Source organism: Thermobia domestica, chromosome 7 (genome assembly GCF_964235325.1).
Source record: "Thermobia domestica chromosome 7, izTheDome1.hap1.1, whole genome shotgun sequence".
NCBI lineage: Eukaryota > Metazoa > Arthropoda > Insecta > Zygentoma > Lepismatidae > Thermobia > Thermobia domestica.
In genome coordinates this window covers 12307058-12379146 of record NC_137460.1, presented here as the reverse complement: position 1 = coordinate 12379146, position 72089 = coordinate 12307058, and the positions used below count along the sequence as shown (strand labels likewise).

Genomic DNA, 72089 nt, shown 5'->3' with positions numbered 1-72089 from the left:
TGTATATCGCCTGTCATTTATGTTAACCCGCCGAGTGACACGGTCATGCGGGTTGCATATAAATACGTTTATTTTTACCTATGATGAACTAACAAAGGATTTGTGGACACCTGAATGGTCAATTATCTCAAGACACTGGTAATTAAAAATTAAAGTGATATGATAAAAACCATCTAGGGTCCAAATCCTAATAACCCCCCAAAAATGAAAGAAATTGGTTCAGCCGTATTAGCGTGATGAGCGGACAAAGAATTGTACGTTCTCTTTTATATATATAGATTATGTTTGTAATGTAGAGTCGCTGTTGTTGTGTTTACGTGCAGCTCTTGGTCGAAAAGGGTATTAACAGACAGAAGGGGATCTAGTCCGGGGCCGGAGGACCTAGACCCCTACACAAAGAAAAATCCGTTCTCCGGACAACGGTATATTGTACAAATATACGGTATCCTCTTGCTTACTATAGAAATCAGTATGGAGCAGGGCCGCCCACAGGGGGGATGTATGGCGCAAGCTGCGCCATTGAGAAAAATTGGGGGGGGGTTACTCTACTTTCGAACTAGCAATTTTACTGTCGGAATAGCATTAAAACACGATTTTGAGAAGCTAATTTTCAAAAATTTTCCGGGGTGAACCCCCGTACCCCCTGCTTCGATACTCGATGAATGAAGTACCGCGCAAGTAGCCGTATGAAAGGAAAGGTTGGTTTCTTTTTAAGAGAGAAGGGCCGCCCACAGGAGGGATGAATGGCGCAAGTTGTGCCATCGAGAAAAAATTGGGGGGAATAAAAAAAATTGGGGAAGAATTTTACTCTAATGTCGAATAAGTAATTTTGCTGTCGTCACAATAACATTGGAACACGATGCGATTTTTTTTTTTTTAATCTCGAGAATGAATCCCCCTACCCCCTGCTTAGAAACTCTATGAATGAAGTACCGCGCAAGTTTCTATATGAAAGGATGGCGCCAAGTTCTGGTGAACAACAGTTACAAACACTCAAGGAATCACTTTCAAATTTAGATTTGAAACTTGCCTATGTTGTCTGTTGAAAATTATAAAGTAGTTTGACATAATTGTGAGCTAGTGGTAACCATACAGACAACAGCCTAGTTTCAAATCTAAATTTGAAGTGAGCCAGTGAGTGTTTGTAACTGTTGTCCACCAGAACTTGGCGCCTATTTTTGTGATTTCAATTCTTTTTAAGGCCACTCGTACTTGGCTCTTTTACAGGAATGTTTTTTATTGGATATCACTTCTTTTTGTAGGCTAATTTCGAGGATAACATTTTCTTTTGGTATCAAACTCAATAACTTGTAACTTGCGTCTTACTTTTCATGTACAAGGGAATTATATCAATATTTTGTAAAGAAAAAATAATACTACTAATTGTAAAAAAAAAAAAAAAAAAAAAGAATACCTGTGCCATGCACAATGTGTAGAAATTTTTATACCTTTCAATATCCTTATAGAACATATTTAGTATTGTACACTACCAAGACTACTAATAAAAGTAATGCCATTTTTATAATTACTACTGCCCCTACTACTAATACAAGCATTCTATAATACTACTACAGGAAATAAAAACAACAATTACTAGTACTATAAAAACTACTGCTACACTTGTTTTTAGAGGACTTGAGTTTTGAGGAGGGAAGAAATTATTCGTTTTGGGGGGAGTGCGCCATCAGCTTTGGGGGGGATGGGCACCCCTGGTATGGAGGATACGTTATCCGTATGCTACATAGGCACTGCCCTTGGATATTACATCATGTTGTTGCAGGATGTCTGACATCTAACAGTTTTCCGTATATCACATGCATATACTTATTACCTTCGTCAGCTATATGTTATATACATCCATTTGTTGTGAGATCCTGACCGCCTACATTGTTTCATACGGAAAGTACGTATAAATAGACCACTTATACAGAAAGTATTATAAAACATGCGTTTTCAGTTATACGTCTGCTGTACGTTAAGTCTAAAAACTACAGGAATTACGCATGTAACCTATCTTTTTAAATACGCCACCTACATTTTTTTTCTCAGTACAGCTTTTAGAGTGACAAAAATTTTTGAAAGTTTATATAAACTCATGATATACCAATCATAGTCTGAGTTTTGGTTACCCACCCCCCTCCTGTTTTACCTTCTAGATTCGCCTCCGTTGGCAGGAGGGACATGAGTAGTTTTCTGCATTTCTTTACAGGGGTGTCAGAATTAACGAGCAGCAAAATTCTGTAGATATAGTAGAGTTACACTTCTCGTTCTGCTTTGTTATTCTATACAATTGTTCAAGTGAATGTTATGATTTAAAAAGGAAAATGGAAATGTCAAAATAATAATAATAATAATAATAATAATAATAATAATAATAATAATAATAATAATAATAATAATAATAATAATAATAATAATAATAATAATAATAATAATAAATTACCACTCAAAGTAATTCCATCTGATACTGGAAAAAACTATGTATATAAACTATTGAAATTCTGTAGAGAAGAAAAACCTTACATGTTACAGTTTTCAAAATATTCTATAATGCTTACTGTAAAATTTATTTTTTCATACAGAACAACTAGGGTTACCACATCTTCAAAACCAAATGTAGGCCTAGGACATTTCATGCAGCTATTCTAGTGGAGGATGTACCAGCGTTTCTTTTTCTGTAATAATGTAAAATAAGTCTTCTTACAGGGAAAAGCGATATATATATATATATATATATATATATATATATATATATATATATATATATATATATATATATATATATATATATATATATATATATATATATATATATAATTATTGTGTATCTTGATATGTTGGATTTTTTTAATTCATCAGATAAAAGAAGACGAACAACATCAAGACGTGACCTATTACTACTAGTAAGACGGTGCACCGCCTTTCAGAAAAGAAATTTGAGATTTCTTTGATATTCGTTTCCCACGTCGGTGGATTGACCGTACAGGTTCAATTGCAAGCCAACTCACTACCCAGACTTGTCGCCTATGAATTTCTTCCAGTGGGGTTTTGTTATAGATTGAGTATATGATCCGCCCCTACCAGACTATTTTGCAGACCTGAGAAATCCCATCAACGCTTCCGTTGCAGCCCGATCAGCTGGAACGAGTGTGGGAAGAAATTGAGTTCCGGTGGGATGTTTGCTGCAACACCAACGCAATCACATAGAAAAAATGAGACTTTTGTGTTAAACTTGAAGTGTTTTTTTTTCTACAAATTGACACTTCTCTCATTCCTATAAGTAATCTTAATAAATTTCTATAGGCTTTCGAAGTTATAAAGCCCTTTTTGACTCACCCTGTATATATAATTGATAAAAGGAAAATGAGATAATTTAAGTAATATGGACACTATAAAATAAAATATAAAATAAAATATGGTTATTTGAATAGTATGTAGCCTATGTCAAGCCGGTAGCCAGCCCAAAAATGTAGGGGGAGGCGGCTGAAGTTAGGAAGGGCCCGATCAACCATATTATAGTTCATCACCATATGATAGTTCATTTGCAAGCCTACCTTGAAAATTTTAGGGGGCCAGCAAAAATTTAGGGGGTGCCCCCTAGACCCCCCTGGATACGGGCTTGGCCTATGTATATGGGTATACATGTTGCGTATACGCAGTGGCGTATTTACGATTTTGTTTCGGGGAGCTTTACTAACTTTCGGGGGGGGGGGAGCTTTGCCTGAAAATGTGAAAATTTTGCATGATATTTCATATACTTTACTATAGTAAGTAAGATTTCGGAGGGGACTTAAGCCCGGAAGCCCCTCCTGTAAATACGCCACTGCGTATACGGCATAAATACATGCAAAGTAGAAAGTGCAAATAGTTAACTATCCCAATATTTTAATATAGTATTTATTGTAGGAACTAACGTTTGTTATTTTAATTGCTTCAAGTGCTGTCACTCCCAGGTCTGCGATTGCTGCTCAGATTTAAATGTATACTTCTTATTACTGCTACCGTGAGAAGTCGTACATCACCAATTACAAAGTGAGCTTAGACTTGTTGATGCCAGACACATTATCATCTGCCTGCCTCTGTTGTGAGGTTTTCTCTTGTTTTGAAGGTCCTGTATAATTAATGTGGAAACTGAGTTCCAATAATAATAATAATAATAATAATAATAATAATAATAATAATAATAATAATAATAATAATAATAATAATAATAATAATAATAATAATAATAATAATAATAATAATAATAAACTTCATCAATAAATGTGGAATTCGGGACGTTTTAAAGTCCCGTCAACGCCACGTCGGGATGCAAGATAATTTTCTCCAAAATTGGAACTATCCTGGCAAAATCGATACATGTAGCGACCCTAGGGACAACAAAATTAGCACTCAACTGATAATTGAAAGTTCGATTGTCTGTTAAGTACTTTTACATACCATCGCAAAACGACATAAAGTATCTACATGACTGATTTTCAGGCTCACACCCAGAAATTTTTATTGGAAGGGGTCCAAAGTTTGGGAGGACGACCAATACTACAAGACACTTCGTCTATGTAGCATTGAACTGGTGTTATTCTGCACCCGAAAAGACGATAACTAATTGTTAAGTACAGTCACCTATATTCTCAGAAAAATACATACATTACATCTTTATGGTACTCCCATGCGCAAAAAATATTGCGCGTATACTGTAACTCACAATTTTTCGCAATTATTCCATTTTCCATATGTTTATTGGTAAAATTCAGTTATTAGTACGTGGAGATAATAGAAAGCAATCCATCTAAGGAGATATTTCCAAAAAATATAATAAAATAATAAAAATATAAGCAAAAAACAAAATTATGTTCGGTTTTGTGTATACTGGCAATAATGTTTTCGAGGGAATTTTTGGAGTAGCACAGCACGATTGCAGAGGGAATAACAAGATTAGTAGGAGAACAGCTGAATCAAGGAATTGGAAATTGGAGCAAAATATTGCATTTATTGGCTGAAATCTAGGGTGTAAATTGTCTGCCAAATATAAATTAGCTTCTGTAAGCAAGATGTTATACGGAAAATATAAACAAGGAGAAAAACTGTTGTCTTAAGTTTGGAAGTGACATGCTCTATAGCCATGAGCATTTATTTCTTAAGAAAAAGATAGGCAACAAAAGAAAATCTGTGTGGGCAAGTGGGTAGAGTGACGGGCTAGTAATTCTTATACTGTTTTGACACCAGATCGAATCCCATCCGGTCCTGTTCAATTTTTTTTCTTTACAAAACATTGTAGAAAGTGTATAATTTTTATGTTAATAAAACTGAAACAATACAATTAGGAAATAACTTTTTGTTTCCTCTGATGACGTATTTATTTAGAATTAGTGTACTATTAGTAATACCGATTGCTTTCAGTTTATGGTGTTGTATAGCTTCCTTTATCATCCTCTTTTCTTGAAAAAAAAAATGTCTCCAATAAAGTATGAAAAATATATATAGTCAGAAACAGACATCTTAGTATCAAACATGATTTATCGTGATGAAATAAACAAGCTTCCCGTTATTAAAAAATAAAACTATAGAAAATCATTGAATTTGGTCTTAAGGTTTTTATTATGCTATATATATTCTTTATAAGACTATACTTTATAAGGCAAGATGAGCGATCATACCCTCAAATTTAGCTAGTGAGTGAAAGATGTTTTCGGCACAAATATTTTACAGGTTTAGGTGCATGAAACACCAATACGCTATGGTCTTGACCTTCGTTTATTTCACATTATTATCCGACATATCATAGCAGGTAAAAAGCAGCATCAATCGGCAAGAAGAACTGCAAGTTGTAGTCTTAGTCTGTTTCTGATGCTCCGGACTCGATCGCCTAGCACGCTCGTCTATACCTTGAGTCATACGTCTATCATTCAGTGCAGGCACATATCCAGCTTTTCTTTTCGGAGGGGACCCGGCACGAATCCTCGTAAGCACGTAATTCTAATGTTTCAAAAATATCAATAATAATAATAATAATAATAATAATAATAATAATAATAATAATAATAATAATAATAATAATAATAATAATAATAATAATAATAATGCAACAGTTCTGTATTTCTCTTAAACTTTTCTTACTTGTCATTTATGAACCGGTCAAACTTAATTCTAACTCACACGAAATCAAAAAATATTTTCTAGAGACATGTATGGAAAACTGTCTGCTACGTATATCACATAACAAAAATAGCAAATGGCAATGAGTGTATCGTTCTAATACAGTAATGTTATAAACAGACCGGAAACGAAATTGTAATCCCATTTAAAAGTGTTCTTTAATTCCACCTGGTATCAATGGCATTACGGTATATTCTTACAAGTAACACTTCCCAAGTGTAACACTCCGATTTTGATAAAATTTGACAGGCAGATACTACACATAAAATAAACGAATACATGTTTTTTTATTTTCTGCGGAAAAACTGTTTTACGGGGGCAAAAGCACTCACCCAAAATTTTGAAAGTTGACGCCCGAAAGACAAAAACAAGTGGACCAAAGTGTACGAAATTGTGCACAGATATGGCAGACGTAAAATGAAGGAATACGTGTTTTGTATTTTCCTGGAAAAAAAGGTTAGGTGGGACGCAGACCCCTCCAAACCTTTGATTATGAAATATCAAAAGTGCTAGTAACAATATGTCTGATGTGTGTAAAGGACGAAGAATTCCGATGACACTTTGTGTATGGACAATACGCAAAAACTAAACGAATGCCTGTTTTAGGGGACAAAATCCCCCATCCAAAATGATGAAAGTTGACGCCCGAAAGGCAAGAAGAAGTGAACCGAAATGAATGAAATTGTACACAGATATTGTAGACGAAAAATGAGGGAATATGGGTTCCGTATTTTCCTGAAAAAAAAAAAAAAAAAAAAAAAACGTTTCGGTGGGACACAGACCCCTCCAAAACTTTGATCGTGAAATATCAAAAGTGCTAATAACAGTATGTCAGAAGTGCTTAAAGGACATGAAGAATTGGAACGACACATTGTGTAGGGACAATACGCAAAAAAAAAAAAAAAAAAAGGTTTATTTTCTGCGAAAAATTGGTTTTAGGGGGCAGAATTCCTCACCCAAAATTTTGAAATCTTGCACAGATATTCTAGACGTAAATTGAGGTAATTGTGTTTCGTATTTTCCTGAAAAAAAAAAAAAGCGATTGAGTGGGGCACGGACCTTCTAAGCTGTTGATTAGGAAATATCAAAAGTGCAAATAAGTATGTATACGTCAGAAGTTCCTAAAGAGTATGGAGAATTGCAACGAAACTTCGTATAGGGACAATTTGCAAAACAATAAATGAAATGCATTTTAATTTGTATGAAAAAACAGTGTTGGGGTCTAGAGCCCCTCCAAAAAAAATTAATATTACCGTAAAAGTGCAGGAAGGAGTGGACCGAAGCAAATGAAATTGTGTGTAGATATTGTATAGACTGTATGTAAAATAAGGACTTTCGTGTTTTAAAGATGTCCCTATCAATTTTGGCACATCAACAGCAAACAGGAAATTAATCGGCACGTGTTTTTGTTTATGCGGAAAAACATTGTAAGGGTTAAAGTTGTCTCGTGAAATACTACAAAATACGCTATACTGTTTGTGCTTGATGTTGATCTGCCAAATTTGAAGAAATCTGATGGAGACACTTGTGAAACACGAGAGGCTTTATTTTTCATATCCAATATCTACAGACAATTTCATTCGCTTCGGTCCAATCCTTCCGACACTCAACGCCTCGGTCCACTCAAAAGCTTTTTTTCTCTTTTCAGGAAAATACGAAGCACGTATTTCCTCATCTTACCTCTACAACATTTGTGAACAATTTCATTCAGTTCGGTACATTTTTTCTTGCCTTTCTTGCGTCAAAATTCAAAATTCATGCGGGGGACCTTTTGTCCTCTAAAACCGTTTTTTCGCAGGAAATAAAAAAGCCGAATTTGTTTACTTTTTGCTTATTGTCCTAACAGAAAGTTTTGTTCCAATTATTCATGTAAATTTAGGCACTTCTGACATACTGTTATTAGCACTTTTGATATTTCATGATCAAAGGTTTGGAGGGATCTGTGCCCCACCTAACCGTTTTTTCCAGGAAAATACAAAACACGTATTCTCTAATTTTATGTCCGCAATATCTGTTCACAATTTCGTTCACTTTGGTCCACTTGTTTTTGCCTTTCGAGCGTCAACTTTCAAATTTTGGGTGAGGGCTTTTGCCCCCTAAAACCGTTTTTCAGCAAAAAAAAAAAAATAAAATAAAAAAGCACTTATTTGTTTATTTTATGTATAGTATCTAACTGCCAAATTTTATCAAAATCGGAGTGTTACACTTGGGAAGTGTTACTTGTTAGAATTATAACAACAACGCATTGTCCACAGTTTGGGCACTGACTCAAAGTAATCTGACATAAATAAAAAAAAAAAAAAACTCAAAAGGGAAAAAGTAGGTTTATTAAAAAGTGCTTGAGGTTTGGTAAGGGACAGCTTCCAGGACCTCACGCTGGATACGTCACTGAGTCAATGCATTATATTTGTTTCTTGCAATGATGATAATTAGATGCGTAATGTGTAAAATTATATCATAGTTTGACATTTTATAGGTCTTTCCTTAACACATCCATATTATCCGGCGTTCTGCCTGCCTGTTTTATGTCGGATAAGCGAAACTCTACTGTATTTTCAGATAGCATATACACAGGAGCTAGAGGTCTGCACGGGCCGGAATTTTTAGAACGGACCCGGCCCGTCCCCTTTAATTTATAATCTATACGCATTAGCGGATTAAGGGCGGAGCCAATGGAGCCCGGGCCCCCAGCTCAGGGGGCCCTTTAAAATCCCTCTGTTTAATACTTACGCTCGCGGTATCGCTAGATTTAAGTCTTTGCATCAGCAGCATTTACCTGTTAATAATGAATGCAATTATTTAATTGTTAATAATGAATTTAACTAAACTAATTATTGTAAACTTGAAGCACATTCAAATATTACAGCATAGTTCTCGGTAGTTCCATAAGTAATTTCAGAGACCACGGTGTTTCAGTAGTAGAGCGTTCACCTTTGGTGCATGGAGTCCTTGGTTCGATCTATGCTCGCGCCAAGTGAACCTTGTGCTGGACAAACACTGTGTGTGTGGGTTTTCTCGAGGTTCTCCCGTTTTATCCCACTTTTTTCATTCCACCATTTCATTCATTTCTTATCATCACTGTCTCCTTTAGGCTATCCGGCATAATCGTGGGACATAAAACTTAAAAATTTCTTTTCAAATCATTTCAATCAAAAAACAGTTGCAGGAAGTATGTAATTTCGAATAAAACAAACTACTATATACAATTCTGAGTATATTATTCTTTTATGAAATTCTCGCGAACCTTATTTCTAAATTGAAGGGTAAGAAGACTAAATTCTTTCTCTTATTATTATAGATCCATTTCAATTGAAGCAGTTGGAATAGTTGGAAAAAAAATAAAAAAAAAAACATACCCTATATTCCAGTGTGCCACAATCGGTATAACGCGCCACACTGGTGTATCCAGCAAAGTGAACAGTGTGACGCAAACTTTTTCCTATTATTTGCAAGAATATTTGTCGAGTTCCTGTTATTTATTATTATTATTATTATTATTATTATTATTATTATTATTATTATTATTATTATTATTATTAACGATTTTTCCATGGATCAGCTGTCTGTATACGGTTAAGCAACCACAAGTATCACATTGAAGGAATGAGTGTAATTATTTACTTTAATAGTAATACAAAAGTCAATTTGCTTGTATATTCTACCGGTAATAACTGCATCCGTCTAGAAAGCTAGGACTAACAACAAAGGGATACCAAGTTGTGACCACACACCGCCCCAAATCGTGGGTGCCACAAGTTCTCTTCTACGCCTTAGAACAATAAGGGCTGTAGCGTTCAGGGAGAGAGAGAAACAACTTAATTCCATTGCAGTTATATGCTTATTAAATGTTAACTTATATTTATAAATTATGTAAGTGATCGTATCGTTTTCTGTTTATTATTATTATTATTATTATTATTATTATTATTATTATTATTATTATTATTATTATTATTATTATTATTATTATTAATAATAATAATAATAATAATAATAATAATAATAATAATTCTTATTATTATACATTTCTTAAAACGTTGTTTGCCATGTGTATGGAATTCCATACATACGGCTGTCCTGTACAGTAGAGCGTGATTATTTTCCATACGCAAACAATGTAGATATTCCAAGTTTGTTGTGTTCGTTCTATAGGTGTGTATGTATAATAATTAGATACATATGGCATAGAAATCAAAATTTAATGTCCATGCCACGTATATGAAAAACCATACACAAAGACATTTATGAATAAAGACATTGAGTTTGAGTTTAACGTCTCGTTCAGCAACGAAGCTATATGATACGTCGGCCTACTGATTAACGTGAAATGCGAACCACGTGAGCTCTCGCCGGGAATCGAAGCCGGGTCTTCCACGCCAAAGGCGCGTACGCTAACCACTAAGGAGCTTATGAACAGAGACATTTATGAGCTAAAACAAAGGCGAAAACAAAGATGTGTGATGTGATTTTGAGTTTATCGTCCCTTTCAGCAGCGAGGCTATATGAGACGTGGACCTACTGATTAACGTGAAATGCGAACCACATGAGCTCCCGCCGGGCGAAAACAAAGACCTTTGGAACTGACAATTGTTTGGACATTCCAGTCGAACCTACCTAATATTAACAACGTTTCTACGATAATTTCGTAACATTGTATTATTTCTTTTGTTGATTAGCTTGGTTAGGCTTATTTAAACACTTTCTTCTTTGCACCGACGTGTCACATCTCTTGGATGAAGATACACTAGCTCTCACTGGAAATCTAATCCAGAACCAATGCACTTGAACCATTTGATCACAACAAGGCACATTTAAAAAGAAGTTTCGATTTTGTTCGGAAAATTGTGATTAGGTGTAACATTTAAAAATATATTTAAGAAAGGGTACGGAGTAAACGCACTGTACTTTCTCGCTCGAATATTTTACACTGACTTATGTTAGGCTGCAACTGTTATTGATACATTTATTTGGGAAATTGCGAATAAAATAATGTTTTGGAAAACTTTGCTAGAAGAAACTTCAGGCCCAAAAGTAAAGTACCCATTGGTCATATTTCCGTTAGAAATAACTTGATCCATATATTAGAATTATAAAGGATATAATTGTATGTGAACTATAAGCAAAAGCGTCTGAGTAATTTCTGAGAAAATTATGCAAAAAGTCACCCCCAAGAATAAATTATCGATTGTGGATCTTTTCAGTATAAACGAGCTATGCTATATTGTTAGTGTTTTCATAAAACATTTATGTATGAAATACGAACACAATCGCCTGAATCGTTCTTGAGAAAATCGCAGGGTAAAACTTACTGTCAAAAGTAATATACCATTTCTAGATTTTCCGGATGAGGGAATTATACCATATAGCTAGGTTATTTATGTAATACGTATTTATAAAATATGAACAACAAACATCTCCTGAGTTGTTTTTAGGAAGGTCATCGGCAAAAGCTTACCCCCAAAGGTAAACTCTTCTATCTGTAATTTTGACAGTATAATCGAGTAATTTTTAAGCAAATCGTCGGGAAAAATTTCACTGTCAAAGTAAACTATTTCTTTTGGATTTTTCTTTTCGGAACAAGCGAGTTATACCATATTGTAAGATTATTACAGAAAATATTTTTACTGAAATTAGAACAAATTTCAGTAAAAATAGAAATTTCAGTAATAACTGAGACAATTGTCCAAAAAAAATCAACCCTTGAGAAAACCACTTCTTCTGTATGTTATCGGAATAAACTATTTATGCTCTATGTTAGTTTATTAATGAAATATTTCTTTACGAAATATGAACAAAATTGCCTGAGGCGTTAATGGGAAAACCATCGGGGGAAAGCTCACCCTAAGATTAAGCTACTCCTTCCAACGAGTTGACATATTGTTAGGTAATTAATGATACGTTTATTTATGAAATGTGGTTGAGAAAATTGTGCAAAAAGAACGCATACCATACAGTAAATTACACCATATATATTTTTTCAGAAAAATTATTCATATGTGGTGGAGATTTGTTAATAAAATATATATTTATCAAAAGTAAATAAAATAGTCACAGCTTTTTTTATTTGAGAAAATTGAATTATTTTAAATTTTAATCCTTCAGTAAATTAACCTTGGTTTTAGGTGTCGAAGGACATAAAATTCGAAAGATATTATGTTACTAAAACGTTATGTCTAGAATTCGGTCCAGATACATTGAACAGTATAGCCTCTATTTGAGTGCGTGTAAAAGCGTGACGAACCGAGAGACAAATAGATGGACAGACATCGAAAAATCATTTTTTTCGCTATGTAGGAGCCATGTAACTTGAATTTATTGAAATCTGGTATTCGGTTTTTATAACTATCACCACACATTCTTTTTTCGTCGCTCGAATGTGAAAACGAATAGGCCTACACCGACACGTAATGTGATAATTTGTAATCCCAAAAATTTAATTTGTTATATTTAATGTGTGGTTACTCTAAAAAAAAAAAAAAAAAAAAAAAAGCTTATGCATGTTACATCATTTTATTATCAGTTTTTCACGCTACTGTATAATTCGGTACGATTATAGTTAATATTCATGGCATCTTTTGGAAGCATTCGCGTTCCTCACAAAGAGAGCTGTAAAATTTAGTTTTGTTTAAAGAAAGCACTCTTTATTTTTTTTCACACAGACTTGCATTTGTTGCACTTGTGAATATGAAACAAAAGGAGAGAGAGAGAGAGTCAATACTTTAAAAATAAACACACACACAGAAACACTAGAACAGTTTTTTTCTTCATGACAACGAGCTATCGCTGTGACTGTGTTCCTCACGCTGTGTGTAAAGCTGCAGGTTGCTCTTGTTTTGTTTTTTCCTATTCCTGACTCACAGACACTCGCAGTGAGTTGAAGCTGTGTAAAAACGGAGAGGGAACGGTTAAGCATACCATACCATAAACTAAAAACAATCGCTATTAGTAATAAATAGTAAGCTAATTCTGAATAAATACGTCATCAGAAAAACAAAAAGTTATTTCATTATTATATTATTTCGTTTCTTATTAACATAAAAATTATATACTTTCTACAATGTTTTGTAAAGAAAAAAAATGAACCGGACCGGATGGGATTCGATCTGGTGTCAAAACAGTATAAGAATTACTAGTCCGTCACTCTACCCACTTGCCCACACAGATTTTCTTTTGTTGCCTATCTTTTTCTTAAGAAATAAATGCTCATGGCTATAGAGCATGTCACTTCCAAACTTAAGACAACAGTTTTTTCTCTTTGTTTATATTTTCCGTATAACAGCTTGCTTACGGAAGCTAATTTATATTTGGCAGACAATTTACACCCTAGATTTCAGCCAATAAATGCAATATTTTGCTCCAATTTCCAATTCCTTGATTCAGCTGTTCTCCTACTAATCTTGTTATTCCCTCTGCAATCGTGCTGTGCTACTCCAAAAATTCCCTCGAAAACATTATTGCCAGTATACACAAAACCGAACATAATTTTGTTTTTTGCTTATATTTTTATTATTTTATTATATTTTTTGGAAATATCTCCTTAGATGGATTGCTTTCTATTATCTCCACGTACTAATAACTGAATTTTACCAATAAACATATGGAAAATGGAATAATTGCGAAAAATTGTGAGTTACAGTATACGCGCAATATTTTTTGCGCATGGGAGTACATCATCATTGCTCTATTAACGGGGTATAGTTTTATTAGGAAAGCATGCAAGTGTATATCGAGTTACGAAGCTTTGGGAGGGGAGGAAGTGCACCGACTGGATCTTCCGTCTGGGTGCGTCTCTGCTGCTCTCATATAAATATAATTTGGTTCCTCTCATTTCTTTTATTTATTTATTTATTTATTTATTTATCCATCTTACTATACTTTAAAAAAATACATGCATTTGCAAGAAGTTTCACATAAAAACAGTAACTCTGACAACACTGCTATATATCTGACTTTACTTATAAAAAACAAAGAAATTTGTTCGAAATCTTGCACTCTGTGCAGATAAATCAGAGCCGTAGTAATCCTATATCCGAAGAGGATGCGTAATCAATTCACGTAACACATAATTGGGGTTGTGAGTCCGAGGTAACAACTGTTGAATAATTATCGATTCATCAATCTACAGTTTACTCTACGTTGGATCTACATTTTTACCTTTATTTTTACTTTAACCAAACTCAACCATGCCGATAACCGTTTTTGTTGGTCTAGTGGTTAGCATGCATGCCTTTGATGCACAGGGTCCAAGGTTCGATTCCGGCGTCCGAGCTTTTAAATTTGAACGCATTGCGATGATTGGGATTCCAACTTAAAACTGTAGGTCCACGTCTCATATAGTCTCAAGCTCGACTACGAAGCACTTCAACTGATGCAGAATTAATTCCGACAAAAGGAACTTACCAATAGGCAACCATACATGCTTTAGAATGGTTGCGGTTGCATAACAGCACAGGGAATGTACTGGAAAGTTTCTGAACACTTTCAGTTAAGTTTGTAATATTTTAATTTAATCAAGTGGGTTACTTGCGTGCTCTTTTTTTAATTTCCATCAACATATTACTCCAAAGCAGAGTTTGCACTGGTAAATTATCCACACTATTTCAGAGTTTGCACTGAAATCTTCTTCCGTAAATTATCCACACTGTGAATTTTCATGGTATACACTCCCATACTTTAAAATTCATTACAAGCAAATTCAATGGTGTACAGGTGAGACGACTGATCTACCCATTTCAAAAATCAACTTCTCAGAATCCAACCTCCGGGAAACAATTCATCCAACCACTAGCGATCAATGATTCTATTCCTATGCAGAAAATCATTCTGTAGAAGTTAAAGGTGTAAGGTAAAATTATTCTCTCGTTGTCGCATAATCAACAACTAGTTGTCAAAAAAAATCTCTAACGTTCGAAACGCCTGTGACCATGAAAGTAACGGTCTGGTTTTTATTTTGTTTTAAGAAAGTATATGATGAAGACAGACGATAGATATCTTGGTATTAAGAGCTGTGTGCCCTTTCTTTCTGCTATCACAAGAAGAAAAGGTGTTCCCAAAGAGACGAAAAAGGTTGCAATGGGGAAAAGTAGCAAGCGAGACGATTCTCTTTTCTATTCAAATCCCTTCTGGTGAATCCCTCTGCAACGATGTTCACTTTTTCTTTGCTTTCTTTCTTTTTTCACCAGAAAACTCAGCATTATTCTCCAACACTTCTACAGACACAATAAATCACGTATCTTCTAAGAGATGCTAGCGAGAATCTTCTTCTTCTTCTTCTTCTTACACGTAGTCTACTAGAAGAAGAGCACTCATCGTTGCGTTGGAAAGATTTCTTGCAAAAAGTACGCTTGTCAAACAGCAGCGGAAAAAAAAGGACTCTTTTTCACAGATTCATACATATTCTATCTTCATTTCGATTGTCTTTTTTTCTTTTAACGCCATTCTTTCTTCTTCCTTCTTTCAAGCATTATTTCGCTTGAAATAAGACATATCATTTTCACTTTTTTCACCTCAATTTCATTTTTTTACTAAGTTATTTTTTCCCCCTCGAAGAACAAGGTGAAGATCTAAAGTATAATCAGTTTCATTTTTGTGAACACATCTCTCTCATTTAATACATAATTGACAGAGGGAGGGGAACAAAGTCCACTTTTCTTTTTTCGTTAACGACACTTTTTTTTTTTTTGTTTTCACTAATTTGTCTACTTTCGTAAAAACTTTTTTTTTTTTTTTTTTTTTTTTGGTCAAAGCTCAAATCAGCTTTACTGGTATGCAAATCCAACACCTACGATTACTAAGTGCCGCATTTTAAATAATGGATTGATTTAACGAGTTTTATTTTATAACAAATTGCTTTGTTGAAGCAAACAAACTTTCTTAGCCATCAAGACTGTGTATTACTGTGCCTACTTAAGTTAAATACACTTTCTGAACCATGGGAAATGTGTTATTTTACTTTATTTTCTTTTCTTCAATAAAATAAATGGATAAATACTAACTACGGTCGCCGCTATATATTTAATTCGAATAATTTTTATTCAAAACAAATCTAGTGAAGCAGTCCACATGGCTCTAAGGCTGGGACTATAAATCTCCCGTAATGGGACGTTTACACTTAGTCGATTTGCGTTCGATTTAGTTGAATTGACGTCACTTTCAACTTAATCGACCGTGTAAACGGGACTTCAATTTAATCGCTTGTTAATCGAAGGTGACTAATCGACTGGCAACTGAATTGAAAGATGTTTTATTTTCTTCTGCTATAACACCGCAAATTGTACCAATTATTGCTTGCTTGGACATCTTTAAAATTGCCAGTCGATTTCGAATCGACCAGAGGAGAGCGAGTCGACAAGCAGCATTCAATTTCGGTTGAAACAATTGAACACATCCATCGATCTGATTCGGCCTAGTTGCTTCGATTTAGTCGCAAATGCAATGAGTCGATTTAGCCGTGCGACTAAATCGACCAAGGGTAAACGCCCCATAAGGGGGAAAGTGAAAAAAGTGAGAGAGCATGAATCGAGGATAAGAGATGGTAGCCTATTGTAAACGCTAAGTATTGGGGAGATTGCTCTCAATTTTAATTCAATTTTTAATATTTACACTTCATTACTTTTGACAATTTTATTGTTTGTTACAAGTACATATTCTTATTTCAAACAATTTATTTAAAGCAAATTTAGTGAAGCAGTCCACAGGCCGGGACTTCCATTATAAATCTCCGTAATGGGGCGTTTACACTTGGTCGATTTAGTCGCACGACTAAATCGACTCGCTGCATTTGCCACTAAATCGAAGTAACTAGGCCGAATTAGATCGATTGATGTGTTCAATTATTTCAACCACAGAAAATAGAACGTCTTTCAATTCAGTTGCTAGTCGATTAGTCGCCCTCGATCAACAAGCGATTAAGTTGAAGTCTCGTTTACACGGTCGATTAAGTTGAAAGTGACGTCAATTCAACTGAATCGAACGCAAATCGACTAAGTGTAAACGCCCCATTACGGGAGATAACTGGAACTGGAACATGAATCATTCGTTTTAGGCATCTGAGTCGTTCGTATTTATATATTAACAGCGCACGCAATGTATTGTTGTGTTCAGATCTGCACAACTGAATTTGTCTTGTGTAAGTTAATATGCAGCAGTCTGAATGTGTTAAGCCAGGACTAGCTCAGAAGAGTAATGCTCCCGGAAGTAGGAACGGAAAAGACAGTTCTGATTGGTTGGCGTTATCCATTTCTTGCCACATTGCATTTAAATAGCAGAAATCAAACGATTACTGCTGTTGGTCTTCGTGGCCGAGTGGGCTATCGCTAGGTGGTTGTAGGAAAAAGTCTCTTTTGGCGTGAGTTCAAACCCGATCGAAGGAGTTTTTTTACATTTTTATAACACTTTTTAAATTAAAATAATATGAAAATAATACTAAAAGAAAGTGATTTACTTACTTTTGTGTAGATAAGTAGTATTAGTAGTAGGGACGGGTTAGAAGCCCCGCAGGGCTCGTTTTGTTCCTCTTGTGCTCCATAATATAAATTTTGTGACCAACTTAAAAAACTGGCTAGGGTAGCGCATAAAACAGATGGCTAGAGTAACGCGCGAAAAAACGTACTTCAGGGAGTATTACTCTCCGGAGCGGGTCGTGTTAAGCCTATCTTCACTAGTTACTACATAGCAAGGTAAATTACCTAAATCTTTTCATGTCGCAGTAAATAGAAGCTACGTATAATATTTATGGATCATTTAATCATATTAGTCTAACAGAGACGTTTTTCAACGATATTTTGATGGTTTTCACCGAATTTACGTCATACTACACCTTGTGTAATCTCCGAGAGTTGCATTCCATTTTGGCCTGAGTTATTCTAGTAAATTGGCCTGAAAAAACTCACACGATTGGTAGTTGAAAGTGGAATTGAGCTTCAGGCAATGCTTAATAACTCTAGGTGATATCTCACAAGTAAACCTTACGTTTGGGTGAATCGAGTTGCTGACTGAGACACATATGAGAAAGTAGTACTAAATGTGGTCAGTATTTCAGTGAAGTTGTAGGTGCGAAGCTCGATAGGTTTAGGAGATACAGCTACCAGAACAACTGTGTACAGAATAGTCTGCATACAGTTGGAGGTAAAAGCTCTGTAAGACCTCTTGTAACGACAAAAGGTGAATAACAAATATATGGGTACATATTAGGACTAGGGGAAGTCATATAGTAAGGGTATACCTGACGGCGGCCATCTTGAAATCCGCCATTTTGAATTAAGGTTAAGTTTTTAAAATAGGAATAGGGTCATGTGATACATGATTTAAGGCGCAAATTTAATCAGAAGAACAATGGTGATGTTAATTTTGATTTACGCGCAATTGGTAAAAAGTTACAGGGAAATTAAATATTGTTGCAGCATATGTATTAGTCCTTTACCCCACCTTGTAAATTTTGTGTTAATGATAATAATTAAATAAAAAGCAGGTGGGTAAATATTAGGTCTATGGTAAGAGTTGCCTTGATGGCGGCCATGTTCAAATCCGCCATTTTGAATCAGACAAAAGTTTTAAACAAAACGCATAACATTGACGCCTTATTAATAGCAAATTTTATCATAAATCCAACGGTATAACGCCAACCATTGAATTTCTGATTAACTTCTAACCCGGAGTCATCTATTGCATTACTCTATTCCCATTTAATTTTGTGCTGGTTATGATAAAGGAAAAATGGTTATACCGTTGGATTAAATTTGCTATTAATAAGGTGTCAATGTTATGCGTTTTGTTTAAAACTTTTGTCTGATTCAAAATGGCGGATTTAAACATGGCCGCCATCAAGGCAACTCTTACCATAGACCTAATATTTACCCACCTGCTTTTTATTTAATTATTATCATTAACACAAAATTTACAAGGTGGGGTAAAGAACTAATACATATGCTGCAACAATATTTAATTTCCCTGTAACTTTTTACCAATTGCGTGTAAATCAAAATTAACGTCACCATTGTTCTTCTGATTAAATTTGCGCCTTAAATCATGTATCACATGACCCTATTCCTATTTTAAAAACTTAACCTTAATTCAAAATGGTGGATTTCAAAATGGCCGCCGTCAGGTATACCCTTACTATATGACTTGCCCCTAGTCCTAATATGTACCCATATATTTGTTATTCACCTTTTGTCGTTACAAGAGGTCTTACAGAGCTTTTACCTCCAACTGTATGCAGACTATTCTGTACTTTCATGTGATGTTCTGGTAGCTGTATCTCCTAAACCTATCGAGCTTCGCACCTACAACTTCACTGAAATACTGACCACATTTAGTACTACTTTCTCATATGTGTCTCAGTCAGCAACTCGATTCACGCAAACGTAAGGTTTACTTGTCAGACTACATTTATCAACATTGGATCTCTGGAAACATTTGAAACTTTTCCAAAAAAACAGAATAGAAATAACTTGAAATTACTTGAAATCAGAAGTGTTGCAACCTCCATGTATAGAAACTAGGGATGGGCAACACCGGTTTTTATAAAAACCGATACCCGAAAAACCGACATTTCGGTTTTCTCCAAAACCGGTTCGGTTTTTCACCGAAACTGGTTTCGGTGAAAACTTTTCGAAAACACGTAAGACTATTTCTGTGGAAAAGGATTCGGTTTCCGGAGAACAACGAAACAACATTCTGGTCAGAAATAGAACAAATTTTGAAAAAAAAACCGGAATCGGTTTTGAAGAAAACCGGATCAGGTGAAAAACCGAACCGGTTTCGGAGAAAACCGAACCGGATTTTGAAAATTTCAAAAACCGGTTTCGTTTTTTCTAAAAACCGAAAACCCGGTTTTTGTGCCCACCACTAATAGAAACATGGATTGGTGCTCTGATCATAGTTGGCGCCGACGAAAGCAGAGATCTACAAGAGGCTTAATTGGGACGAAATTAAACTACAGCTAATTTTACAGTTTTTCTGTAATATCTTCAAAATAGTCAATACTAATCGAAAAGTGGAAACGCAGTGGGCTAGAGAACATGAGATACCGTTATGTTGCATGAGATAACCGTTAGTACGACTCACCAATTTGCTTTCGCTTTGCAACTATTTATAGATTGCGCATTTATTTGCGGGTCTATAAAAGTATGTTCTTCCAATGAACAGTGTGGACTACTATGACGATATTGATATTATATAAATACGTTTTATTAACTACAATTGTTTTGTGTGTAGGTTATAATGTCATATTAATAATGCTATATACAGGGAAAGTCAAAATGATGGACCCGATTTCAGAAATTTTATTGTGCGAAATCTAACAAACATGTGTTATGGAACATGTGGAGAGAAAGGTTAACTGTCAAAGTCTTCTTGGAACATATTCACAAATGCTCTATGTGAACACCTGGCGTAACACGGCTCACATCAAGCCGATAGTCCATCTCCTGCAAAACCTTTTTCTAGCATATTGCGATCAATATCAGCAATAGCCAAGGGCGCCCATGTTGTGGTTTCCAAGGGGGGCAAATATAAGCGAAATTTCAAATATAGTTTCAAATTTTGCTATAACTAATGTAAAAAAATTCTATTGGATGTTCGATATTCCCAAGTACGATTTTCTCTTAGGGGGCGAGCGCCCCACCTTTCCCCCCCCTGATGGGCGCCCTTGGCAATAGCCGCTGTGATGCTGGCATGCAGGTCAATCAATGTTGCTGGAAGTCGTGGTACGTAATCATGCTCCTTTACCAAAACCTCACCCACACGAAGAAATCACATGGAATTAAGTCGTGTGTACACTAATCACAAATTTGTTTACATGATAATAAAGCACACAGAAAGATCTCTGCCTTCCATTCAACGCCATTTTCCTTAAACTGGTCGCTGCTGACTCCTAGCGGTAGAAAGTATAAAGATTGAGTGAAAACTAATCTTTCAAAGTTAACGTTTCGAAGCGCATGTCTCAGAATAACATGTGTTTATCAGATTTCACAGAATAACTTTTTGAAATCGGTCCATCATTTTGACCTGCCCTGTATAATTATTAATAGTTTGTGTAATATATTGACATCTCTTATTATTTCATGTTATAGCAAGCTTTCAGAGGCTAGAATATGAGTCTAAGAATTTTGCAATATACTGTAAATGTTGTAGGATTATAAAATGTTGTAAATTGATTAATATTTACGTTAACAAAATACATATTTTATGTGTAAACATACGCAGTTAGATATCTATTAGGTCAATAAATTACTGCCTAAGTATATAGTAGACCAGGCCCGTATCCAAGGGGTCTGGGGGGGCCTGCCCCCCTAAATTTTTACTGGCCCTCTCCAAAATTTTCACGTAGGCTTGAAAATGAACTATAATATGGTGATGAACTATAATATTTTTTTTGATCGCCCCCCCTAACTTTCACGGGCCCTCCCTACATTTTCGGGCCGGCTACGGGCCTGATTCAAAACCAAAAAGTGGCGGCATTTTGTCGCTGAAAAAAAAAGAAAGGTAGACATATAAAGATTCCCATTACTTTCAATAGCTTAGGGCCTCATCAAACGTAAATCCGGCACTGGGTTAACCTAAATTATTCTTCTTTGAAATAATGGGAGTAGAGTGGCTCAGTGGTGGTGTTAAGCTGACGATAAACAGATGATTGGGCATATACTCCCTCTGAACAGCGTGAATGTTTATAGCTATCCTAAAGGACGCCCATGTTGTGGTTTCCAAGGGGGACCAAGTAGGCCTATAAGCGACGTTTCAAAAATAGTTTCAAATTTTGCTGTAACTAATGTAAAAATTCTATTGGATTTTCGATATTCTGAAGTACAATTTCCTATAGAGGCGAGCGCCCCACCTTGCCCCCCTGATGGGTGCCCTTGGCTATCCTTAATCCTTTAGCTTTTCTTATCAAATTTGTCCAATGCCTGTGACAAAAAGTACATGATAAGGTTAATTTAACTATATTAAAGGAAATTAATACCACATTTGTTTTATTCATTTGCTTTTTGCTTTAACTTTTCTCGTTTGCTTCTCATTTACTTTTTTTAAATATACACACAAATAAACCCAGTCAACAAAACGAGATAAAATGAAATCTTTCACTTTAATGTCTCACGGGTATGTCTTTAGGCTAAGGGAGACAATGATTAAAGCAAGTGAATGATAATGGAAGAATGAGCAAACGGAAGGAAACGGGAGTACGCGAGAAAATCCACTTACACGATGTTGTTTACCACAAGCTTACTTGGCAGAAAATCGAACCAGAGAACCATGCACCAGAGGTAAGCGCTCTACCAGTGAGCTACCATGACCCCCATCCAGCTGACAATGGTTGCAAATTGCACACACAATCTATATCTATTGTATTGGTTTATTTGTGAAGAACAAAGAAAAATTTAAGCATTGATATTGGTCAATCAGTCAGCCAGAGAATTTCCCTGGATTTTTCACGCTTTATCTAAAAAATTCCCTTTTTGCTAAATTTACCTAAGAAATTTCCCTATATGAGGGAAATTTCCCTCAAACTACGAACACTGACGGCAACTGATACAAATGACTGCTTCCAACTAACTGTCGCGGCTAGTGTTCATAGGTTTTCTTTAAGAAAATTTCCCTCGACTGGCACAAAATTTTCCCTATTCTTATGAAATTTTCCCTAGTATGTTGAGTGTCCAATTTTTATGACAGAAGTTACACGACAAGATTAATTTAGATGCTTCTAAAGGAAGTGCCAACCACAATAGTCAAAAATATCAAAGATGATAAAAAAAAATACCCGACTATTGTTCCACACAAATTGTAATGAAATTTTAAAAAACTAAAATACATACCGGTAATTTTCTTCCGATGTGTTGTTGTTGATTTGTAAAAGAATCAAAAATTAAATTAAATGTCATTTACTAAGCGGGAAAAGAACTCACTCTCTCCTGCTTTGATAATCTTATTTCAAATATTACACAACTTCTGCGTTGTTCAGTGGTGATGTTCACTTGAAGAAAATACTAAGAATCACTGCAATTTACACCAATTTTCTTCACAAGAAATATTATTCTCTTCCATAAAAGCCGCATTTATTGGATTTGTTTTTCCCTCATTTTTTAAAACTTTTTCTTTCATTTTTTTAACTATAAAAGCACACATTCACAAATGACTCTGTCAATAATGGGTGAAAACATACAGACAGACTATTCCTATTATATTGGTGTATTTCTCTAGAACAAACAAACATTTAAGAATTCATTTATGTCAATCTGTCTGCTCGAGAATTTCCCTGGATTTTCTCGTTTTATCGCAAAAAAATCTCTTTTTTTCCTTTTTGGTAAATTTACCTACGAATTTCAAACTCGCGGCTAGACGAATGGAACTAATACATTATTTCTTCCATAGATGGCACTACATGCCATGAACAACTTCTTGCCACCGGCACGATATGCCAATGTCAAGCCGTAAACGTTTCGAAAACTTTCGTATGTTATTTCAACAGAATCTTGTTATCTTATTTCACAGGTACTACCGATAGAACCTACGTCTATATTACACATATGCTCACTTCCATTTGTTAATTAACATTCGTTCCACAGAAGCCAGTTTGGTTTCAAAAAATAGAATTTTGCCTATAGTATCAAATGGATTGTGGACGTTTAACGCGAAATTCCAGATCAGATAAGATGAGAATTATTGGAAAAGAGTGTGTAGTGACGTGGAAGTTCTGTTTAAATGAAATGAGTTTAATGTCCAACGATTATGCTCTTAAGCTAAAAGAGACTATGATTAAGGCAAGTGAATGATGATGAAAGAAATGGTGGAATGATAATCTAGGAGGAAATGGGAGTACCCGAGAAAACCCACTGATATGATGTTATCCATCACAAACTGGAAGGAGGATCGAACCAGGGACCCCAAGTACCAGAGGTAAGTCCTCTATCATAAGCCATCGTGTTATTAAAATTGCAGCTCAATAAAAGAATGAAAATGATTTCCTGTAGAAACCAATGGGATATAACAAAGAAGTATTCACTACAGTTTCTCCTTCTTGCAAAGGAGCATTGAAAAAAAGCGCTAAACATTTCTTCTGATTCTTTAGAAAAAGAAAAGGGCTAGATTTTGTAGGTTCAGCTTAACCCTTAATTCTTGCAAAGTCGTTATTGTTTTATCAGCAAGAAGAAAAGAACATAGAAAGACCAAGAAAATGAAAAATCAGCCCTTCAAAATCTTTTAAAAGTCCTCTTTTGTCGAAGCCATTTATTTTGTGTTAACATAACACAGGCAGTTCTTTCCAAATGACGTTCATGATTTGTTCTAGATATGCATTTGCACACTTTCGTTTTTTTTTTTTTTTTTTCCTTTTGCAGTACTAACCGTAAAAAGAAAGCTAAAAAAAGGGAGGGAGAACAGCTACACTTTTCATTTAGAGATCTTGGAGAAGGTTGTGTTCTTCCCTCGCGTTAGCATACAACTCTTATCTATGAACACATAACTATTTGATTTGTTACATTACGTTTTTTATATATATCGTTTCTTCCATTTTTTTTAAAAAAAAAAGTCCTGTCTTCACTGTTTTCTTCCTTTCTGTCTCTCTCAGCCATTTTCTGTCCCTGAGGTCGCTCTCAGCGTAAGCCATAACCCACCTTATCGCCTTATCTTTAATTTCCCTTTTAGCATATCGTTGGGAGCAATTCTCTACGAATCCATCACGGTGATAAGAGAAAGAAGGAGCAAACGATACTAGCGACTCGGTTGGGAGCACGTCGCGTTTGAAGATGGCACTGTTATCACCCAGAGCACACACAGCAGACTAAATAATCAGTCTTTTTACTTTCTCTTTTAAATCTTCAAGGTTGTCTTTCTTTCTTTCTTCAAGGAGTTCTTAAGTGCGAAATGTTGAGCTGAGCCACGTTTGAACTGATGAAAAGAATCATGACATAAAAGAAGTCTCTATTGACTTTTATTACGCATATATCAAGTGGGAAACTTGTCTTGGTGCAGGTATACTTTAGAGTTGCCGAAAAGGGAATAATTTTACATAGAATGGGAGTTTTAAATGATGGAAAATGCTAGAATATGTAATGCTCAAAATTCTACTTTCGATTTCCTTCAAAAATGTATCTATTTCTGTATATTTGTTGTTTGTTGAAGTTAACCGTTTCTTTTTCAGCGCCGAGGCTATATAAGACGGTGACTTACAATTTAAGATGGATTTCAAACCATCGTGCTGCAACGCTCTCCTACGGGAAATTATACTCTGTTTACTGGATAATATACACAAAAGAAACACAGACTAGCCGTTATTTTTTTAAATTTGCCCCAACCAAGACATTTGCAACCATGTCCTCTAATGCAATTTTCTACTTAATCCAACATGACAAGGACAAGAACGCGAACAATGAAAGCTACACGCATGGTCTTCAGGGGGTCTTGAACCCTCCAATGAGTTTCACATCACGATCGTCAGCTTAATATTTCAGACCAATAGATTACAATCTACTGGCACATTAGATCAGCAAAGAGAGCTGTAATCATACAGAGTTAATGTATGTATGCTCAAACGTATGCAATAAGAATAAATAAAATGCTTCGTCATAAAAAAAATATATATATATATTATTAACAGAGGCGGCTCTTTAATGTAGTGACAAAGTCACATGTCTTCTCAATTCACCATCATCATAGATATTCTGCTATTGCTGGCAGGTTACTTGCCGCAAATGAAAACCTTCCATATTCCACGGTTTTCGCTAACTTCTTCTTCACGTACGATCTTTCTGTTTTGATGTTATCCATTAATTGTTGTCTCCTTCGCCCTTTCCATCCCTTTCCTGCCACCATTTTCTCTAGCCTGTCCCTCATAATACAGTTCCTTCTTAGACAATGTTTCACCCAGTTTCTCTTCCTTCTAATAGTATTTAAAACTGTCCTTTTCCCCAAAATTAGTAAGTATTACACATGTAATTCAAAGAAATAATTATAAAATAGCTATAAGAAGAAAATAGCAAAATGTCCAAAAATAAAATCTCAAATTTTACGAAGAAATACATAAACATAACTCTCTATAGTTTTTACTGGTCTGAGGCTCGGAATTATCGTGGATTTGAGTCAATTATGAAGACACGTAAGAGCAGAGTTATGCCGAGAAATGCTGATGTAGGGTTCAGGGTGATAGGTAGTGGTTGAGAAAAGCTTCACTGTATATAATTGTTCGACCTGTGCTCCACATAAAACGTGCCTTTAGATTCAAACCCATGTTACTACTTGAATGTTTAGCTTATGCGTACGTTCTAAATAATACTATTTCTTGGAGAACTCCCTTCTAACTATATCACATACAACTTTGGTCCGGAATACCAGAGTTTGATTCCCAGGAGGAGTTCATGTGGTTCAAATCCCGCGTTAAACTATAGGTCCAGGTCTTATAAAGTCTCAGTGATGAACCGGGAGATGAATTCCAAATCAACCAACAATAATTCTCTGGAACAAAATCCAACCATTGCATTTTCAGTCAGTAGTGATTCCAGAATATTTTCTCGAGAGATGGAGATTTTGAATAAATATGAGGCAAAAGTGTGTACCGCGAAATTAATGATACACCAAATCGAGAAACTGAATTAAGCTATTCACTGAGTAAAACAATAAGTTTACTGTAAAAAAATTATTAACCTGTAACAGTTTCGCGAACTATCTACTTGGCTTCATCAGATACTACGAATACACAGGTATTGATGTACCACATTGACTTGACACCTAGTCTTCCGTTCCGAGCGCTGCTATCAGCTGAAGGAATTTCACTTCCTTTGGCTAAGGCTCTCTCGCTTAGCAACAGCTAAATCCTTATTGGCTCAACCGTGGGTGTGTCGAGGGTGTGAGCATTAGTTCGTATATTTGCCACGACTCAAGACATTTTGGCAGCACTATAGCATGGACGCTTGAATGGAGGCGGGCAAGGGCCTGGCTCACGAAAGTGTATACGTAACATATCAAATATTAAATACCAGAAATATCATACGTAATATAGCAACCATGGAGATGGTCCCACTAGAAAATTTTCTTCGGGTGCCAATGACAGAGAGTGACAAATTTTATATATTAGAAACAGCGAAACAATCCCTGAATGCTGATTGGCTACCATAGGCTCCTTCAGTCATAAAACCAGAATATAAAACACAAACAAAGGTCGCTAATTCCCTTTCCTCCTCTTGTTGACACCATATACTTATGCCGTACATACATATCTAATTCAGAAAATAATCTTCACAAATAAATCTTAAATATAAATACTAAATAAATAATTCTATAGAATGAATAAATAATAGAGAATAAATAACTATAACACTAATCTATATTATAAAATTGAAAGTGACTATGTTTGTGACTCTTAATCTCTTGAACCGCCCGACCGATCTCGATAAAATTTTCAATATGGATGAAGTTCGGACCTGGGGTAGTAGCTATTATCTATCACTTTGACGGTAGACCTTAGGGGAGGGGGAAAAAATAAATTTAATTTAATAACTCTTGAACCACCCAAACGATGTCGATCACATTTACAACATAGATGACGTTCGGGCTTGGGATAATTTTTATCATTTAACTTTGACGGTGCAACGTAGGGGAGGGGGAGGCGAAGATATATATATATATATATATATATATATATATATATATATATATATATATATATGTAAAAGATAAAAATTGAAAGTGACTGTCTATGTAACTTCACTCTTGAACCACCTGACCGATCCCGATCAAATTTTCAACATAGATAAGGTTCGGGCCTGGGATGTTTGTGGTTATTTCACTTTTACGGTGGAACTTAGAGGAGGGGGAGGGGGATATATGTCAAAAGAATAAAAATAAAAGTGACTGTCTTTGTGACTTCATCACCTTTAACCACAGGACCGATCTTAATCAAATTTTCAATATGGATGAAGTTCGGACCTGGGGTAGTAGCTTTTATCTATCACTTTGACGGTAGACCTTAGGGGAGGGGGAAGAGAGGGAACAAATATTTAAAAATAAATTTAATTTAATAACTCTTGAACCACCCAAACGAAGTCGATCACATTTTCAACATAGATGACGTTCGGGCTTGGGATAATTTTTATCATTTAACTTTGACGGTGCAACGTAGGGGAGGGGGAGGCGAAGATATATATATATATATATATATATATATATATATATATATATATATATATATATATATATATGTGTGTGTGTGTGTGTGTGTGTGTGTGTGTGTGTGTGTGTGTGTGTAAAAAATAAACATGAAAGTGACTGTCTATGTGACTTCACTCTTGAACCACCTGACCGATCCCGATCAAATTTTCAACATAGATTAAGTTCGAACATGAGATGATTTTTGTCATATCACTTTGACGATGTAACTCAAAGCAGGAGAAAGCCATTTACAAATGATCGATATTAGTGTCGAATCTATAGTTTGTGAGATCGCTGAGATGAACAGTGATACTTCTGATGCCATTTAAATCCAAATTGAACCCCACAAAAATTGTGGTATATATACAACACCGACAACATTTGATAGGTGATTCCTGATACCAAGATAAGACAAAAACTATAGACTAACCTGGGTGCACAAATGCTTCCTTTCGGAGTTATAGGCTACGAAAAACATGAAAAAAATGAACTTTAAAGGTCCACAGCTCCAAAACTATGGGACCTACCGTAGTCGGGTCAAGACTTCACTTAGGAACTAATATGTGTCCTATCGAAATATCCAAGTTTCAGAATCCCGCGGTACTTCCGCAACAATTTTTACAGAGGTAGTTTCTGAGTACTTCAATTCGTACGCCCGTAGCCAAACTCCCTCCATGTGACAGTCCCGCAGGATTCTGAAACATGAATTTTTGAATAGGGTACATATTAGTTCCTAAGCACAGTCTTGACCCGACTACGGTAGGTTGCATAGTTTGGGAGCTATGGGTCTTTAAAGTTTATTATTATTATTATTTCATGTTTTCAGCAGCCTATAACTCCGAAAGGAAGCATTTGTGCATTCAGGTTGGTCTATACTTTTTGTCTTGTCTTGGTGTCAGGAATCACCTCCCAAATGTGGTCGGTGTGCTGTTATATATATACACGGTTTGTCCGGAAAGTAATAGGACTGAGTCGATTTAAAAAAATTATTGAGCCAATCGCTACAATTCTTTAAAAACTTTCAAAATAGGCTCCTTCTGCGTCGATGTAGCGCTGCCAGCGCGATTTCCAAACATTGAAGGCGTCACGGAAGTCGTTCTCCGGAATAGCCTTGAGAGCCGCGGTACAAGCTGCTTGGATCCCCTCTGTCGTCTCAAAATGCTTGCCTTTCATCGGGCGTTTCAGGCGAGGAAACAAAAAGAAGTCCGGGGGGCACATCTGGGCTGTAGGGCGGCTGCGGAAGCGTTGGGATGCCGGCCTTGCTCAGGTAGCTGTTCACAAGAAAGGCGGTGTGAGCCGGGGCGTTGTCATGGTGCAGCTTCCAGTCGGCTCCGATGTCTGGTCGGACCCGATTGACCCTTCGTTTGAGTCTCTTGAGCACTTCCACGTAAAACTTGGCGTTGACGGTTTGTCCAGGAGGAACAAATTCATGGTGGACGATGCCTTTGATGTCAAAAAAGACAATGAGCATCGTTTTCACTTTGGATTTGCTCATTCTTCCCTTTTTTGGGCGAGGAGACGCCGGCGTGTGCCACTCGGAAGATTGCCTCTTTGTCTCGGGATCATACTAAAAGATCCATGATTCGTCACCTGTGATTACGTTATTCAAAAATTGGGAGTCACTTTCACACATGTTCAAATTTTCTTGGCACAATTCCACTCGCCGAAATTTCTGGTCGTCAGTGAGCACTTTTGGGACAATCTTCGCGCACACCTTGCGCATGTTCAAATGCTCTGTCACAATTTCATGAACCACAGTTTTTGGTAACTTTAACACCTGGGCAATTAAACGAATACTTAGTCGACGGTCTGAGTTCAAAACTTCGCGCACACGAGTCACATTGTTGGTGTTTGTCGAAGTCGAAGGTCTTCCAGCACGGTCTTCATCGGCAACCTCTTCCCGGCCCTCCGAAAAGGCCTTGTGCCACCGAAACACACCACTTCTTGCTAAAGCATACTCTGGGTAAGCCTGCTTGATCATATCAAACGTCTCTGTCGCAGATTTACCGAGTTTAACACAGAATTTAATCTCCTACCTCTGCTCTAACGAACGCTGCATTTTCGGCTTGCACCACTCACAGAAACACGTCGCGCGAAAAAGCCTGTCCTGACTCTCCATGTGCTCGGAGACAACGACCAGCCGCTCGTTCGTTAGCTAGGAACGCCCTCTACCGGATCCAGTCGGTGCGCACACGCTCCGAAGTACAGTCATGGCGGAATAAAATCAGTCCTATTACTTCCCAGACAAACCCTGGATATATATATATATATATATATATATATATATATATATATATATATATAAAATAAAAATTAGCAAATATCAGTGTCGAATTCATACTTTTCGAGGTCGCTGAGATGAACAATGATTCTTCCGATGCCATGGCACGCAACATGGGGAGGAGAGGGGATATATAAAAATCATCGAAAATGACCAATATCAAGGAGCGCTTTAGTAATAGTAAAAGTGATTGGCTAATGAAACGTATTACTATTTTTTTTTCTTAATTTAACCCAACGAAACGGGTAATTGATGCTAGTGCTAAATAATACTAAAATTTACAAAAATAAACCTGTACAATTAACATATTCAATCTTTACGGTTCCTTAATAATTTTGGGGAAACAATATGGACAACTATTATTATGGCATTAATAACAATTGGCGAAATGTTACACGTTATAATTTTTTACAATTAACGTATTGTTGTGCTGACGTAATAGAGTCATTTAAATCAGATTTAAGTCTACTGAAAGCAAAAGTTTGTACAATGGAAAATATTACTGCGAATATCTTAGAAATGAATTATCTTAGATGATTGTCAAAAAGTATTGGTAAGTTCTTAATCCTGAAATGGATCGAAAATTGTTGATAATGGAATATATGCGTTTCAAATATAACTAACCATTACACTCATGTGATCCCATTTCTCATTCTTGATATCTGAGCAGGTCCGTATCCACGGGGGGGAGGGGGGCTAGGGTAGGCCGCCCCACCCCTAAATTTTTGCTGGCACCTAATTTTTTTACGGTAGGCTTGCAAATAAACTATAATATGGTGATGAACTATACTATGGTTGGATCTGCCCCCCCTACAGTTTTGGGCTGGCTACCGGCCTGTATCTGAGCATTTGAGATTAAGAAATAAACGTTTATACCTTGTTCTGAGAGATCATGAGCCTCATGCAGAGTCGTTTTGGCGTTTAATTGGCGTCATACTAAAGTCCTAACTACTGCAGGAAACATATGTTAGTCGAACTCTTTAGTATGGCACTAATCATGCGTCAGAACGACTCTTCATAAGACCTCATCCGCCTTATGCAGAGTCCTTTTTACATATGATTAGCGTCATACTAAAGGCCTGGCTACTGCAGGAAACATGTTAGTCAAACTCTTTAGTATGGCACTAATCACGCGTCAGAACGACTCTGCATAAGACCTCATCCGCCGTATGCAGAGACGATTTGACGTATGATTAGCATCATACTAAATGTCTGACTACTACAGGAAACAAATCTTAGTCGAACTCTTTAGTATGGTACTAATCACGCGTCAGAAAGACTCTGCATAAGGACCCATATGTTTAACCCTGTAGATGTAAGAATTTCTAAAAACAAAGATAGCTAAACTAAAATTTACTGTTCCTGGTTATAACTGGGTAAAACTTACTGCTATGCACAGCCGTGCCGTGGAGAATCAGCGCCCTGGGCGAGAGTATACGACGGCGCTCCCATACTATATTCCAAGCAATTTTTCCTATCTTTTTCCTTTTTTCTCCCGAATTTTTCGCCCCCTTACTTCGGCGCCCGAGACCGTCGCCCCGCTCGCCCCCTTCCCCCCCACGGCACGGCCCTGCTGCTAAGTCTATATAAGTATAACAAATGGTTCTGCGAATTCGAAATATTTTAACAACCAGTTCTAGCGAACTGATGCGACCCGGCTGAATAGCACCAGTGAATAAACGAAAGTGAATTTCATGACTAGAAAAAGTAATGAAGTAATTCCTAATCTGAGAAATTTCGCTGTTGTAAAAAAATGCTGGTTTGTATATTACTATCTCGTACTGTAAGAGAGTATTGTTCATACAATTTGTGTTTCCGTTTATTCCTAATTCCAATTTTCTGCGTTCTTTCTTTCAGAAGATCAAACTTGTTGAAAATGTACTTATACCTACATATGAAAGAACTCACGTATTCCCCTCTCTTTTTTTTAAAAAAAAAAAGAAAAAAAGAGAAAACAAACTAGGTCAGGTAGGCCTCTCCTGACGAATAAAGAACGAGCTGCAAATTCTGCCTTTGCCACGTAGCTTCTTGTGATCGTCTGCCGATGACTCTCCAAAGGTCAATTTTGTCTGATTGTATTACTGTTCCAGTGTCACGTTGCCGCCCCCCCCCCCCTTCTCCTCCCACTGTAGAGGCCTCATCATCACCAAACGCTTGCTTGACCTCTCGAAAATATACTTTGGAACTCTGCGAACGAAAGAAAAGAAGAAAAAGAGTAAGGAATTGAAGAGTTGGTCGGTCACATCTGCTCGTAATATTGTCAAATTGCCTTCGAGCACGCACATTCACTGGTTTGAATTGTCCTCAAATGGAAACACTTTTTTTTTCCTTTATTTTATTTCTGTCATTCTACAAACACCATACACTTTGTCGTCTATTCTTTTCATATGAATTATCTAAATAATACTCTCGCAATTTTAAAACGTTGAGATGACCTTTGTACGTAAGTACAAGAAATAAAAGTACCGTACCAAAACAAATCCTAACAAAAGAAGAGCTCGAGCCGAAAACATGATTTTTTTTTCTGTTTGTTTAAATTGATATTTTTTTCTTCTTATGATCATCAGAATTTCTACAAGAAAAGTTTCGCTTGAGTGCTTCCTTCTTTCTTTTATTTGTTTCCCAAACGACAGTGTTAGTATTGTTTGCATTTCATGCTATCGTCATACGTGGAATTTCAATGAGACAATATTGTTCCGTATTCTGTTCTATTTTCATGTGTTACAAAGTGAATGCATTTCAAAGTACGAATGAAACGGCGTACGAGACAAGTGGCTTTAAGAATTATTTTAACTATCTAACCCTATGGTTTGGCACGAAATTTCTTTGCAAACGACAGACGGATGTGTGGAATCGATTATTATATGATATTCCATTAGAAAATTCATGATTAATATAACATTTCATAATAAAATAGATTATTAATGTAATATTCTATACGGAAATCTATTACTAACATATCATATCATAATAAAGTAGATTATTAATATAATATTCTATAAGGGAATCTATTACTAATATAATATTCCATAAGAAAATCGATTATTAATATATTTTAAAGGGAAATATATTACTAATATAATATTCCATAAGAAAATGGATTATTAATATAATATTTTATAAAGAAATCTATTACTAACATAATATTCCATAAGAAAATCGATTATTTATTTATTTATTTACAATAGGTTTCAGATACAGCACTAGGCCATTTTACACTGAAACATTTTAACAATTTGTAACATAACAATAGAATAACAATTTTAAATCAAGATGGTACAATACAATGGCAACATTACAAAGCTAGTTTATTTACAGATGATCTGAAGCAGTGTTGGGTAAGTTACTTGTAAAAATGTAACGCGTTACAAGTTACTTTACTTTCTCTTAAAATGTAACGCGTTAGTAACGCGTTACTTGCCCCCAAAAAGTAACTGTTACTTTACTTCGAATGTAACGCGTTACTAACGCGTTACTTTTATGTCCGAAACTTTAAAAATGTGAAAAAAGTATGGCTTCAATTTTCCGTACTACTATTACTATCGCTATTATTATTATTATTATTATTATTATTATTATTATTATTATTATTATTATTATTATTATTATTAATTATAACAACATTGAATATAAAAAGAAAGATAGGCGGTTTGTATTTGAATACTAAAAAACTAGTTGATTGCCAACCTCGGTAGTCGTGAAGTCTAGGAGTCAAGGACATTGTTCACGAGCTTCTGAATTTGGGTTGAGAGTTTTGAGTATTCGGGCTCGAGCAAACACTGTTAAAAATTATAGGGCACTGGCCAAATATCTTCAAAACTGCTCGGCCTGGGTTTAGAATTGTGAATGACTCGAGCAGATCGGTTCACAGCTCATTCACTATCGACCCGAACCGAGAAGTGAGCCGAGCCAACAGCTCACAAAACCGATTCGGCTAGAGCCCTCGGCTCAGTTGAGCCGAACCGAGCAAATTGGCCATCCCTACCAAGCCGGCTCGAGCCGATGGTTCACCCCAAGCAAGCCGGCTCGAGCCATCTTCTCAGTTGAGCCGAGCCGAGCTGAGCTTGTTATAAAAAAATCTCTTGTGGTCTCGCTATCGAGACGAGACGAGATGCAAGCAATGTCCCCTCTCGTGAGCAACACTAAAAGTATTCCATATTACTGTTTAGCTTACATTTCTCATGGCTTTCGTTTTCCAGTGTAATCAAGCCATGATTTCAAGACGACTTAAAACGAACGAGCCATTTATCAAACTCGACTGGACTCGAAACTCGACGCGAAAAACTGAATCGGCTCGGAACTCGACTCGAGGATATTACCCTTGACTTGACTCGAAACCCGACTTGAATTCTTGTCAAGTCGAGTTTTAGCTTGACTCGTGCTCATCCCTTAGCGTTAGAAAAAAATGGTTGCTTATTATTATTCTGCTAAACTAATTATATAATAATAACAATGTTGTTATATAAAATTAAAAATACAGAATATAGAGAAACATTACACTACTCTATAATCAACGGGACTCTAGGATAAGCAAACTGATCCGAAAGAACTCCAATATTACATACCATCAGCAAACTATTTTCTAGTAATAAAGTAGGCCTGCTCATCAGAACACAGTTTATTCATATTAACCCCTTACTGTAAATCGTTAATTATGGCACCCTAGTTGTTGATAAATATTTTCCGCCGGGGCACTTCAGACACTTTACTTTTAAATTCTGTCCACCTCATCCTCAGCTCTTAAGAAAAAAGTATTCTTAAGAGCTGAGTAAAATGTTCGAACGGTAAAATATTTTCGTTCTCCATCTTTATAAAAACAACACCAATCAAGGTGAAATAGACTATCGGTATCATCGCACTCCTAGTTCACTCACTGAATGTATTGATTTGGAGCTGTCAAAATCTACGACAAAATCTTCCGGGTGCTTGCAATCAGTACACGTGATTTCCCCAAGATTGTCCTCATCTTCAAAAAACAGCAAGTAGCACTACGAACTTATCTGTTTCTCTGTGTGTCTGTGACTGTTGGTCACTGACATACGTAGTTCATGCTCGATTGTTTCATTCTGAGAAATTCACTTACAGGAAAGAAACATTTGTTTCCGAAAAAAAAATATACATATATTGTAGTTACTCATCCGAAATGTAACGCGAAAAAAGTAACGCAAACTAGGTACGTTACTTAAAAATTTGTAACGCGTTACCGTTACAGTTACTTTGGAAAAAATGTAACGCGTTACTAGGAAACGTTACTTGCGTTACGTTACTTCCCAACACTGATCTGAAGGTATGCTCATTTGAAAAAACGTCTACAGTTTCTGGTAACTGATTATACGTGCTAAGAGTTTGGTTTAGAAGGGACCTTTGGACTATATTAATTCTTGCAGCTCGAGTGTAAAAGAGATCACTAGACCCTGTTGTTCTAGCGGGTACGCGAAAAGTGATCTGACTTAATAACTGTTCACATGATATATGGCCATTAACAATTTTATGCAAAAATATTAGGTCAGAAATTTTGTTTCTCACTAGGGGAGGTTTGATATTGAGAAATGTTAAAACGTCATTTTTTGGAAGTGTTCGGAGGTGAGGTACTCGGTAGGATACAATGGCTAAAAAGAAATTAATTACAGAATTTATTTTTTTCAGATGAGTAGGGCAGCCCATAAACCAGATAGGAGAACAGTACTCAATAGTGGGAGCAACATATGACTTGTAGAGCAAGCTTAAGGAATTAGAATTTTTTATGTCAGTGAAGTGATAAAGGTGTCTAGTTTTCTCATTGCAGTACAAGATATTATGCTTATATGATCCGCATATGTAAGCTTACTGTCAATGATAACACTAAGATCTTTGAAAGATATGGCAGGATTTATTTTCTGATGACCAATTTTGTAGATGTGGGTTATAGGTTCCTTTTTTTAGAGAAATCGTAAGAGAAGCACATTTTTCGATGTTTAAACTAGGTTTCCAAGAGTTACACCAGTTGAGAAGAATTGAAGCATCATATTGAAGAGCAAGAGCATCGTACTCTGATTTAACTTGTCTGTAGAGTTTGCAATCATCAGCAAATAGAACAATATTGGTAGAGCTTTGTGAACAAAGAAGGCAGATCATCCATGTATAATAAAAATAGAAGTGGACCCAGAACACTGCCTTGAGGAACTCCAGAAGTTACGGGAATAAAGTCAGAAAAGTAACCTGAAACTGAAACTCATTGTTTCCTATTACTGAGATGTTTCTAGAAGACTAACGAGAAAGGTCCATAAACCGTAAGAGTTGAATTTTGATGAAAATTTGTGACAAGATTCAGTTCGAGTTGCTAAGTAACGTAATAATAGTCACTCGATGCGCAAACGCTTCGTTGAGTTGCTACACCGACGCAATCTTGAAATCCACTAGGTAATGTCTAAGAATACCCTTTTGGCACAAAAATGAAAAAGCTTTTGATAGACCTGACTTCAGTATTGTAAACCAAGGTAGAGCATCTATATGTGGGAGTACTTCAAGTGCATGATCGCCATCTTGAAAGGCGTCATATTGAATCGCAGTCAAATATGATAAATGGCAAGGGGGTCATGTGGGGCATCAAATAGCACTGGAATTCACTCCTGAATCCATTTCCGTAACCAATGTTTACATATCTGTTTTCACTTCAGAGTTAAGAGCTCTCTAGTTCACAGGAACATATAAAAACTGAGCAAGTAAAATTTGTGTTATGAAATGCAGTCGTGCAAGCACTTACAGGATTTTAACTAATGCAGTAGTAGTCACTTAATCTACAATAGCCACTATACCAATCAGATCTTGAGACTAGTAAGAGAAATCGTTAATTAAATTGAAATGCCTGTAGTGCAAAAATGGAATAGCAGCACTGTAACAAATTATACCTATTTCAAAGTGCGCTATATATATGAGTCTGTGTGTGTTGCGATTATGCATAGCATTTAAATGCTGTAATATAAGTTAGGTGCAACGGCACATATGATTTTACAAGAATATGTCTTGAAGTTATTAGAAAATTAATAGAAAAATAATAGAAAAATATTAGAAAAATAATATAAACTATTGCTCATAAGCAAATATTAACCTACTAACCTTTTGCTCTTCAGTTGTGATGATGGAGATCCAAAACGTAGTGATTAGCATACAGCATTATGGAGCAGTGTAAACACTTAACAAATGCACTTTCGTCACAATCTTCATGACCACAGACACTATTTTCTACTAGTCTCCAGAACATTTGTAAATGAACCAACTATTGCTCTTGTTACGTACCCACATTTCTGCCATGCATATGCAAGCATGTCCTTTAGAACTGGCGCACAAAATTGATGAGGCACAACAGAATGCATTTTCTTTATGAAAATTCTGAATTTTCTTTATGATTTTTTTTTCTGTCATATAACTTGTACACCGAACAAGTGAACACCTGCTACAATTAGTTATTTATCACAGTTTTGATATGAGAACTAGTCTTGCCCTTATTATAAGCAAGTGTTTTATCGTTAAAGGTGGAAAGATGCAGATATTTAATTATTTAATATTGAAGGAAAAAAAGAAAGAAAAAAGAAAAAAGGCTTGTTTTATGAATTGCAACTTGGTATTGAATCTTGTAATCTCTTCTTAGCAGGTGTGTATGCATTCTCTTATCACTAATAGCAGAACAGAAAACAGAAAAGTGAATTCTAAGTTTCCAAGTGTATCTTCTTCTAAGAATTGGCTGTGAACTGATAATTTAAATCCCCTTCATTGTTCAATGCGGCAGCAATAAATCGATTATATTTAGACAAACTGGCAATAAATACATTAAAGTATTTTAACTTTGTAATATACACAGTAAATTATAGGTTGTCAAGTGTTTGGGATTATTTGTGTGTTTCACAGTGTGTGTGTGCCTTTAGCTGGCAACAGTGTTCAAGTTGCTTAACGCTTTTCTATTGTTTGGTGAAGGGTGTGTGGAGGCAGCAAGAACATACAGTTTGGTGGACCCATATATCATGGTAGAACATCATATAATATAGCACAAACAGTAAGCCATCGTATTACGAACATTTACAACTAAAGACCTTGTGAATATGTTTATTCTCGTGTATTATTTTTGTGTGCAAACTGAAGGTGTAATCATTAAATACAGTGAATTTATATTTGGTTGCATTCATGTGGTGTACGAATCAAGCCTTACAGTCCACTAGTATGAATATTGTTTTTAACATTGTTATTGTACTTTAGTGAAGTTACAAATATATACATTCAAAATTGTACATTTGGTCCTCCGGGCCGGGGCAAAGTTAGTTCACAAGATTTTACCAATTTTAAAATTGAACATAAGTAGCGTCCATTTATGGACCGACTCCCAAATCGTGTTGGCATGGCTAGCTTCTCCGTGCAACAAATGGAAACCTTTCGTGGCCAACAGAGTAGCTCAAATTCAAGACTTAACTGACGTTAGCTGTTGGAAACATGTAACTTCTTCAGACAACCCTGGAGATTTGATTTCAAGAGGAATAGATGCAGTTTCCATAAAGGACAATTCATTATGGTGGCACGGTCCACAATGGCTTTCTAGTTTAGAATCTAATTGGTCAGTCACAAGTAAGGATTCATTGCTACCAGATCAAGTTCCAGAGAGTAAGGGAACCATAACATTGACAGTCACTTTAGACAATTGGTGCAATGGAACCATAACAAGATTCTCAAAATTGTCAAGGTTAGTTAGAACAATAGCATATTGTAGACGTTTTGTTCATAACATCAGACACAAGCAAAACAAACTAACAGAAGGTCTTTCAGTACAAGAACTCCACACAGCGCTCCATGTTTGCATCAAATGGACACAAGAAATTGGATTTCACAGCGAATTACAGCATCTTCGTGATGGAAACGTTGTTCCGTCAAGAAGTAAATTGAACAATTTACATCCATTTTTAGATAGTGAAGGCATGATCCGAGTTGGAGGAAGATTGGAGAATAGTCAACTTCCATTTGACGCCAAACATCAAATAGTTCTGCCTTCAAATCAACACTTGACAAAACTTATAGTTGAAGCAGAACACTTAAGATTACTTCATGCTGGACCCCAATTATTAATATCATCACTACGCCAGAAATATTGGATCATCAGGTGCAAACAGGTAGTAAAACAAGTGATCCATCATTGCTTCACATGTTTCAAGTTAAAGGCCAATGGTTCAAAACAACTTATGGGACAGTTGCCAGCAGCTCGTGTGCAGCAAGCCAGACCATTCCTAAACGTAGGCGTGGACTACGCTGGAGCGTTTTACATAAAATCAGGAGCAGTTAGAAATAGATCTGTACGCAAGGCATACGTTGCGTTGTTTGTTTGTTTATCCACCAAGGCAATACATCTGGAATTGGTAACAGATCTTAGTGCCCAGTCATTCATAGCAGCTTTACGCAGATTCATAGCCAGACGAGGAAGATGTCTCAATATATACAGCGACAATGGCACAAATTTCGTTGGAGCCAACAACGAATTGAAAGAATTGTATCAGCTGTTTTCATCAGATCCTTTTAATTCTCAAGTTCATGATTTTACATCGACCGAAGGAATTCAGTAGCACTTCATCCCACCAAATTCGCCGCATTTTGGAGGACTATGGGAAGCCGGTATAAAATCAATGAAATACCATCTAGTTCGTATTACAAAGGGTGCAGTGTTAACATATGAAGAGTTTGCAACATTACTCACACAGATTGAGGCCTGTCTCAACTCTCGACCACTTACAGTGCTATCAAGTAAGCCTAACGACATCAGTGTTCTCACCCCTGGACATTTTTTAATTGGAGAAGCACTTACAGCTTTACCAGAGCCTAACCTCACCGATCTACCACACAACCGCTTATCTCGTTGGCAGAAGATACAACAACTAAAACAACACATTTGGAAGAGATGGTCCCGAGATTATTTACATGGTCTTCAACAACGCTCTAAGACAACTTCACCGCAACACAATCTCAAGGTCGGAGATGTAGTTTTGCTGATTGAAGACAACGTTCCTGCATTGCAGTGGAAATTGGGCATCATTGAAAAGGTATTCCCAGGAAAGGATTTTTTAGTTCGTGTAGTGACGGTTCGTACTACAACTGTAACATATAAACGTTCCATCAAGAAACTAGTTGCATTACCATATAACAAGGATTAGAATTGAGAATTGTGTAATAAAATATAAGTACAGTTGTAACATTGCTTCAAGTTTTGTGTTTGTTTCGGTTTTTATATGTATCATTTTGTTTTATTTGGTCAGACTTTAGCTGACCAACAGGGGGGAGTATGTTTGGGATTATTTGTGTGTTTCACAGTGTGTGTGTGCCTTTAGCTGGCAACAGTGTTCAAGTTGCTTAACGCTTTTCTATTGTTTGGTGAAGGGTGTGTGGAGGCAGCAAGAACATACAGTTTGGTGGACCCATATATCATGGTAGAACATCATATAATATAGCACAAACAGTAAGCCATCGTATTACGAACATTTACAACTAAAGACCTTGTGAATATGTTTATTCTCGTGTATTATTTTTGTGTGCAAACTGAAGGTGTAATCATTAAATACAGTGAATTTATATTTGGTTGCATTCATGTGGTGTACGAATCAAGCCTTACAGTCCACTAGTATGAATATTGTTTTTAACATTGTTATTGTACTTTAGTGAAGTTACAAATATATACATTCAAAATTGTACATCAAGTATGAGTATTGGAAAAGAATGCACTATTCTGCAACAATAATGGTCTTTGCGTAAGATTTCAAGATTGGAGAAGAAAACTTAACACACTATAATTGACCATGTAAAATTACCTAAAATAGATTTTTGGTTTGATACAGTTCAACGGTCCACACTTATACCTGCTACGCTAAAGGAGACGTGGACCTACTGATTATAGAGGAATCCGAACCATTTTTGGTCATTCAACTAATATGCACCAGTTTATATCATTTTTCTAATATATATCCGAACAATCCCTCTGGTATTCTCTGCTCATCAGCGTTATTAGGTATGTGTTTCATCGACCAGCAGTCTATTCCATCGCACTTTGAAATAGGTATAGCTTGTAGCAAGCTGCTATTCCATTTTTTACTACAGGCGTTTCAATTTAATTAGCAATTTCTCTTACTAATCTCAAGATCTGACTGGTATAGTGGCTATTGTACTGCATTAACTACTGCATTAGTTAAAATCCTACAAGTGCTCACACGATCGTGTTTCATAATACAAGTCTAACTTGCACAGTTTTTATATATTTCTGTGGGTAAGAGAACTCTTAACCCTGAAGTGAAAACAGATATGTAAACTGTGGTTGCGGAAATGGATTCAGGAGAAAATTCCAGTTCTATTTGATACCCCACATAGCCTCCTTGCCATTTATCATATTTGACAGCGATTCAAGATGGCGATCATGCACTGGAGGTACTCCCACATTTAGATGCTCCGCCTTGGTTTACAATACTGAAGTCAGATCTATCAAAAGCTTTTTCATTTTTGTGCCAAAAGGGTATTCTTGGGCATTGCCTACTGGATTTCAAGATGGCGTCGGTGTAGCAGCTCAACGGAGCATTTGCGCATCGAGTGACTACTACTACGTTACTTAGCAACTCGAACTGAATCTTGTCACAAATTGTCATCAAAATTCAACTTTACGGTTTATGGACCTTCCTTGTAAGTAATTTACCATGTATTGAATCTAGAACTGATTTGTACAGAAGATGGTGTGGAAGAGAATCGAAAGACTTAGACAGGTCCAAATACAAAATGTCGAGTTGAGAATTTTCTGAGATGCTATCCGCAGCATCGGACAGAAGAACTGATAAATTAGTAAGACAAGATTTTCCTGGCAAAATGCCGTGTTGTGAGGAGTTTATAAATGGAGCAACAAATTGAAAGAGCCTGTTTTTGATTATCTTTTCACAAACAAGTGAGAGTGGAGATAATAAGGAAATAGGTCGATAGAAGGACACATCATTTTTATTTTTACCACACTTATGAACAGGAGTGATATTAGCAGGGAAAGACACCTGCGAAAAAGCGATTTAGTAGAACCGAAAGGGGTTGAGAAAGGGAACTGGCAACACTGCATAGGAAGCAATTATAGATATTATCTGGTCCTAAGGCGCGCTGTTGGGGCAATGACAAGAGAAGGGAGAGTACTTCAGTCGATATAGTATTACCTGACCAGGATAGCAGTGTGGTTTTGGAGGGATGGCGCTGCTGTTGTGTTTACATCAGCTCCAGGGCAAGCGCGGTGGGACAGGGGAGCGGAGAGTTTTGTCCTGCAGTGTATCTAACGGTTTTTAAAAGTTGCAGTTTAAATGTCATGCATAGCCTAATCTGTTTACTCTTAAAGAAAGCCATAAGTTATAGTTGTAGTGAACCATTCCTGCAGTAATGCAGATGTATTGTGAATAGTGATATATGAATGGAAATTAAGACCAATTTAAGAACAACATAGCACAATTGACAATTCAGTGAGCTTCTACAGTGTATTAAGCAGATTATATACTAGGAATGCAATGGATGTACCCGATTGCAATGAAATGAGCTGAGCGAGCTTAAACTACGTAATCATTCCTGGCCATTATGCAATAATAAATGGCATTTTTAATTGTTGACAAAAAAATCGCGTGAAAACTTTTTCCCCATGTTAAGTCTATGCAAGCGTTTTTCGGTGATTATTCCTCGATGGTACATCGGATTTTTTATTTCGACCTATGTTGTCACTCAGCACGACATACTCTATCAGCGTGCTAAGTTTGGTTGAGATCGGCCAAACGGTCTAGGAGGAAGCGTTTTTCGGTGATTATTCCTCGATGGTACATCGGATTTTTGATTTCGACCTATGTTGTCACTCAGCACGACATACTCTATCACCGTGCTAAGTTTGGTTGAGATCGGCCAAACGGTCTAGGAGGAGTTCGCGGACAACCAAACGGCTAACCCGAGTATAAGAGCTTCGCTTCGCTCAGCTCAATAAATTGAATACGTTTTATTCGATGTCATTATAGAACAGGAGCAATTGTAAAATGCAGGAATGACAATGTCAATGACTAAAAGGTTAATTTAAGGTTGATAGCATAGAGATTTGCGAAATACCTTGTAAGTTTAAATCAAGGTTAAGGCTCATGATGCTTGTGTTTGTTTTAACTGTATGTTTATCGGTTGACGAATAAATTGTTTTCTCGGGTTTTGGCCAGGGAAGAATTCCGATATGTTTCCACTCGAGAACTGTGAAAGTCCTCTCCATTGGTCTATTGGCTAATGCATGTGCTTTTACTGTACGCGGTTCTGGATTTGATTCCCAGTGAGAGACCAAAATTTAAGTTTACAATCCTTCACTTTCATTAATCACCTGTATCCTCTAGCACAAACAACATAATCATGGGACGTTAAAATAAAGAAATTTCATTTTTTTAGAGAAATGAATCATTTTGAGGAGGAAAAAAGGTGAAGAAATTTTTCCTTCATTTTTTAAAGATTTATGGGATTTGATAGCTTACCTTTCGGGATTGATTTGTAAAATTTGATTCAATGCATCCTTCTTTAAGGATCATTATAGACATCCAGCCCTTTGGTAGAGTTCGAATAAAAGCATTGATAAAACATCAGCGTATGGGTAGTGTAAGCGTAAGTATAATTGCTTCAGTACATAATAAATTCATAACTTTTATTTATGCCGAAAGAAATTTACCGTGGACTCCCTCTGAATTTCTCGCAGAGTCTAGCTATCATGTGACAAAGAATTAAATCTACTAACTGCTTTCACACACAATATAATTGAAACTTGGGAGCCTAGTGGTATCTTTGTGTCTGTAGTATATAATAATACTGATACATTATTCTCTTGAACATCTTAATGGCACTTGTCGTTTGACTTCAGAAGTCTGAGTTTAACCTGTAAGTACAACTTGCCTATAGTTATAACATATCAGATGTATGATCTTGTTTAACAAAACCTGCCCCTCCCCCTCCTCTATCTGAAAAGCCCTATATTGTTATTCACATATGAAATTCAAATACAAAGGCAATCGTCTTTATCCAGTTATATTTTTATTTCAAGTGTAAGTATTAAAATGTGCTACGCATGGTTGCAATAGTCTGTTCTTTTTTTTTTTTTTTTTTTTTTTTTTTTTTTTAATACTGAACTTAGGTACCTAATACTGGGACTCATTTTCTTCATGAATTGATGTAAGAAGCGGCCGCGTGATTTTCGACCAATTATTTCATCACCGGTATCTATGAGCAATGAGATAACAACAGTGGAAGACAAACTTCGTTTTTCTCAAACTTGATACTTTGAAAACTTATGAAAGTGGTTTCGTTATATAAATACATATTCACTCTAATCAGTTTCAGACGTAGCACTAATCTTATAATAACGTAATGGCTGTAAGAGTTACCCTGAAAATGTATTTTGTATGATTTCTGTTTTTCGTAATTCAGAGATTTTTCTGAATTTCTCTGGAGTTATAAGGAACCTTAAATTATCAGGCATTCCATTTTAATCGCTCCCCTTTCACTCCCAATGCGACATTGGCAGTGTTGGGAAGTAACGTAACGCAAGTAACGCGTTACTTTTTAAGTAACGTTTCCTAGTAACGCGTTATCTTTTCCCAAAGTAACTGTAACGGTAACGCGTTACAAATTTTTAAGAAACGTAATTAGTTCCCGTTACTTTTTTCGCGTTACATTTCGGATGAGTAACTACAATATATGTATATTATTTTTCGGAAACAAACGTTTCTTTCCTGCAAGTGAATTTCTCGGAATGGAGCAATGGAGAATGAACGATGTCACTGACCGACAGTCAGTCACCAGCACTCAAAGAATCAGATAAGATCATAGTACCACTTGCTGTTTTTGGAAGATGAGGACAGCCTCAGGGAAATCACGTGTACTGATTGCAAGCACCTGGAAAGTTTTGTCATAGATTTTGACAGCTCCAATCCATTCACTGAGTGAACTACGAGTGCAATTGTATCGATAGTCTATTTTACTTTGATTGGTGTTGTTTTTATAAAGATGGAGAACGAAAATATTTTACCGTTCAAACATTTGAAAGATACTTCTTAAAAGCTCAAGTTGATGGTGGACAGAAGTAAAGTAGTGCCCCGGCGGGAAATTTTGTCAACGACTAGGGTGCCATAATTAACGATATAGAGTAAGGGGTTAATATGAATAAACTGTGTTCTGATGAGCAGGCTTACTTTATTACTAGAAAATAGTTTGTTGATGGTTTGTAATATTGGAGTTCTTTCAGATCAGTTTGCGGATCCTAGAGTCCCGTGGATTATAGAGTTTGGAACAACTAGCTTTAAAAAGCATGTATCGATTTTAGAATTACTGGCAAGTTTTGATTCACCTTCAGTTAATATGTTCTCATTTTATTAGTTGTAGTGTAAGGTTTTTCAATATTCTGTATTTTCAATATTACATAACAACATTGTTATTATTATATAATTAGTTTAGCAAAAGAATAATAACATTTTTTCTAACGCATATTGATGGGCAAGAGTCGAGCTAAAACTCAACTCAGATTCAAGTCGAGTTTTGAGTTGAGTTGAAGGTAATATTGTCGAGTCTAGTTCCGAGCCGACTCACTGTTTTTGGCGTCTAGTTTCGAGTTGAGTTGAGTTTGATAAATGGTTAAGTCGTTTTAAGTCGTTTTGAAATCATGGCCTGATTATACTGGAAAGCGAAAGCCATGAGAAATGTAAGCTAAGCAGTAATATGGAATACTTTTAGTGTTGCTCACTAGGGGGGGGGACACTGCTCGCATCTCTTCTCGTCTCAATATCGAGACCACAAGAAATTATTTTATAACAAGCTCACCTCGGCTCGGCTCAACAGAGCCGATGGCTCGAGCCGGCTTGCTTTGGGTGAACCATCGGCTCGAGCTGGCTTGCTTGGGATGAGCCATTTGCTCGGTTCGGCTCATCTGGGCCGAAGGTTCTAGCCGACTCGGTTGAGTGAGCTGTTGACTCGGCTCACTTCTCGGTTCGGGTCGATAGTGAATGAGCTGTGAGCCGAGCTGCTCAAGTCGTTGACAATTTTAAACCTGGGCCGAGCAGTTTTGAAGATATTTGGCCACTGCCCTATAACTTTTAACAATGTTTGGCTCGAGCCCGAATTCTCAATCTAGAACCTCAACCAAAATTCAGAAGCTCGTGAACAATGTCCTTGAATCCTAGACTTCACGACTACCGAGGTTGGCAATCAAATAGCTTTTTAGTATTCAAATACAAACCGCCTACCTTTCATGTTTAAACACATTGTTGTTATAATTAATAATAATAATAATAATAATAATAATAATAATAATAATAATAATAATAAACAATAATTAAAGTTGTAATAGTAGTAGTAGTATCATTGATAACCTATATTGTCTATGCAAGATACTTGAAGAGAGTACTCGAAACTACACACCAGATTTGGTTCGATTCCACTTGAAACTCGACCCAAATTCGAGTCGAGTTGGAGGAAATTTTTCGAGCCGAGTTCTCGAGTCGAGCTCAAAGGTGCCTGTTTCTAGTCGAATCGAGTTTCAAAGAAAACTAGCCCATTCTAGAGTGACCAGATTCTAACAAACGAAAAGTAGGACACAAGTATAATAGTATATGGTAGTTTACTGCGTCGGCAATACGCATATCCTTATTTCATTTAATGTTAACCTTAAGTTAATCAACATTTTTTTAAAAAGAAGAAGCACTGAACTAAAGTATTCCAGGAATTCAACACAACTCCAAATGCTTTGATGAATGACGAAATGGTTTATTATTAAGAACATACAGTGAACTTCGTGTTGAGCTAAAAAAAAAAAAAAAAAAAAAAAAAATGATTTTCGAAGCGTGGTATTATTTTAAGAAATGAGAGAAAATTTAGACCGGCACAAGGGAATTTCTACAGGTACTTAACTTGATCATCACTAACATAAGTTGAAAAATAAACTTTTCCTACCTTACCGATATCTCAACAAGCCCTTCTCAGTAAAAGCAATCGATTGTGAAAAAAAAAGGTTTGTTGATTGTTCTCCATCCCTAGTCTTTTGAGGAGTGTTAAAAAACACAGCAGTTCATCATTCAGGAAAAGAGTGCATTTGATTCAAAATGTGAATAAAGAATGAAACATTAAGATATTGCAAATAAATTAACTCTGGACATTTCGCAGAACATTTAAAAGCATAATATTTCTCGATTTTCTAGGCGTCTTCGCAACACGCAGGACAGCGCTTTGAAAAACAGTACTATACTGCGAAAATCAGTACGTCTGATCACCGTAATCCATCCCTATGAGTAACGCAGTATGGCATTTTAGTCAATGATACAAATATTCATATAGCTGTCAAGTAAAAATTTACATAAAGCAATTCAGAACGTGCAATAATAATAATAATAATAATAATAATAATAATAATAATAATAATAATAATAATAATAATAATAATAATAATAATAATAATAATAATAGCGGTAGTAATAGTAGTACGGAAAATTGAAGTAATAAGGTTTTTTCACATATTCAAAGTTTCGGACCTAAAAGTAACGCGTTACTTTCGAAGTAAAGTAACAGTTACTTTTTTGGGGCAAGTAACGCGTTACATTTTAAGAGAAAGTAAAGTAACTTGTAACGCGTTACATTTTTACAAATAACTTACCCAACACTGGACATTGGGTATATTTGCAGCTCAGTGCAGCTTAAAGGAACCATGATCGTGCATATTTGATTTCTAACTTGCTTGCTCATAACGTTGCCCTCAAGACGAGATGAGAATTCAGGTTTTCTTGTCTCGTTTCGTAAATTTTTGTAAAAGAATGTGTCCTAATTTCCGTCTTAGTTTCATGTAGAATTTATCAGAATTCTTCCAGGTTACGACGAGTCCACGGAAGATTGATATAACAACATTTAAATGATATTTATTATTGAAGCAAATTGTGTAATGACTTGCGTATCTTTAAACGTTGATAAATGCTCTTTATTATGTTCATACTATTACCTTATCAAATTGCATATGACATATATACAATTAATCATATAATACTAAACAGTGTTTGAAATTAAGATGTAACATTTGGGTGAACTAGTCATGCCTACAAGACTCGACAATTTTTTCGCCTCTTCTTGATTCACGTCTCACTTCATACTTGTGAAAGAAGCAGCGTACACATATACCCACGTGTAGATAAGCATATCCTATATCTTTGAAAACGGAAGATCGTATGTCTACCGAAAGTTCTAGTGTTTCTTGTGAGTACTCTACAATTTGTTTCTTTCGATGATTTTTTGCCCCGAGCTTCCCTTGAATTTGTTCCTATGCATATTTTATAGACTTAAAAATACTAGAGACAGTCACACATCCTACATATCCTCTCGTCAAAAACTTCGAAACGAGTCGAATCGACCAATTTTAATTCGTTTTCTTTGAAACAGAGAGTATCTGATCCTTTGTACAATACCTACAATACCGAGGTTAGTTTATTCGCAAGTTAATATGGAGTTTTTTTTTTTTTTTTTTTTTTTTTTTTTTTTTTTTTTTTTTTTTTTTGCTTGTTACTTAAAATGTTCTGCAAGTAACTTCAATAACTTTTGAAACTGTTTGTCTTTACTTGAGCATATGCATGAAGTGGTTCATTACGAATAGGACAAAAAGAATTGTGATAGATTAATTACAAGGAATCCGGTTAGAAACACTGCTGCTTGCATTTTAGTTCCAAAACCGCCCGCCCGCACTCGTTTGCTGGTCAGGTAATAATGGTAGAAGACAAAGACTCAGAACAAAGAGGTTGAAGAGAGTAGGAGAAGGAAGGAGATGTGGGAGGGGATGAAGCAAAGCTGCTAGCAAAATATTCATTAAATACCTTTGCCCTGTCTTCTTCATTTACACAAGCATTTTTGTCAGTGTTGCCAATTTGGGAGAAAATTCCAGGGAAAAAATAGCGACTTTTCACTCAAAATTGGAGTTATTTCACCTCCTATTTAGCGACATTTTGTATTAACTTGTTGGCAACACTGATTTTTGTAGGCCAGTTCTGTCGGTATGCGAGAACTATTTCTTCGATTTTTATTTGGGTCCAGAAACGCTCAGGGTTTTTACGTGTATCAATTGTGATGTGTTCGTATACTTTCTTTTCATAAGATATTTACTATGTCTTCTAATATCTGTAAAGTTCTTGTAAGTATACTCACTGGGAAAATCCTTCCATAGCTTCCATGCACTTTTCTGTTGCGAAGTATGCACTTTAGTTCCTCATCAAACCACGGGAGAAACTTTGAAGGTCTTTTACGGAAAGGCACAAAGTCTTTAACTACAGCCTGAATGACGTCAGCAAATAAGTCAGCTGCATCATCAACTGAGCCTGAGGCAAGTAAGCACCATGGAAAAATATGAAGAGCTTGACGTATTTCATCCCAAGGGTCCTTTTCCCACTGGGGTAAAGAATTCACTGATTTTTGATTGATTTTGATATTATATTAATTCACTGAATTAATATAATATTCTATAAGGAAATCTATTACACGATTTTAGAGCAAGCCCGAAAAAGACTCACCTATTATACTCAGAATTGGATGTCTTAGGATTTACAGCTATTGGCAAAGAGACCAAATTGCCCCCAAAATTGTCAATAAAATACGAAATTTTAAGAAACCAACCTCTAAAAGGACCTTAAAGAGTTTTCTAGGACTCTGCTCTTATTTGAGGGTGCAGAGACTCAAGAAGTTCCAACCAAGCCATCAGGCCAATTACTTCAACATCCTCCTACACCTATCCCTACTGCGTGACAGTATGATTCAATTGGGAAGGTGCCGGTCGAAGAAGGAAAATTTAAGCACATACTAATCACTATTGAAATGTCAATCCGATTTTGTGTGACGAAGATTGTAGACAACATCACAGAAGAAGAAAATAAACAATTTCTTATATATGAAATTATTCTTAAATACAAAGCTTTTTTCCTACCTGTATTCGTATAGACACCCTGTACATAACGCTAAGAGCGTTTAAACTTTGTTTAGCATATGATCATAAAGCTCTAGGTGTAGTGGAAACAGTCCACAAAATTATACAGAACGCTCTTAAATTTTTCGTACAGGAAAATCGAAATCATTGGCCAAAACTAATCCCATATATAACTTTTGCAATTAATACATTCGTACTGGCTGCAACTAAGTATTCAAGTTTTTCCTTATGCAAGGACACGAACGTAAGACCATTTCTGATATTGCGCTTGCATCAACCCCGACGTTATTCGTCGACAAAGAACACTTGAATAAAATACGTAGAATTGTGCAGGACAATCTAACTGCAAGCTATAACAAGCAGAAAAAATAGTATGACCTTAAACATAAAGACTAATTTTGACAAGGGACAGAATGTACTTGTCTTCTTCCCCAACAGTTAGATTGTTATACCAGAAAGTTTTTCATCTAAATTTGATGGGCCTGTAGAAATTCTCGAAAGAATCAATCCTAACCTTTATAAGGTCAGATTTTCCGATTCATATCGTCAACCCACACCGGAGATTTCTATAGACAGAATTAAACCGTATTAGGAAGATATAGACCATATTCAGCAAGATAGAGACCATACCTATTACCAATATTGCATATCTATTGCTGTACTAACTGAGGAAAATAAAGCAGAAGAAGCCTCATAAAGAGGGGGCTCGATTCCTTCACTACCCTCAGCCAATCACGGATTGCCACCTGGATTTCAGGCCTTCAAAACCTAGGAGTCAAGTGGAAACAGATAAGTTCATGAAACTTGTAAGTAGTGGTGAGGATCCGGTCGCTGCTTACATGGGGAACTTCGGTTGATCTCCAACTTCTCGAGTCCTCCTCCTAATGTTCTCACACTCACTCTTTTTCCACCCGTATTACCCATGCAAGCGAAGTACTCACGTCCTTGTAGAGGGGCTGAGGCTTCGACATCCCATTTTATCTTCAAGTCTCATTTCCAAATTGTCGAGTCATCCTCCCAATGTTAACAAATCCCCTCTTTTATCGATATAGATGACTTCCTCGTCTCTACATCGTGCTTGCTTATGTTTTCTTATGGAATTCCTTATAGTGTGTATTTCTACATAGGACACTTTCCACTTTTTTAGAATGTGGTTGTGACCTGATGACTGTATTTCGCTTTTATTTCCTAAGATGAACAATATTATATATAAATCTCGAATGTCGCGATTGTTGCTTTATCACAATTTCAGTGGCGGCTTTAGCGGGTAGGCCGGGTAGGCAAGGGCCTACCCAAAAATTTTAAAAAAATATATAAACGCTAAAAGATATAATAAAGAGTAAATATATTTTCTACTATTTATATTAATGGTAGATAATTATTTAACAAATAGCATCAACCACTACTGTAAAAATAATTTCCTACTGTCATTAATCAATCAAATGTGTATAGATCCATAAGCGAGGAAGCGATTCTACCCAAAATTAAAATCTTAAAGCCGCCCGATAATTTGATTCCAAAATTCCAATTATTACGCTCATAATTCGGATTCCACACTACATATCCAACCAGTTACCCTTCGTTCGAGTATCCTCTCCAGATGGCCTCTTGTAGCGCTTCGTGTTTATCCGACGACGTCTGCTTACCACTCACTAGTAAATGTGCGCCTTTGTCTGAAGCACATGTGGATATTTACTGTATTTCTCCTTACCTACTCCTTATATAGAAATAAAGATCAATGTGCACGACAAACATTGTAATGCTGAGCGTCCGTGGTTACGTCTGAATTAGCATAATTCTGTAGAACCGGTGATTCACAATATCCAAACTCTCATTGTCAGTTTCCCCAGATCTCCCGTTTCCTACTGGATGAGATCGTCATCCAGCGACTGTAATTTCACACGTGTGCACGATGATAGGGTCCAAAATAACTGATAGCAAAGCACAAAAAGAAGCATCTACTGTGACATTTCTCCTCTTTATCAGCGGGAAAATGGATTGTTATGGTTCCTTGATCGCATTGTCAGCAGGGCTGAACATGGATATCCTACGTGACCTCGCTTTATAATCTCGACCTCGTGCCCAGGGACTTCCACCTGTTCCTCCATCTCAAGCGAATTCTAGTCGGACAATTTTCGACAGAGCAACTGAGTTGTAGACGGTTATAACATCCTGGTTCCAGTCCTTGGTGGCATATTTCTTTGATGACTCAATAAGTAAGACGCATTAATGAAAATCATTGTCTTCTGGCGTTGTCTTTCATTTTACAGTCCATCGAAACTTACTTTCTGGATGCGCCTCGTATAAAATTTAACTAATACGAGGGGCATTCAAGTTATAACACCTCTGTTTTTTTCTCAGAACTGGTAACAGATAGAAATGTGCTATTTGTTCTAAAATGCGCGAGCACTCGCTGTCAATACGGCACACAGAACTCTAGCGACAGTGGCGAGAGTGATGACTGTTTTTGATAGAATGGTGATTTGATACTCGTAGAATGGTGACATTTTCAATCGTCTTCTACATTTGTGTGGTGTGACGCCGCTTGAAATTCATCGCCAGTTGAGTGAGACATGTGCTGATGTTCTCATGGATGTGTTAATGTATGTTCGTGGTGTGATAGTTGAAAGAAAGCAGAATGTCTCCAACTAGCATTTTGGGTTGGCAAATGGTTGGGCCAACCGACCATGGTTGGTTGGCCAACGGTGATTTTGGCGGTACTGCAAATTGTTAGGACAACTATTTGCAACGTTGGGCCAACAGAAGATTATGTACAGTTGGCCAACCAACCAATGGACGACAGTGTGCCAATCATGGAGGAGTTGGGCCAACGAAATTCCAACAAAATGCCAACGAGAAAATCACGGTTGGCCAACGATCGTTATCCTACAATCTACCAACTATGGTGTGATTGGGCCAATGGAATGTCAAGAAAACACCAACGTGAAAAAAAAAACAGTTGATCAACGATCGTTATCCTACGGAACGCCAATATTTTGACAACAAAATAGAACATCGTCTTTCGATGCGTTGCCAAAACAACGATGCACCTACGTTGAACCACTGTTTTGTTTTCGCTTGTTGGCATCGATGGTTGATGGATTGTCGAATTTGCCGTTGGCATTTTGATAGTGGCTTTGCCAACGATGCCTACAAATAGACAACGGTTGGCACATCGTTTGACAACGAAAATGTTACTTAGGTCGTGTGACAACAAATCTCGGCCAAGACGATCTCGGCCTTACGCAAGCCGGTCTGACGACATGATAGAACGAGTGGAGAAAGTTCTTTCTGGAAGATCGTCGAATGAGTGTGGAACACATCGCCTCCAATAAAGTTGGCATTTCCGTGGGATCTATCCTCCAAATGGGTGCCACGAATGCTGACGGACGACCACAAGGCTGTGCGCGTGACATGACGCATGATGACGGCATGAATGGAATTTTCTTTTTATCGATGAAAGACACTTTCCGTGGTTACATATTCACTAGCCGTGCCGATATTGCATCAACGATTTTCCAATGGTCAAAACAGACTCAAAAAAAAAAAAAAAAAAAGTGTTCGCTGCTGCAATGGAATCATGGCGTCGACGTTGTGAAAAGTGTGCACGGCTGCAATAAGATTACGTCGAGAAGTGACACAAGTTTCATAGTTTTCGTACGATTAGTTAGTGAGAAATAAATTGGAGGTGTTATAACTTAAATGTATCTCGCACTCGTTCATTTGAAAAATCCTTGACAATGATAATACATTTTGCACGTTTTATCCCGATTATTACGAATTTGGTTATTGTGATATTCTTGTGGCAACAATAATCACTGTATTCCTGAAAACACATGTATAATACATGATAAAATAAATATGAAAATTATGAACTTTACTTTCAATACTTTTATTTTATAGATATCCGCCGATCTTAGGCACCTTGAATTCATTGTATTGTTGTATAATATTCGGAAAATTCATCACATTTTGAGCCAAATAGTTTACTTAAGGGTTTTCACTACAGCGAACTTAAACTACCGCTAATTTTAGAGTTTTTCTGTAATATCTTCAAAACAAATAAAAAAAAATATTCGAAAAGCAGAAACGTAGTGAACTAGACAATACGATTTTACGTGTGATACCTTTACCACAATTCACCTATCTGCTTTTGGTTTGCCGCTATTTACAGAACCCGCAAAAAATGCTAAATCTATCGACAGTTGCAAATCGAAAGCAGATAGATGAGTTGTGATAACGGTATCACATGCAAAATATTTTCTAGTGCACTACGCTTTTGCTTTTCGAATATTTTCATTTGTTTTGAAGATATTACAGAAAAACTCTAAACTTAGCGGTAATTTAATTTCGCTTTAGTGAAGACCCTTAGAAGCTTGTTTTCGACAATCCTGTCTCTAATCCTCACTGCACTTCACTGTCTAATCAACGTCAACAGAGGTCAGAAATATGCTTTTATAAAATTATTTGCGATTATTAAAAAAAAAGTTTCGCAAAGTGTTTTCTAGTCATTAATTTGCTTTTATTTCCTCATTGCCTTTATTTTTATTTCTTAGTACGCATATTTTAAAGCTAGACTAACTGTGGTACGTCATCGTTACACACATCGCATCACAAAAATGACCAAACTAAAGTTTTATAAACATAATAAAAATGTATGCAAAAAATCAACTTTGAAACTTTTCTTCAAAAACTACATTTTTTTTTTTTTCATTGCCTGTTCTTGGATGAAAGTACTGACGTTTCTTGTCGATGTGGTCCTGGCGAGAGCGAGAGAGCGTGACCACTCATATAAATTCGAAAGTTTTGGTTAGAATTAGGAAGAACATTTTTGGACATTCGGCATCTATGACGTTGTAAAATGTATTCCATCTATACATATGCAGTTTGTATATAAAGGATGCCGCTTTCTCCGTGTGAGGGCTAGTGCCATAAATAAGTCACCGTCCGCGGGAACTTGTGGAAAACACTCCCGATAACTAAATGGCCAACCAGATTTCCAGCATTTGACCTCTCATCAACTCTACGTGGAGTACTTACTTGCCACAGTTCCAAATGCTGTCCTTTCAGTCAGTGATTAGAAGATTGCTGTTCAACATATATAGTTCTCTTATATATATATATATGTATGTAAGTATGCATTATACTCGATTATATCAAAACGTGGAGGCCTGACATCTATTTCACATTAGCAATAGTATTGGGAAAGATAGTAAGAGACATGAGACACAGTGGGTGCTGCGACATTGCAACCTCGCAAATGCGGTCAAAAGAGGGATAGGGAGAAGAAGAGATACTGTTGTAAAATCCAGCAAGGGAAGTTCAAAGAATTTGCCGAACTGCCCATGTATAGAAGAAACACACTTTAAGTTCTTCACGCATGAGGGATGAAGTCCCTCGACAAGGACACTAATCCCGGGCCTAGAAGTGGACGTTGGACCAAAATTTAATAAACACGATGGAAAAGTTGAAAAAGTTGTATAATAAAAATATTAAGAAGAAGAAGAAACAATAAACTAAATTTCTTATATTGTTCCATAATACTCTTTTTACTGTTTCAGATTAAAGAGGGCTTATCATGGCCCCATATCACCTTTGATTTCTGGAACCGACAGCTTCAAGGTCAAATAAGATCAAAAATAGAAAGTGGAACCATTTGGGCAATGCGGGCCATCATTAACCGACTGGGACGAAATGGGTGTCATTTTCTTCGTATTCGCACGTACATGAATAACTGATATTCCTTTTTCCCGAAAAATCTATTTTGGCCCAAAAAATCTGGAATCCTAGATCTTGGATTTTCGTTTATTTTTCAGATCAGATTTTGTACATTGTATACAAATTGAGTTCTGATATGTATGTTTTGTTCGTTTACATATACTAGAACTGACTGGAACTTGTGGAAAACGCCATCTTGGGAGAGGATATCTCGAATCGACCGCTACAATTGAGACCACGCTCGAATCAACACTCGACATAGGGGAGGTCATCTCTAGATCTTTATATTATCTCGATGGTTTGTTCTACATAACTGTTTTTCTTCATTTTTCATTTTTAACAGCTAATCTAGTGTCTTATCATTTAATTCCTTACTAATCAAATTAACTTTTAACAAAAGTTCTTTTTTTTAGATATTTATGATTTATGAAATTTAAATACAGTAAAACCTGTCAACTTGGCCACCTCTCTAAGTTGGCCACCTGCTTATCTTGGCCTAGTTCGTCTTCAACCTGCATTTTCCCATAAAACATTCATTACTTACTACTCTATAAGTTGGCCACCTGTCTATCTTGGAAGTTGGCCACACTGAAGCAATGTTTACCCTATGATGATGATGATAAATTTACCTCCGTATCATGGCCACGAAAAATACCGTTTTGTTATTTTTCTTAACTCTTTCGAATTCCCATATGAGAGGCAGATGTTCTGTATTTGTGACTGGACACAAGAAGCATAAATTAGCACGATTTGTTCTTGGAGGTCAATGGCCAGAACACTACCCTCATAAAAGGGTGGTAAAGGAAGATGTGAATAAGAAAAAGCACGTACAGGAATTCAGGAAATGGTTGTACGTACTTGTTTACCCTGTCTGTTTTGGTAAAACCATTAGCTATATCGGCTCCTTTCATCAGTGGAAAGCTTTAGTAATTCCGGAAAATTCTCAAGGTTAAAGCTCAATTGTCATTTATTGGTACCTGACTGCATATCAAAAGGTAGCGAAGGTTTTGAGATATGAATTCCTTCAAGATTTTCTCAAAACATTTTTTGCTCCGAGGGAAACACTTCTAGCTCATTAACAAGAGGTAGTTAACTATAATATTAGAATGTGCATATTTGCCAAAACGAATAAAGCAAATATGTCTAGAATGAACCACCATTCAGTAACAACTGAAAAGAAGTCATATAAATTGCATATGAATTTCTCAATTTATAACTTAGCTTTTCTTGTTTTCAATCTGAATAACTCAGTGTGCTATAATATCAATTTCAATAAACTGCGTACATACACTTCTATTTCATGGTTGTTTATTTTATTGTGTTTTCAATCCGAATAATCCAATGTACCAGACTAGTTTTCAGGAAGAAAAAGGTATGCATATATATTAAACATACTATCAAGAGCGCCGATCCTGGGGGGACCGAGGGGGCCCGGGCCCCCCAAAGCTCATGTGGTCCCTATTTTATTTATGAGTATACAATATTTGGTATAATTTGAGTGCAATTTGTCTTAAAATCTTCATATATATATACCTTATGCATCTGAATGCCCCTCCCCAAATTTACAGAGAAATCTGCGCTCTTGCATACTATAGTAATATTTTCTAGTACTGTATATTTTTATGATTACTCTATATACATTATTTATAAGTAGTTGTCGTGCCACTGCTTATTAAAATTTTACAGTCAAGTAGTACTAGAAATCCTATTCTAAAAATACACAAATCACACTTATTTTCTGTAAGTTGGCCACCTGTCTAACTTGGCCACTTTTCGATGGAACCGATGATGGCCAACATAGACAGGTTTCACTGTACATCTTAAACAGCAGAAATTATATTTCAGGGACAGAAAAAAAATCCAAAAAAGAGACACATCATACTTTGCAAATCAACAACTTCGTAGAAAATAAGTACATAAATAGGAAAACTAAAATGAAAATATACACTGTTCTTATTAGGCAAGTAGCAATACATATAAAGGTAACAAAGGAAGTTCTGTCGCTTTTTAGCCACCACCTTCGAACAACGACATGTTACCTAAGACGTGCCTGGAAGATCAAAAATAGTCCATCAGCATCAACAACCTTCTGTCAACGTTCTGGAAGGCCATGGATTCCATCGCGGTAGAACTTGGTGGGCTGTGAAGCGAAGGTATCAATGCATTTTGCACCTCTACTAGGGATTTGAACTGGTGTCCTCGAAAGTGATTGACCAAGTAATGGAAGAAATGGTGATAATCGGACGGTGCAATGGCCGGGAAGTATAACGGATGCAATAGTGTTTCCCATCCAAGGCGAAGAATGGTGTCCCGGATCATCCTATCCACGTGGGGCTTAGAGTTGTCCTGTAACAGAAGGACTCCTTTGCGATTCGGAAGTGCTAGTTCCAGAGTTTTGAGTTTTCCTTGAACACAGCTCAACTGCTGAGAGTACACAGTTGCATTGATTCTCTGATCAGGTGGTGGTAGTTCCCAATGCGCGATGCCGCAAGAAGTCCACCAAACACACAGGAAGACCTTCTGGTGCAGTGCTGGTTCCGGGTGTTTTGGAACCAGTTCATGAAATACTAACCAATGATGATGGCGCCATGGAGCTTCGTACAGGACCCACTTCTCATCACATGTCAACACCCTTCCAGAAATGGCTACTTCCTCAGATGAGACAGCAAAGAAACATAGGTATCTGCTCGCGTTGCCTTCTGGCCCGGAGTCAAATCATGTGGGACCCATCGACCCAACTCGTAGTGCTTCCTAAGTTGATGGAGATGCTGCTGAATGGTTTCTCCACTCACTTTGAATTGTAGTCCCAGTTGCTCACATGTCTGGCCACTGGTCTCCTCAATTGCTGCCTGAAGATCTTCATTTTGTACATGTGTTGGTCTTCCGGCACGTGGTGCGTCTTCGAGTGTTTCCTAACCGTCCTTAAAGTTGTTGAACCATCGTTGCACTGTCCGCGTAATCACGACACTGTGACCAAAGGCCTGGCATATGTTTCGACCCGCTGCAGAGGCGTTTGACCCCAGTTTGAATTCGTACAGCATACACGTCTTTATGACACTCTGTGGAGGTCCCATGTTCACTCTGTCCTTATGCAAGTTCACGGAGTAACTGAACTGCTACAACCAGGTAGCATGTTGGATAAACTGACACCAACAATTGACCTTCGCCTTATCTCCATTCGCATTCAACTCACGGTGTGAGGACCAATGGAACACAGACCTCCACAATGAGCGGCAGAACTTTCTTGCTTACCTAGAGAAGCATAATTAGAAGAATACACAGGATAATTAGAAGAAATAGGATATAAGTGGAGAATAAGGAATGAAATTGCTGCTGGTTGGGTAATGTAATATAAATGGCGGGAATAGGAACGGAAGAAAATTCAGGTCACTACGAGGAAAGACCAAAACTACCGTGGTTGCTTCGTTCAATGATTCAAGGACGATAAAAAAATCAGTTATGCAGATTTAAGACCTGAAGTCGAAAAGGAATAGAGGCGTGTTGTAGAGAAACGCAAGGAAACTGTAACGATAATCTATATAAATATGTAAATGTTGTTATGGACAATGGTCCGGTACCGAAGATATGATTTTCTTTTATGGACGGACCTGTACATTTATCGATTTATGTTGTTAAATTTTGTGTCCAGATATATTTTTCTAGGCAGTTAAGATCAGGGGACTCTCGGGATAGCTTTTCTGCTCTCATTCTTCCCAGGATACTTTGCGGTCGGTGACGTCACATGGAGGTATCGCGGTATTTTTCAAAGTAAGTTAAATTCTGCACAAACTAATACTACTATTTCAAGATGGAGAAAAGTTATCTTACTTGTGCAGTAGCTCATTCTAATAATATAGGAAGCAATACAAACGAAATAACTTTCCATCGATTTCCTAAAAATGATGAACTTCGAAGAAGATTGATTTCCCGCTGTAAGCGAAAGAACACTTTTAATGTGGATAACGCACGAATATGTTCTGCTCACTTTTCACCAGAGAATTATCAAAGAGTTTGAAAAAACGAGCTTCTAAGTTTCCTGCAAAAGTAATAATGAAGATCTGACGCTGTTTCTTCATTATTGATACCAAACTGGCATGGGGAAAAATAAACTAGACACTAGTGAAGTTGAAAAACAGGTGTGTAACAACAATATTAATTTTACATTTATGACATTTGTTTCTGAGGGCCTGAAGCTTAAGGAGTTTATGTACGTAAAGTAAAGTAGAAGGGGGTATCAACGAGAATATAAATGTATATCCTCATATATTCTTTAGTTTAAATGATATTCGTAAGTTTTGTTAAGTATCTGAAACATTATTCTAGCAAAGAGTTCAAAGCGCATTTGAGCAGAACATTCATAGGAACCTATTACGAACCGAACCTTACCTAACTTTACCTAATCTAACCTAATCTAATCTTGTTCAACCGAACCGTACCTGTTACGTACAAATCACATTGATTTTATTCCTTCTCGAATGCCACATCGTGTGACAAAATCATTTATTCTGATCAAAGTGCACTCTTACCATATTCTTATAATTGAAGGGCTGGCCGAGAGAGGGGTTAAGCCACAAAAACTAAATTCCTATAAATCGAAGGGCAAAGTGTAGGACAAATAACTGCAAATTTTCCCCTGTGAAGGTGGTTCTTTTATGTATGTATACCACTCTATAGATATCTGTGCAATTTATAACCTGTAATACATACTGCAAAATATGTTATATTGAGTAATAAACAAATATTAGTAATGTAAAGGAAATATTTTCCTGTCACGATTTCTGACAATTTGGTTAATACACACTAAATACAACGGGTTAGGTTAGATTTCTAACCTGACCTAACTTAACATAACCTAATGAAATTAGGTTATGGTAGATTAAATTTCTAACATAACCTAACCTATCCTAACACAACCTAACCTAATTTATTATTACATACCCGGAATCTCTGAAATTTTGAATAATGTTTGCTTTATGTATTTTACTACCTGAAATACTCTTATTGAGAGGATTGGTTTATGGAAAGTATTTGAACTCCTTCCACCCTTAGAATATACGTTTCAATGAAAGTGCAATGACAAAAATCCATAATGCCACCCCTTCCCCACGCCCAAAGAGGATGAATTTTGTTTTAAACGGCATCGGGAAGGTCACTCATTTCAGTGATCCTGAAAAGCATGGACTGGACACCAATTTCGGCTAAGTTAGTTAGTCCTGGCTGCATTAAAGTACCAAAAATCGTTAAAGTTGATCGAGGAGAGTTGGCAATCAAGCATTGTTACAATGAATAGAAAATGACCCCTCTTCCCCTTAAAACGGAAATTTTCAAAAACAATGGTACACGTTTTTTCTTTAAGCTTAATGAGGAGTTTATATACCGAGTTTCATCTTTCTAACTTGATAGGTTCGTGAGATATTGTATTTTAGGTACAAATTTTGAACCCCTTCTACCCCTTAGGATTCGCCCTTTAATCAAAGTAATAAGGGCCAGGTCAACTCATGTACGGTACTAAAAATTATAAAAATCGATCCAAAGCTCTAGAATGAATTAGCGAGTAAACATTATATTCATTTTTATTTGTATAGATAATTAACCATTATTGACGATATTTATATATTTATTACATTATATTGTCTCATCTGTGAGTAGAAATAACTCATTATTTGTATTTGGAAAGACAAGGAATATCATAATTATGTTTTGAATCCAGTTTTACGAATAAAGCGCGAAGTGTAACAAGCAGGCAAGCGAAAACAATCTTCACAGATACCTCCACATGACGTCACGAACAGGGAGCCAATTAGAACGCTAATCGCGAACTGGGGCTACCTGTTATTTTATATACCTTGAGTTAAGATATAATACGTAACGAGGCCATTAAGAACGTAAGAAATTTCGTGAAAATACTGTATAAGGTAAATGTTAAAAAGCATTCGGAAATACGTAAGTTTAAATCTATTTTATTCTGTGATTTATCATTGAACATTCATGAAGTAAATTATGTCTTAAGCAGTTCAATAATCCTTAGGGCAAATACATATGTAACTAATTGTTCAGAATAGTTGAAGTTAGTAATATAAAGGTTACACAGCACAGTGCTATTAATTGATACGGAATCACACCAAATTTAGAGGATATATCTAGGTTTCCAGCAACAACAAGCTCTGAAAATTTACGTCATTTGGTCGAATGACGTGCTAGAAATGAGACGGCAATATAATTATAGGAACTAGTTCCTTAACTATCTAACTCTATGGCCTATGGAACCCGGAGGTTCAATGCCGCGTTTACAAAAGCTCTCCATTGACTGCTATCCAGTTTCTACTTTGTATTGCTATTTTTGCGAGATCCATCTTAATATTATTCTCCCATCTGCGCCTAGGTCTTCCTAATGGTCGTTTTCCGATTGGACTTCCAGTTAAAAGCTTGAAAGCGTTCCTACTTTCTTCTATTCTGGCTACATGACCTGCCCACCTGAGCCTCCTACACTTGATGACCCTAACAATGTTTGGTAAACCGTATAAATTACAGTAGAGCGTCGATTATCCGAAGTAATTCGGGGACATGGGTGTTCGGAAAGCTGGTTTGTTCGGATAATCGAACTGTACATGTTTATTTGCCAAAAAGAAGTACGTACTGTACAGTAAATTTATTCATAAAAACAGGCATCTCTTTTAAGTATTACAAAGTAACGTACAAAGGCAACTTTAGTAGGAAAAATGAGAAATGAAATGAAATCTTTAAGTTTAACGTCCCACGGTTATGCCGGTTAGGCTAAAGGAGACTGTGATAATGAGAGATAAGTGAAATGAAGAAAGTGGGAGGAAACGGGAGAACCCCGAGAAAACCCACGAGCACTGTGTTTGTCCACCACAAAGTCCACACGGCGCGAGCTGGGATCGAACCAGGGACCCCAAGCACCGGAGGTGAACGCTCTACCACTGAGCCACCGCACCCCCAACTTTAGTAGGAATATATAGTATGTGGTACAGTTTATTAAACAAAAATATGTACATATTACATACACATACGCGGCGACTACTGTGGGAAACTTGGTTTGGGAGTGAGGGGGATGATGGACGGTAGGGTGAGAGAGTAACAGGTGCGAGCAAGTACACAGTTTGGTTAAGCGGTCGTTCGGTTGACCGACGTTCGGATAATCGACGCTCTACTGTATATAGTTCCTTGTTATGCAGTTTCCGTCATTCCTCATTCCTGTTTCTCTTGGGTCCGAATATTCGTCCCAGGATCTTGTTCTCAAATACTTTCAGTCTAAGTTCTTCTCTCAGAGTAAGCTACCATGTTTTACAAACATACAGACCAGCAGGCATGATTATCGCTTTACATATTTTAAGCTTCAAATTTCTGGATAGGATTCGCGACGACAAAAGATTTTGCACTGAATAACAACACGAATTCCCTGCTTTTAGTCGATATTTAATTTCTTCGTGAATATGGTTTTGGTCTGTTAATATTGATCGCAGATATTTGAAAGTGTCCATTTTATCAAAAGTTTGATTCGATATTTTAACACATCCATAATATGCAATATTACGATCCCGACAAACTTTCATGTATTTAGTTTTCTCTGCATTTACTTCTAAACCTACATCCCTGCAACCACGGTACTAGTTCCTTCATGTACGAAATAAAAACCTACACATTCTTGTCCCCAAACTTTCGATGTTATATTTTTAGTACACTCCCAGGAGATTGGAAGAAGGAAAGTCGCCTATAAGTACAGAGGAACAACATAAATATACTCTTTTAAAACATTCTTTATTTCTCTGAACATTTACATTAACCAATGGCAGTCTTTTATGATGCCCCATCAAATTGTCATAAACTATATGGATAAATACATGATATGACCATATTACAACTTGTGTACAGTGTACAACACGTAACATAACATTATTCGACTCGTAACTTGAAGCAATCACACAGAAAACACTACAAACATAAATGCAACGAATCAAACACTTTTGTTTATTTGTTCTTTTTATAACTTTCTATAGCACAAACAACTTTGTCTCTTCACTAACAAACAATATTAGAACCAATCTATTTATTTACATGTTAGTTTGGAACATCACATCTTTGTAACAAATTTGAGTTAAAACAATATATTTTATAATAAACGTATTCCATGTACGTAACATTGCTTAGAATTTCTAAGACTTCGAAACAGACATACGATTATCAACAACACGCCCACTTAAAACACTAAAATTTTATGCACATTTTTTTTAAAGCACATTTTGTTAATGTATAGAAAAAAGTAGTACCTGTTTTGCATACACGATAATAAAAAAAAAAAGTTACGTTAGGTTAAAGGCTTGGTCACAGACGTAAATTTTGATGACAATAGTATTTTCAGAAGGAAACCGCTTAGATCAATGTTAGAAAAAAAATTAATGTCGAGTTGAAGTAAGTTACCATTTCTGCATCAAATTGTTTGTTTTTCAGTTTCAGTATGATCTGTTCACGGTATGGAAACGGAAGTAGGACAAACTTTTAATGCAAAGATATTATTCTTTCCTATATTTCCTGGAGCTTCTGTTCTATTTTAATCTAACAAGAATATCAGAACAACTTTGACACAAGTTGATGTACTTTATTTTGTAGATTGTAATCAGAAAATGTTTAATATTCGCTGATTTCCTCGTCAACATTATTTATTTTATAAAATGTTAGTATCTTTAGTTGTGAGAAATACATTGCTCTTCTAGGATAGACATTGTAATCTAATATAGAAAAAAACACACAGGCCAACTTAGTTTTCACAAAAACTTTTTAACATTGGTACTTTTCGAGCTCACCAATAGAGTTATTTTTCAATCTTACCTACAAACAACAAACTATAATATTAACGCATGACAGTACAAAGCATATTATACTTACTAAGAGTCCGCCAGAAAAAATGTACACACTCTGTCATTCTGTATCAGGACACTGGCATTAACCATTATTCTGAAATTTAAATGTTGAAGTATGGTTTATCGCCCAACAGATGTCGACATTGTCAATTGTTTTCAGTTAAAATTATGTTGTAGTACGGTTTTTCGCTCAACAGATGTCCATACTGTCAGCCCGATCTTCCTTTGTGAATATCGTAAATTGTTCCATGCGCCTCAAACTTGTCAACAATGCATTTGATCGTTAGGCGTGTTGGTAGTTCAGTACCAAACTACCCTCTCCACTGACGCTGCACTTCGATGGCATTCCCAAACTTCATAAAAACACTTCAAAACATACTTGCGCTGCTCGAACTTCATGCACGCACCTGCCATTTTCTTATCTCACTAACCGTGCTGATAGTACCGACATCTGTTGTGCAAAAACCGTACTACTACATACTTAAATTTCGAAACAACTGTCAATGCCAGTATCCTGACACAGGACGGCAAAGAGTGTATACATTTTTCTGGCGGACTCTGGATTATAAACAGATGATATTTGTACCAAACAAAAAAATAAATGAAAACTAAATACATGAAAATTATATGGCAACCTAACTCAAATGATTGAACTTTATTTTAAATATAGTTACATGTTCACAGTAATATTGGAATATAGTCCGAGTATTGTATCAATCTATTCGTTATGACAGACACATTTTCATAATGATTCATCGTAACTATCAAAGCTCATTACTGCACATAATTAATTCTATAATTTTTTAATGATCGGCACAAATTAGTTCCATAGGCTACCACCATCACGCTTTCTCACTCTTTCTCATTGAAATAAGCATCGGCAACCAAATTCTTCGAAATACTTTTGAATTTTTATGTAATTGTAGCTTGCTGAAATTAGTAGATAACATTGAAAAAGAGCTCCATCTTTTAATAGTAGAATGTTTACATAAGGCACGATGAGCTACGCACGCACCATATATTTAAAAAAAAAAAATCTTACTGTGGGAATAAATTGGTGTGTGTTTTTCTATATTAGATCTGTCTTCTCACGCCCTTTCAAAATCAATAACATGCTAATATTCCTGTCGATTGTTTCTTTTTTTCTTTCTAAATAACCTGCAACAATTGTTACGCAGTAAACTATTAATACCTGAATATCAAGATTCAGTGATGTTTTGAAGAAAAACAAGAATTTTAGGAATGATCTAAAAAATGGATCAAAAGATTGCGATCTTGGCCAAGCTTTTTAGGAATGATCCCCCCCCCCAAAAAAAGTATTAAAAGATTGCGATCTAGACCAACAATTAGTTTCTGGATTTGGGGCCACAACATTTTTGAACGGCCCCTAAATCGAGGGTTTTTTTTTTTTTTTTTTTTTTTAAATAAGCACATCATACTAATTTAAGTGATAGTTTGGGTTTGGCTACACTATATGTAGGTCTCCAGATATAAGGCCTATAAGAAAATTTTTGCCTGAAATATATTGGATCTTTGGATTTAAAAAAAAAAAACGTTTAATGCGATATATAAATACTAACATCGGAGTCTTACTAGTTCTTTTAGTGAAATGTATATCGATAATATAAGTTGGAGAGAGAAATCTCCTTAGAATTATTACAAGACACTATTTTTATTATTACCATTACCATTGTTTTTTGCACATATTTTTCAAGTACATTTTGTAGTTAAAACTAAGTTATTACGTAACTTTAGAAGAGGAGTAGATTTTTTCAAAGTACAATCAGAATTTAATGAATTCAACAGATTTTAATTAAATACTGGGGCGGACCCAGGACGGACTTCTGGGGGGGGGGGAGAACGGTGGGTTGTAATACTGCTACTTAGAGCTACTTTTAAGAGCTCCAAAGTCTGGGATTGGTTTTATTTATATATAAAATAAGAAAGTTTCCTCTTCTGGGGGGAAAAGAGTTTTGATTTTGAAATATAGAAGGGGAAAAGGGAAATCGTAAATTATGCAATTAGTAACGGGCTTCTTGACAGATCTAGTTAATAAATTGACCTTTTCTACTATACACACCTGATGTCGAAACTTTGCAATGAATGCATATCGTAGAAATAAAATAAAAACATTCGGTTTACATTAAATTCGAATTCGAATTAAAAAAATTTAAATTGTTCGTCCATTAATGGTAGATACGTAGTTAAATGTTTGTTATTTGTTATAGTGTACATTTAGAAAACAAAAATACGTTGACTGGAATCATTTATTGCAGGGGCGTCATTTAGGGGGGAAGGGAGGGGCATTTGCCCCCCCTGAGTTTGAGATGTATATAGATTTTATCAATAGAACAATAGTAAATCAGTGAAAAACGCGAAATTTTACTTATATCAAGGGGTCTTGCCCCCCCCAAGCAAAATCTGAAATGACGCTCCTGATTTATTGATATGCTTAATAAGGAACACACACGTATTGCTGTTATTTTTAAATTTCACCACACTTTAAGCGGATATGATTATTTAGTGCGCAAACAACACATTTCCAGTTAGATGATGTAGTCTCACCACACGGCTGACCGAATCAGTAATGGCACAATGTGACTGTTCACACGGCAACTCGTAGGATATAATGTGCGGTAAAAAGGTCTATTTTCTCCAAATTGATTGCTGAATCTTAACCAATAATCGCAATGTACGATCCATTAAGTAGATATTCCACGAGTAATTGAAAGTAAAACTTTAAGTTTTACGTCACACGATTATGCCCCCTAGGCTAAAAGAGACGGCAATGATGAGAAATGAATGAAATGAAGAAAGTGAGAGGAAACGGGAGAACCCCGAGAAAACTCACGCACACGGTGTTTGTCCACCACAAAATTCATTTGTTGCGAGCTAGGATTGAACCAGGGACTCCATGCACTAGGCGTGAACGCTCAACCACTGAGCCATCGCGGCCCAATACTCCACTCATGCTACCCCATTACAATCAACCATTTTCACGTTGTCCAAACTTATTTTATCTGTAAACATGATTTAAAAATGATAATCATATTTTATTTTTAGACCTCGTGGAAATAATATATCACTGCGATTTAATGAACAATTAAATTTATCCTATAGTTTCCGACACGTTAAGGGAAGTGCATTTCATCAATATGATATTACCAATTATCATTGCCACACAACTCATTTGGCTTTAATAAGTCTTTAAAATTTTATAGAATTGTTAACAGTTCTTCCGCCATGACCTAGCCGTAAACTTAACGCTCCCATAGATCACAGAGATTTCACTTGAACACACTTGCAGAAGAAGGTTAATCAACACTTTGTTCATCTGCAATAAGTATCAGTGCATAACACGCACGACGGTCACATAAAAAAAAATGTTCACATGTATGTTAAAACATATACAAATATGTACAAAAAAACTACCACATGTAATAAAATTTAATTACAAAACATGTACTTATATATATGTACACAACACAGCGAAAAAAAATCAGTACGATAAGCACAGTGTGTGTGTGTTATACAATTGTATACAAAAGTAATTACAAGAAACATTAATTAATAAGCGTTTGTCAGACATATACGTTACACGAAGTTTATAATAATGCTGTTAAAATATGTCCGATAATTAAGCAAATAATTTCTCATTACTCAAATCATTATTATTATTTGAATAGCTATAGCATTTTCGTACAATTGTTTGCAATTTAAATAATAATCTGTTTACTTGATTGCATTCAAACAACTGTTCACTTTAATGAATGTTAGTTTATTTGAATAATTATTCGTATAACTGATGGTTATTCGAACAACTATTAGTTTGCTTAAATAATTATTCGTTCAACTGACTGTTATTCGAACATTTATTAGTTTCTTGGAATAATCATTCATTCAATTGATCGTTATTCACACAATTATACGTTTACCTGAATGATCATTCGTTCAACTGATCGTTATTCAGTTATTAGCTTATTTGAATAATCATTCAACTGATTGTTACTCAAACAATTATTAGTTTCTTCGAATAATAACTCGTTCAACTGATGGCTATCAAAAACAATTATTAGTTTATTTGAATAATCACTCGTTCAACTAATCGTTATTCAAACTGTTATACACTTACTTGAATAATCATTCGTTCAATTGATCGTTATTCAAACAGTTACATGTTTACTTGAATATTCATTCGTTCAACTGAACGTTATTCAAACAGTTACATGTTTACTTGAATATTCATTCGTTCAACTGATCGTTATTCAAACAATTATTAGTTTACTTGAATAATCACTCGTTCAACTAATCGTTATTCAAACTGTTATACACTTACTTGAATAATCATTCGTTCAATTGATCGTTATTCAAACAGTTATACGTTTACTTGAATGATCATTCGTTCAATTGATCGTTATTCAAACAGTTACATGTTTACTTGAATATTCATTCGTTCAACTGAACGTTATTCAGTTACATGTTTACTTGAATATTCATTCGTTCAACTGATCGTTATTCTAACATTATTAGTTTACTTGAATAATCACTCGTTCAACTAATCGTTATTCAAACTGTTATACACTTACTTGAATAATCATTTGTTCAATTGATCGTTATTCAAACAGTTACATGTTTACTTGAATATTCATTCCTTCAACTGAACGTTATTCAAACAGTTACATGTTTACTTGAATATTCATTCGTTCAACTGATCGTTATTCAAACAATTATTAGTTTACTTGAATAATCACTCGTTCAACTAATCGTTATTCAAACTGTTATACACTTACTTGAATAATCATTCGTTCAATTGATCGTTATTCAAACAGTTATACGTTTACTTGAATGATCACTCGTTCAACTGATTGTTATTCAAACACTGTTAGTTTACTTGAATAATTATTCGTACAACTGTTAGTTATTCAAATAGTTATTCTTTTAATTACATAATCATTCATACAACTGTTCGTTATTCCAATAACTGTTGGCTGACTTGTATTATTATTTGTACAACTATTAGTTACTCGAACAATTAGTTTACTTGAATAACTTTTCGTACAACTGAGGGTAATTCAAATATAAATTTACTTGTATAATCCGCGGCAAAAAACCTGCAACATTAGGATGTAAGTTTGTGAAACTACGCCTAACAGCATAGGGAATGAACATAATGTCTAAGTGGAACGAATCACGCCAGGATAAACCTTGGCCTCCGACCGTGCACACTTATTTTGGAGCAAAAGACTTCGTCATTTCACAATAATCTTATATGCTTATGTTGCAGGTTTTTTTGCCGCGGATTGTACAATTATTCGTACAACTGATTGTTATGCAATCAATTACTTGTTAAATAATTATTTCAATATTTCACGAATTTATTATTTGAATATGTGGTTATTCGTCTTTTAACAGCACTATAGCCTATCGTTCATTCTTATTGTACAACGCAATACCCTAAATGCATAATCTTACGCAATAAAATATTAACAAGTCATTTTACTCACTACCAAAGGCATTAGTTTACAAATACACACGCAATATATCGAAGTAATACCTGTAAAAGAAAATACAGGACTAAATAGTCAACAAAGGCGAAATGATGCAAGGAAAAGTTTCTATCTGAAGGACTTAACTGATTTTGTTGAACTATGAGAATCCCTGAGCAACAAAAGTGAGTTGTTGCCATAGATACGTTGTAGAAGTTGTTACAAATTTCGTACTTTCACGCGTGCCATTACATTTGCTTCTTAGTCCCGAGTATTCTGAAGTTATTCGGTACGTATTTATTATTTCTGAAGTCCGCAAAGCAATTTTACTATTTATTACACAAGTGATCTTTTATAATAACAAGTGGTAACCTGATACAAGTGATCTTGCCACAAAGTATAATAATAATATAATAATAACGAAGCAACAACTTTTTAGTTTGTTTCCTAATTTCGTCTTCATTTTTAAAAAAGCATACTCATATAGGTATATTTTCTAAAGCAACTTTTATGTGAGGTAAAGCTCTCGGATAACTCTGTTTCAGATTACACAGGGTGTTTTCAAAATGACCTGAATTCAGATTACACATGATGTATCAGGGTTTTAAGGCTTTACAGTATTTATTGCATTTAATATACAGTTATAAAGAATACATGAAATCCAGTGGTGCCCACCCCCTCATGTCCATGACGCACCCCCCTCAATTGTCTATCCGTAGGTGTTCTTCCATGAAAAAAAAACTTTTCGATTAATTTTTACATCCCTCAAACATATTTATATAGATGTTTAACCCCCCCCAAATATTTCAATGATGCAGTTTACGTCATGGCTCCCCTTTGTGTGCACCCCTGTCAAATGAAAAAGCAACTCAAACCGCTTATTCTACAAGTGTTCAATGTGAGTACCATTCGTCACACGGCACACATTGAGTCGATAGGCGAGAAAGGCCCATAAACTTTCCGACGGGATATGGCACAAAACAAATTGAATTTAAGGGAGTCTGACTGCAACTGTACCATCTCGTGGGGATTGATTGACCCCCAGATGTGAACATTACGAGTGTCCACATCGCTACTTAAGAGATGGAATATCGATCCAGTAAATCTTCATCACTGAAGACGACACGATCCAGTAAATCTTCGTTGTCATGAAGTAACATTTCATTTGCAAAGTTTGTAGTCTGTAGGCTTTAGAGCTTGTTACAACTGCAAATGATAAGGACGTAGTTGTAAGCATGTCCTTAAAATTCTCCACAAATAGTTGCACTGGAACTACACATTCAATCTTTGCAAAATGTAAAACACAAAAAAGTTTTCTCCTCACTAGTCACCATCATCGTTACTAGCGCTTTCTAATGTTGCATCTGTGCGTACGAAACTCTTTGAGTTGCTCTTTCATTTGATGTGTTATGTATAATTGTAAGTTCATTGTAATAAATACTACAAAGCCTGAAAACTCCGATATT

The 72089-nt window shown here is 36.0% G+C and overlaps 2 protein-coding genes across 2 annotated transcripts; both read left to right on the top strand.

Annotated features, from left to right (window-relative positions):
• The first annotated feature begins 17294 nt into the window (after positions 1-17294).
• On the top strand, positions 17295-40152 carry LOC145689031 (uncharacterized). The gene is made up of 2 exons (XM_081763168.1): positions 17295-17352; positions 39050-40152. Exons 1-2 carry the CDS (start codon positions 17295-17297, stop codon positions 40150-40152), a joined length of 1161 nt encoding a protein of 386 aa, XP_081619294.1.
• A 60-nt stretch (positions 40153-40212) lies between these two features.
• Positions 40213-40737, top strand: LOC145689029 (uncharacterized). Its single transcript, XM_081763167.1, has one exon. The coding sequence runs from the start codon at positions 40213-40215 to the stop codon at positions 40735-40737; it is 525 nt and encodes a 174-aa protein (XP_081619293.1).
• The last annotated feature ends 31352 nt before the right edge of the window (positions 40738-72089 follow it).

Coding starts and splice junctions, on each gene's coding strand:
- LOC145689031 (XM_081763168.1), top strand. CDS start 17,295: ATGCAGCAGTCTGAATGTGTTAAGCCAGGACTAGCTCAGAAGAGTAAT. Junction 17,353..39,049: donor GAAGAGTAATGCTCCCGGAA/GTAGGAACGGAA, acceptor TAACTTCTTCAG/ACAACCCTGGAGATTTGATT.
- LOC145689029 (XM_081763167.1), top strand. CDS start 40,213: ATGAAATACCATCTAGTTCGTATTACAAAGGGTGCAGTGTTAACATAT.